The 72,089-nt window shown below is 39.3% G+C and overlaps 2 protein-coding genes across 10 annotated transcripts in view; one reads left to right on the top strand and one right to left on the bottom strand.

Moving 5' to 3' along the window:
• Positions 1-2,071, bottom strand: part of TECTB (tectorin beta) — a 7,895-nt gene extending 5,824 nt beyond the window's left edge. Inside the window, exons 1-2 of the mRNA XM_021526024.2 lie at positions 1,996-2,071; positions 84-274 (exon numbers count right to left, since the gene is read on the bottom strand). Of these exons, the coding sequence (XP_021381699.1) occupies positions 84-274; positions 1,996-2,071 (267 nt within the window). The remainder of the gene's footprint in view (positions 1-83; positions 275-1,995) is intronic.
• A 31,775-nt stretch (positions 2,072-33,846) lies between these two features.
• Positions 33,847-64,319, top strand: GPAM (glycerol-3-phosphate acyltransferase, mitochondrial). Of its 9 annotated transcripts, none has more exons than XM_021525998.3 (22): positions 33,847-33,973; positions 34,747-34,893; positions 36,311-36,441; positions 38,385-38,507; positions 41,406-41,479; positions 44,352-44,465; positions 45,691-45,840; positions 46,525-46,621; positions 47,629-47,765; positions 49,028-49,127; positions 49,834-50,046; positions 50,415-50,528; positions 52,451-52,536; positions 53,429-53,544; positions 54,303-54,373; positions 55,532-55,796; positions 56,306-56,448; positions 57,757-57,834; positions 58,602-58,742; positions 59,484-59,673; positions 59,783-59,841; positions 61,011-64,319. In XM_021525998.3, the coding sequence occupies exons 3-22, from the start codon at positions 36,340-36,342 to the stop codon at positions 61,125-61,127; spliced, it is 2,490 nt and encodes an 829-aa protein (XP_021381673.1). In that variant the 5' UTR covers positions 33,847-33,973; positions 34,747-34,893; positions 36,311-36,339; the 3' UTR covers positions 61,128-64,319. The 9 variants fall into 9 exon arrangements, with proteins under 9 accessions (XP_021381673.1, XP_021381672.1, XP_077640818.1 ...); XM_021525997.3 differs by having other exon boundaries at positions 33,851-33,973; positions 34,744-34,893; XM_077784692.1 differs by lacking the exon at positions 33,847-33,973 and adding an exon at positions 34,467-34,524 and having other exon boundaries at positions 34,744-34,893; positions 36,311-36,418.
• The last annotated feature ends 7,770 nt before the right edge of the window (positions 64,320-72,089 follow it).

The following is a 72,089-nucleotide window of genomic DNA, read 5'->3' as shown; positions in this document are numbered from 1 at the left end:
TACTTCAAGCTGAAGAGGATAGGACTCTCTCAAGTGAGTGCAGCCATTTCTTGAATCAGTAATTCTGACCTTCATAGTCTTACCTCTGACTGTGTGCCACAGTATGATTTGTTTTTAGGTGAGAGGTCTGGGATTGTGAATTGGTAATATCCTGAATCGTGGATCCCATTGTAGCAAATGCCTCCAAGTGCCAGCTGATTAACCTCCCATCCATAAGGACACTCTGGAATTCTGGTAATGATGGTTTTAGGATAGCAGTATACCAGAATTACATCTGGAAGGAAAATGATACACCCGGAGTTATTCAGTAGTAATTTCCTTTCAAAGAGGTGGGCCCGCCCACTTACTTTCCATTGGGCTTAACCTTCTGTGAACAGGGGTGTGTGCTGGAAGATCCCCTAATGAGAGCAGCTTTTGCTACACAAAATGGACCTTTAAGTTGTTAAATTCTGTCCTCTTTGGAAGAGTTTAGCCTTTGCCTTTTAATCAATGCAAAACTTTGTGAAAATTTTTTATCTTTCTAGAATAGCTGATTGAAAAGCAGAGACACTGCTGAGAAACCTGAAGTAAAAAAGACTGCACTGAAAATGTCTCATTAATTTATGCTGCAAAGCTGGCTTCTGTAACACCACTGACTCTGTAAAAATAATATTGGTGAGGTTGTTTGGTAGGCTTTGTAGATCTGCACTGTTTTGTAATGGTGTATAGATCTTGGCCACAATAAATAATCTGCTTTTTCTCTTCTTGGACTGGCACTGTAGTGCTAGCACAAACTGAATTTTTCCAATTGTCAAGTCAAAAGCTAAGATTTAAAACTGAACTGAAGAACCTGGACCTTCTAACAACAATAGGAAATGACCCAAACTCCCAGCCCTGTTAACAGCAGTGCTGTGTGTTTCCAAACATGGTGATTGCTAATACACACATGAATGCTGAGCACCATTACAGACAGACAGATTGCTTCATGCTAGCAGAATTGGATATTTTTGACAGGCAGATCTAATTTGAACGTCTGATGGAAATAAGGCCAAATATTGACTAACCATTAGTGACCTGAAAAATGAGGAAGACTTATTCAGTTACTTCTTTTAAAGCCCTTGCCACTCTCATTTTTTATGCTAAAAGCCTCATTTTGCAGCCTTTCTATGTCTGCTAGGGAATAATCTGGGAGAGTCAACTAGACTTCTTAACAACTTGCTTTTTTCTGATTAACAAACCTTTAGCACATGCAAGCTGAAACTGCTTGTGTTAATGCTCAGATTTAAAACTGGCAACTTGAGAGCTGTGAAAATTCCTTTAGTTAAGAAAAACTGCTCGTGCAAATAAAGGTGCTGAAATAAATGGCTAGAGGGCCAAATACTTTAGATATACCATGAAATGACCGACAGCATTCTGACAGCAGTCATGCACTAAAAAGCAAACACTAAATTGAGGCATATTGCAGCAAATTTCTAGAGCACATTTTGTAATTATAGTGAAATCTACATTACAGGTCTGTCTGGCACCAGATCACTTCAGTTTGTAGGCACTAATCAGTGTGCAACTACCTTCAATGATTTTTGTATTTTTCTTGCTTTAATGTAACAGTGTGGTTCAGGGGTTCAGCCCAGCACATTCAGTCACCACTGGCAATCTGACTGTAGTCCGTGGGACGAAAGCCCAGTTTGGGCAGCAAAGATCTGCTGCATCTGTACTATTACAGAGAATTTCTAATTGCTTTTGTTCCCTTTGCTATTTTATGCTTTTGTGATTAACTTTCCTGCACTATGGTTATTCAGAGTTAACTATATGCCTAATTCTTTGTGGGGTTAGGACTTCTATGGAACATTCTTTACTGTGCTAGCTAGCTCAAAGCAGGTCAATAAAAGAAATGTAAGGATTAGCTCTACAGAACCCACAGTTTAACTTTCTGGAGGAAAACATTTTGATTTTGAATGAAAAAAAAAAAAAAATTTTGGCAGCTTAATTACAGGAGAAGATCACAAGTTATTTTACCTGCTTTATTTGGGCTGCAAGGCCCTGCAAGAGCTCGAGCCAAGATGACCAGCAGATAAATAGCAAGAGTCACCATTTCTTGCAATGATCTGAGGATACAGGAAATAAAAGCTGAAAATGTCTTTAAAAGTGGAAATAAAAACAATGCATTGTCTGCAGTCCTGAGCTTCTAATAGCTACTGTTAAAATGTCCTTTTCGCAGAGAGAAAAAATAACATTACTGATATCCTGTCACCCAATGTAATTGCAACTACAGGGTAAATCTTTCAAAGACCATTGCTATTACTATGTAACTACTGTGACAATTTTACTATTTCAGTTTAGTGGTGGCTTTTAATTATTCTACTTTGATTTCTTGCAAAGAGTCTAAACTTAAAGTGTTAATATAACACTAAATGAAATGAAAACAGTGGGATTTGAAAAAAGGAGGGAATAGAAATTACTAGAATAAATATGTCACAAGAACATATATAATGTGCTTAAAATTAGGGCTGAAACTATTCTCTGTAGTGATGGCTATTCTGATGCCTATAATCTCAATTTCATGTAGCTCAGTTTTGGCAAATTATGCATTTTCTCCTTTGCTGCTAAATGTTGAGTTTCTAGGAAAACATCCATAGAAGTTATTTACATTTACATTTCAGGCCTCAAACCTGAAAAATGTTTCCCACAGGGGAAAACATATACAGCTGTGGGATTGGGACTGCAGTTCTCATATTTTCCCTTTGAAGACACTCTTCAGTATCAGGCCTCATACACTAAGCAGACTAAATCAGAAGTAAAAAATATCATTTATGGAAAAAAAAAAATCATTCTAATTCAGTAGTCTAACAAAACAAATAAATTTCAACATTTTCACTCAGCCTCTACTTAAAAATATATATCTATAAAAGGGTCTTAAAGTACATATCAGTGACAATTCCTTCAAATTATTATCCTATGCATTCTACAAGAAATTAAGGGTTATACCTACGAGACAGGAAGGAGCTATTATTTCAGATTTTCATTCCAGTCTTATTCCAAAAGCAGCGCTGTCAGCTCTTTCCAAGATGTCCTCTTTCAAATGAACCCAGCTGGTGTTATCTTCGCTTTATATAAGCAATCTTGTAAAAGGAGCCCATCTCTGGTTAAATCTCAACCTGCCAGTATTGTCCAGTGTGAGAGGAAAAAAAAAAAAGAGTTATAGAAAAGCAGTTCTCTTCCCCTAGATGAGTCTGCATTGCTGCTATTTGATTTTTACAAATCTTTCTACAGTGGTTTTTACAGATCTTGCAAACAAATGAACAGAAACCTGCTGAAGGTACAGAATTTTTTTTGTTTGTGAGTTTATTAGGAAAATGTAGAATTTCTGGAGAATTAACTGCAGCTACAACTGCCTGCTAGAATTCAGTGAAAATATATTTATAAGAATTAGCTGCTTGTCTTAAATGGTTTATTGAGAATGTCAAGCTTTTGTGCCATACAAGTGGACAAAAGTAATGTCAATAGGTCGTATACTACTTTTGGAGTTGTTTTTTTAGTTATTTTTTTTACTAAAAGCTCACAGACAGGTAATCTGAATTTAGGTAGGCTCTTCCAAAAGTTTTAGCATTATACTACATAATAATAGTATATAATACTAAATGCATGTAAGACTGTGTAATATACATAGAATATTAAACTATAGATTGTGTAAAATTTACCATTGCACAGAAAACTGAAATAAATTTACTCTTTGTATGGCCACCAGTCATGAGGATGCCTATGAAAGTCTTGACTAGCTGGTAGGATTTTCTGGTGCCCTGTTTGTGTCAGCTTATAGTGAAAGGCCCAGAAAAAGTAGTGGGTGCACTACTTCTATTTTATACAGAACATGGGCTTTAAACAGTCTTGCCATGGAAATCAGCTGTGGGACTGTGTCCCAAACCCTACCCAGTCCCAGCTGCTGTTGAACCACTCATGCTCTGACACCTGTCTGGAGTCTCTAAACACAGAGGCTCTCACAGACCAGCCCTGTGGGCTCCTCACAGATGCTCTGGTAGCTCCTCCTGTGCAGAGCCTTGATCTGCCCCATCACAGCAGGACTTTGGTGTCCTTCTCTCAAGCAGTTTTTGGCATATAGGCTGGCACAGTGATAAAGCTGTACCACTTGTCAATAGTCTGGAGTTTGTGAAGGAGAGAGTGTAATGGAACAGGACAGTGGCCCTGACCTAAACCTGAAATGCTCAACAAGGAGTTTTTAGCTGGCCTGTGTGTGAGATTTATAGGAACAACTTGAGGACAGCAGTCACTATGAGAAGTGTCTCAAGCCAGAAGACCTGAGCAAAGCAGGGCCATGGGTACACCTGCACTGTGAGGGCTGCTTGGTGATGGTCGCGTGCAGGTGAATCTGCAGTGACATGAAGAATTAAGTGATCAGGGTGACTTCTTCTGGCAAACTGATTCAAAGCCCCAAGCAAAAGTTGAAAAGTCTATACATGTCAGTGCTTAACTTCAAACATCAAGTCTGAACCGAGATTGAAGCTTTGTAAGGAGCTGCTCTGTCATTATTGGACACAAAATGAGTACACAGAAGCTTCGTGAGTTCAAGAAAGAAAAAGAGCTAATTTTATTTCTGACCTCGCAATATATAGAATTCCAAAAGTCACAGTGGATTGCAGGATGAAATTGCCACCTCTTCAACCACACTGGTCAAACCAACAGTCCATCAATTCTCTCCTCCCACAAAGAAGAATGCAAAACAATCATTAGGTACATGAACAGTGTGTGAGAACTCTTAGTAGAAATATGTAAACACTATCAGAAGGCTAAATAAGTTTTATGAAAACTTTAAAACTTTCAAAAGAACTATAACAGAAAACTTAACACTTTTAAAAATCAGGGCAACATTGCTCTTACTGTTCTTGTGAGCCTGCAAGCCACCACATTCTGATTTAAATGAGATTACTTACAGATGGACAAATGGATAAAATCTTCTGGGCAGGGTTTGTTGCTATTTTAATTGAATTAAAGAACAATCCACTGAACAAGAACCAAAGCTCATCAATCATTTGGTGTGATCTCTCTAACTAGAGCTTATCGTCATCAGAAATCCTAAAGCAAAGACGATTTAACTCCAGGGGTCTGTTTTATAGTCTCACTCCAAATCCTGCAGGGATTCAGGCCTAATTTTGATTTTCTAAGGCTAAATCTAAACATGCACTGTGTCAACATGCACTATTTTTTGTCTTTTCCTGTGTGTGTATTTGGTCTGGAAAAAGAAACCAGGGTTTCTGGTGAGACTTTATGATCAACCCTGTTGACAAGAATATATAGCCCAGAAACAAGGGGAGGCTTGCAGGAGAAAGCTTGTGACTTTGGGCATGAGAAAGGACTCATGGCTGTGTACAAGCTAATTCTTCAAATTCAAAGAATCAGATTCAGGCCTGGGCTTGGACTTGGCCTATCAGGCCTGCACACACAGAGCTGATTTGGTGCATATTTGGCCAACCTTGATTAGGCATAGTGTAAATTATGTAAGTGATCTACCTCACCATAACGTTAACAAAGCTCTGGAAACACAGATAGATTTTTACTGATGATTTTTAGCAAATACTCTAATTAAATTATTGCTGGTATAATACTACAGGTTTCAGTGGAATTACTCCAAAATGGATCTAATCCCATAATTTGTAAGAGAAAAAAAATCTCTTGCTATCTTCTCACAGAAAACTTATCTCCATGTACATAATACTCCTTTTAGGCAAAAGGTAAAAAACAGAATGAAAACCATGAACAAATTTGGCAGTGGTGCCAGCTGGTATATAGTAGTTTTCATTTGCATGAGAAACAAGCACAAAATGTACCTAAGCCAACCAGCATTTGATACCTGCACTGATCAAAGGTGAAGGCTGGGGAAAGGCTTAGGTTTCTCTCAGTAAGTGCACACACAGAGAAAGGAAAGCCATTAACTTGCAAAGCAGACCATTGAGGATTGTTGTGGTTCCCTGAGTCTTTCCAAGACCATTGAATAATCTCAGCAACCTAAGTATTTGTAGAGATTTCAACCAAGAGCAAATGAAGGCCTTATTGTGGATTTCACCTACAAGGGCAGCTTGTGTCTCCAGCCTTGTTCCTCACATTGTGATGGAAAGCTGAGTGAATATCAACTGTCTGGCTCCTACATGAAGCAAATGAGGTTCTGCTGTTTGAACCTGCAAGGGATATTGCAACATCCAATTTTCATTGGTTTTGGACAAAACAATAAATCTGAAGAGTCCCTTAACTATATGGAAGGATTTATGGGATAATGGGGATCAATGGAGACAGGCAGCTGATTCCAGGAGAAGGCAGATCAGTTGACACTCATCTAGAGGCTGCAATGTATAAATAAATGATGGTGTTTCCACACACCAAAACTTGGCGTACTCAGTTTTGTCTGAGATAAGGAGTGTATTTATCCCACAGGCATAGAGACATCCATGCTGGGTCTGGAAGCATAGCAGCTGTATTTATATTTGGCCTGATCTGAGCGAGTAGATCCTCTTGGAAGTGCAGCACTGTGTTGGTACAATCCAATTTTCCTGAAGTCTGATTGAGCTGTGCTGTGTAGACTTATTCCCTCAAGTCATAAATACCTTAGGGATTTAGGATTGTTTTGCCATTTACAGTGTAAATACCTTTTCTGCAGTTTATTACTCATGGCACATGGCTGGTCACTCACTTCAGCACATGACTGAGTCACCTTCCCTGGAGGTACCTGCACATGTGGCACTAAAGGACATGGTTAGTGGTGATCTTGGCAGTTAGGACAGTTGGACTTAAAGATATTTTTCCCAGCTAAATGATTCTACATTTCTATTCTATGAATGTTTTAGCCTTGTGAGCAGATTATAGAGCAATGCATGTATGTACAGAGAGCCTGGGACCCACAGATCTTCTGCACCCCAAGTCCCCAGGCGGCTGATATCCTTCAGTAACTGCACAAGACCTATCAGAAGAAGGGGAAATCAGAGGAAACTGTCATTGTAGAAGAGTACATAAAAACCAGAGATGGACATTCAGGCCACTGGAAGAGACAGTCTTCTGCTCTTGACTTCCTCATGCGTTAGATCTCTGTCTGTGTAACTACGCAACACTGAATCATAATTTTTCAGCAATCACCTGCAGCCATCAGCTTGGTGAGACAGTGCTGCTGCTGGCACATGCACTCCTAGGCTGTGGGAGAGGACAGTCTCTCAGCTGAAGAAGCATTCCCTTGATAATTCTGCTGTTCAAGACAGATATTTACAACAGCAAATCTTGCTGAACACAAAATTGTGGCTGAAGTAAATAATCATATTTCATGCTCATTTGAATCCCTGATCCTATTGCTGTTTAGCTTTGCCAGCATATTTAATGTTCTTTGGATGCTTCTCCAGCAAAGTCTTGCCTGTTTTGCAGTTTGCTACTGCTGGAACAGAACATCAGTTTCCAGCTGAGTTTCCTTGAAGCCTTCGTGTGGGTAAGTGCTTTATTTGTTGTAATTTTTTAGGGGATGTCTTGGAGCTAACTAGTTATGAAGGATAAGGATTTGGAGCTGGATTTAATAATGACACGGTGCTTGATTTAATGAATGTATGAGACATGTAAAACAGGTCATGCAAGACCAGAACTGATGACTTACACGATGATCATGTGAGACCTCACTCATCCTTGGACTGCCTCTAGTTGGAAATGCCTAAACTTGCCATGTACTTAATTAATTTGTCTAAAAGAGGCATGTATTGCATTAACAAGTGCTGTAAGGTGGCCAGGATACATGCACAGATATCTGTAAGGTGCCCAAGATATCCTGTGACACAGGACCTCTGGGACACTCAGGCACTATTGGAATGGGAATTGGAAGCCAAGGATAGTCAGGATATCTTAAATGACACTGGATATCTGTGTGTGGGCATCTGAGTGGAGACCAGCCAGACATGCTGCTCTGGTTGGCTTGACATTCATTTTTGCTTGCCTTGGAAGGCTGAGCAGCCCTGCAAACTCAGCAGCACACATGCCTGAGCCTGCTCCAGCACCCTCCAATTACTCACTGAGTGCCCAAGGACACCTTCCAGGCAGAATCTGGAGCACTTCTGGGGAAAGATATCTTTGATCTCAACAAGCAAGAATTGCATCTGGGTCTCCTGTAATCCTGGGTGAGGGCTCTGAACACCAGTCTGCTCCAGCTGTTCTTTGAAGAGGGTGTGGCTGTGGCTGCTGGGCTCCAGTGTGTCCAGAGTCCTATCTGGGATCTGTCGGAGCAGAACTGCAGGGATTTTCTGTTGAGAACACAGGGATTAAGTATTTTGGAATGGCTGGTTACTGCTGTGGAATAGCATTCTGTAATCACCTGAATTTGGCCTAAATAGCTTCTGAGGTATATAAGTGCTTTTTTGGATCTCAGTCATGCCATCCTGTATAACATCTTGTAAACCTTTTAGTTCTTGTTATCTCAACAACAGGTCTTGATCTCTTGGCAGTGCAGGTGAGGATCTCACCTCAGTGCAGGGGAGGATTTTAAGAGGAACGTGAGAAAAAAGGAAGAATTGACTCTTTGTGTCATTCATTAGTTTAATCTTTTCAGTTTGGCAGCTGGCTCTGACACAGTGACCATTCTCTTCTTCCACCAGTATTGCTCTCTTCCCACTGCTGCTGGGAAGGTTGCTGAAATATGTTTCTCAGTTTGGGTTGGGCTATGTCACCACAACTTTAAAAGAGTCTGCAGCAGATGCCTGATCTTCTGACTGATTCCTTGCCATGTGTGTTGGCCATAAATAATGCTGCTCACCTAGCCTGCATGCTTTGCTACTGAAAACCTGAGCAAAATAAAAAAAAAGCCAAGACTGCAGTGCAGTGAAACATACAAAGTATACAAAAGGCAAATTATCCTCTGGGGTCCCTTAGTGGAGATGCCATTGACTGCTGAGAAACTGATGTATGCTGCTCATTTTAAAAATATGGTCAAGGGAGAAAGAAAGCAAAGACAAATGAATGGGCAAACTGATAAAAAAATTTCAGAAGCAGGAGGAATGCTGAATTACTGTAAAGGACTTGACTGCCATGTAGCTTGGAAGTATTTTATATTCCCAAGCCCAGAAACCTTTTCTCAGACTTGCAATCTGTATTGCCCTGGGTGCTAGGAGTGCTTTTGCTCCCTCTTTAACACCTTTACCCTTACCTGAGCTACAGAACCCTTCTCCAGCTCCCTTATTTCCCCAGTCTGATCCAGCTGAATTATAAACCTGCTTTGAGGGATCCAGGTAAGAATGCACACATGACAGACTGGTAAAAATATTTTTTCTTTAAATGCTCACCATAAATTCATATCCTTTGAAGAGTTAAGATCCATTTGTTTTCCCTATGAAATAAACTTTCAGTATGTGTAGTGCTGCAGTCCCAAATCAATCACAAACCTTTCCACTTCTATCAGCGGCAGCTGCTGATTAAAATCACAGTTTTGGTTTCCCAAGCTACATAATCCTGCTAGTTCAATCTTAGCCCTACTTTTCTTAGCACACTGTAGCCATTATACCAGTGTTGTCCTAATTTTTGAAAGTTTGCGATTTTTGGCAGTCTGATAGCATCATCCTTGGAGACAGTCTCTTTTGCTGTGAAAGGGATCTGTTTGTTGTAGAGAGTTATGTGGCTCTGAGAGCTACATGTATCAAACTTAGCTGCATTAATTAGCTGGTGCTGTGCTTGTAAACTGATCATAATAATGCTTATCACAATCTCAGTACCATTATCTCTGTTTTGCAGATAGTGGAACTGAGCCACAGAATGGCAAAGCTCAGTGTAGGGCTCTTGAGCTGCCCATCCTGCTCTTACTTCTCCTTTGCCACTGAAAGGGTAAGCAGCTTGGAGCAGGAAGTGTCCAAGCAAACTCTGGATGGGTTTGTCTGTGAATGGGAAAAGCTTTCTGGGATGCTGAGTAATTATTGTTTGGAATGCCAGGCCATGTCTTCTGGAACAGAGGACTCAGATGTCAGAGGCTCTTCTGCCACCTAAGGTAGTAAACTCCCCCTTGCTTCTCAGTTTAGCATTTCCACTGGCCTTTATGGCTTTTTGACAATAATTTGGTGACTCACAATTGATTGCCAGTTGAGTGGCTCAGTGGATTTGCCTCTTCTGATGTCATAAACAAAGATTTTCACTTAGTCGAGACACGTTCTTTAGCATTCAGCCTCCAAAAAGACTCTTTCTGAGACTTCCCACCTATAAGAGACCAATTTTCAGATCAGTTAAAGGGTATTGTTTTCTTCAAATTGCACCAACACACTATTGATGGTAGTTCTTTCCATTCACCCGCTTCATAGTAGCAGAGAAATGTAACAGCCTCATGCAGTGGAATGGAGAAGAGCAATTATCTAAAGGTTTCAGGCATTCAGTTGGGTTTTAATTTCCTTGCTGCATTATGACTCAACCAATATCAAATAAAATGCAGATCTTACTTGTTTAATTGGCTGGATAAATAATTTTAATTATTGTTAAAATTATATTATCTTTAATTTTAATTATTTATTGTAGAATTCACTTAAACACCAAATGCAAGAGGTGGCTGTGGTACTGCCCACATACAACTCTTCAGAGATTTTCATGGGCTCCCTGTGATAGTCAGGCTTGAGAAAGCTGACACCTTTGTGTTTTCCTCTGCTGAGCTGTAGCTGGTGTTGTATTGATCACTCAAAATCAATTAAACCATCCTGGGCAAAAGTACTATTTGCTAGCTTTTAAAATGACAGTTTCTCTCTTCTGATGTAGATTGTAATTGGAGGAAATAGTCTGCAGCAAACCATCATTTTGATCTAAGCTGGCTGAACAGAGCATTGTGGCCATCTAAAAAATGTTTGCAATTATGTTACCAATGGCATTCATGTAGTATTTCCTACAAGCTATTCCAGAAAGTATGACACTGTAGTTCCCTTTATGAAAATCCCTCAGGAATACAATAATGTGATTACCTTCCAAGGGATTCATAGAGTTGTTCTCCTCAGTAACCCACTACAGCTCCAAGTACTCAATCCTCCAGGACAGACTGTGCTCAAGACTCCAGACTGATTGTGCTGTTAATGATGCAGGAAGCTCTGCTGTTGTTTGTTTATTTTGAGAGTAGCTAAAATTAGAAGTTGACCTTATGTTCCTGAATTAATTTAAATATAAAAATTCAAGTTACTGATTCGAATTATTTCTTTTCTGGAAATATGATCTTGAAAGCCAAAGCTCCTTGAGCTGTGAATCAGTTCTTAAGTGATTTTGAAATGAAAGGTGTCTGGCTCAATTGATATATAGGAGCAATAAACCCTGAGTAATCTCCAAGGTAATGCCTTTACATGTATACTGGGCATCTACACGTGTGTAAGATTTTCAAAGATCAAGAAGATGTCAATCCGTGTTTTAAATGCTTGAAAACAGCTGGATAAATTCAGTAAATAGACAGATCTTGAACTGCTGACTGCTTGGATATACTAAAAGCACATGAAGTTAGAGTTACTCTTTGCCTCTCTGTATGGTCTTGATATTAAAAAAAAACCAAAAAAACCAGGGAATACTGAATCTTTTACAGCAATAGGTTGGTAAAATACATTACTGATGTTTCAGAAAGTGTGTATTAGGCTTAAAGTGCTGAACTTGAAATACTGGGAAAGAGTCTGTTTTCACAGCCTTTTTCTTAATATCAGTTTTGTTTTTTCTCAGTGGGTTTCAAAAGAAGGTGTACCTAAATCAACAGTCAGTTATGAAAATGTAAACTGATTTTAGAGTATTCTGATACATCTTCCTGGAAACCCTTTTGGAAAAAAGAATGTAGTTGGAATGCTCACTCTCTAAATCTAATTCTGGGGGTGGGTATGGTATTATTTTGGCAAAGGTGAAATCAGTGTATATGAATGTAGAGAAGATATGGCAACAATGGTATTTTCTGTGTTTGAAATATCATTAATTTCAGGCCCTCTGAGACCTTCATAAAGATTTGAGTCCAGACACCAACTGGCCAGGAGATGGGGTTAGTGATGTACTATAAAGAGACACGTGGCACAGAAAGGCAAAGTGACTCATGAAATCTGGTAAAGACATCTCACCCTCCTCCAAATGGTGCTCCATCTTTTGGACCCTTCCTTGGCCTGCTCTGATTATTTTCATTGTCTATAATAATTATTATTTAGTGTTACTGTTTCAATATGGCAAGCAAGCAATGATATGAAGGCAAACATAATTTTCTTGTATCTTTGACAATACATTCATTAACTAATAATGTAGAATATTTGTTAACAGATAAGTAAAAATAGAATAGATCAAAGCCTACATCACTCAGGACTAGCAGATGTGAATGAAATAAGTTCAGTCATTGAGACATTTTTAACTTCTCATGCAAGCCTTAATCTTGTGGCTAGTAACAAGTAGTTTGGAAAGCTATTCCTCTCTAGAATAATAAATGCTGTATATTTCTTTCCTTCTGCACCTCCTGTCAGGGACCAACTCAGCTGAGATCCCCAGCTGCAGGGTGACCTCAAACCTTTCAGTCATCTTGGTGAATTCCTGTACCAGTTGATTTCTCCACTTTCCAGTCTTCATTTTCCTCATGTGGTTCCAGCCCTTTTGGTCTGTCCAATACGCCACTAAACCTACAATGTCTGAAGGTGTTACTATGAAATGTCACCTTCTGGTATTCTCAGCTTCCCACCTCCTTCCATGTTTCCTGTCCCACCACCTTCCCTGTGCACTTACCCCTTCCACTGAGCTCAGCAAACGCTGCTGCTCCATCACTCTCCTTCGTTTCATGACTTTGCCTATGCTACTTAAATATGCTTGTGTGTGAAATTTTCATTTTACATCTTTCCTTCCAACAGTCCTTTGCTTTGTGCAGGGTTTCCATGGTGGTTTCCTGCTGACTTTTCACCTCTGCTCCTCTCACCAGCAGTATGACACGGGCCAGAAATGGCTCTGCAGGGAGGAGCTGGTGTTGGGCAGAGAGTGGTGGTCAGCTAACAGGATTCCTTGGCAGCAGGCTGTTGCTGTGATCTCAGGTTATACATGCATGGGTTTGCACTTTTTAAAGCTATTTTAATCATGACTATCCAAAGTCTTGGATATTAAGGAAATAAAGGCACTTGTGCTCCCTGTGTTACTGCACAGTCACAGCCAGCCTGGACCCTTTAGTCTCAGTCTAACCAGGCTCTCTTGAAGTGAATGAGGAGGCCAGGTACAGCCTGGCCCCAGGAGCTCAAAGCATGAAGAAGAAAACTGTACTTTGATATATCATGAAATTTCATTTCATAAAATTTCATTTTATGAAGCTCACTGTGCAAAGGGAACCTGCCCCTGCTTTCCCTGAGGTGTTTGTTGACTGCCCTTTCCTCTCATTTTGCACACAGAAGGGGCAGTCCCTCTGGTTCTCTTATCTCTTATTTGCCTGTCCATGCCAAAGTAGGGGGCATCATGACTAGTGGGCAGAGTAGCTCAGGTGAAGGGACAAGCCCTGGTATTTGTATCTAAATGCTGTATATAGCCATCTTATCTACAATGGCTATTATCTTTTTGATGTAACAAACTGGACAGAGTGTCCTGGATGGCTTGGAAAAAGAGCCACTGGGATTAAAGGTCACTGAGATCAATCATGCTGATGATTTATTTAAGTGCTTGACTATTGAGAATTTTCTGCTTGGCCAGTATGCTTTTTGTTTTTTAATTGTGGGATATTCCCTGCAAAAGTTCCTGTTTATGAGCAAACATCTTAAGTCTAGGGGCCTTGTCAATTAAATACCTTTTAAAAATTGATCTGAGAGATTTAGATGCCTAACTCATATTTTTTAAAAGAAATTAGGAATCTAAATCTAGTTATTTTCAGGATTGCAAAACTGGTGGACTTTTCTCCACTATTATTAGCACTGGAAAAGCTTCTTCCTCTATATTTGCCAAATTCATCTATTGAATTTTGAGTTTCATGCACAAAAGCCTTTTAAAAATTAACTCCTATTTGTCACCAAGTACCTTTTCCAATGACACTACTTTGTCTGCAGTGACACTATTTTACCACGAGGCTGCTGAGCCCACCATGTGTTCTTCAGATTGGTCTTTATCCTGCAGGTACAGGAGCCTCCAGCACTACTGAGGGCAGCTTAGAGTTATTGTCCTAAGAATATTGGCAGATATTTGGAAAAGCAGTGTTCACTCTGAAAAGTGAGTTCACTCTGTTGCCCTTAAGTTACTTAAAAATGAGAACTGGTAAGAAGATAATGCTCCATCCCATCAGGAAAGTGTCATTTTTGTGTCAATTTTTCAACCAACTTCTATAGAGAATGAATGTGGAAATGCTGCAGTGCTCTTCAGGTTTGAAAGTCTGGTATTAGATCAGTTGTGCTTACAAATCTGAAAGCACTTCTTGTTTGGGAAAGTTTGCTCTGTCACATAATTCTCTGAAGCAGAAGCCTTTTCTCCCAAGAGTAATATAGACTGAAATTTTTACTTAGGAAAAACACACTTATTGTGCTTCTTTTAAAGGATTGCTCTTTAAAAAATTGAAAATGCCTGAGTGTGTGCATAAAATTGTGTTTGAATTCAAAGGACTGGTTAATACAAAGTGAATACAAAACTGGAAATTTATGAGAATTTATTTGTGTATGAGAATGTAAAGAAGCAGAAAATAGGCAAATGTGGTCAGGGTACACACATATATGGAATCCTAAGGAAAACAGCAATAGAATTCAGGAAATATTTAATCAGTGGTTTGACCATACCTTTGGCTCAAGCTTGGTAAATATGTGACTACTCAAGGTAAGGATGCCAGAACAAGAACATTTTTAACAGGTCACTGACTGTTATTTTAAATGGACTCCTAGCTTGATGGGTCTCTTAGAAATAATGTCAAAAAATTCCTTGTGTGGAATGGCATCCTGTTCTGTTGAAATATTTTATTATTTTTACCAGGCTGACAAATATTTTGATTGCAATTTAATTTAATATAATTTAATTGCTACTAGTAGGGTACCCTTCAGGAGCTTCCTAGCCTCACTCTTGCTGGAATTTCTGTTGCTGTAGTGATGATGTTTTCCAAACATTGTTTTGGAAAAAGAAATCTAGGGTTATCATTAATATGTAATTATGATAATGTATTATGATAGCTTAAGTTTGCCTTCCTGTAACATTGTGTGCATAGCTACAATAAGATAAGAGCCTTTAGGTAACATTTACATTAATTATATTAATTAGAGAGTTGTTAGGGTAGTATTACTACTTTATAGCCCTTGTACTGACTATTTTGATAGTCCATGTGCAAGGACACTTCCTCCTCTAATTTTGGTGAATAAGGACTGTCACAGTTACCCAGGAAGAGGACTGTGAGTGCACCTGTGGCTGTGCAGCAGAGGACCCCATGTCCAGTCATCCAAAACAACCAATTTCAAGGCATGGCAGCCTTTATTTCCTTCTGCAGACATGATCAATGTGAAATGCATTTCTGAGAAACTGGAAGAAATTCAATAAATAAAAAATAATTTGCATGTATTGGCCAGAGACATTAAACTGCATAATACCCAAAGTAAGACTGTGCTTGTGCTTTGCAATTGTAACTTTTCTCATTTTTCTTTTTCCAGTTTATCTTTTAGTGCTCATACTTACTGAACTTGAGAGTGTTAACTGCATCCATTTAGACAGAAATTAAAGTGAAGAGTTATCTTCTTTTTCTATTATATTGATAAGTTCTTTTTGTCACTGTGATAGAGGGTACATATCTACATGCAGGATACATTATAATTTTGGAAGATGGAATTAGTCAATTCTTTATTTATTCCCCTCTTAGTGATAGTGTTAAAAAGACTGCAGGATTAGGACCAACATTACAGTTGATTGAATGGCCTTGGTGGGACTTCAGTCACAGTTAAAACAGATTCTGTTGCATGAAAGGCCAAGGAAAGGAAATTACAGAGCCTGGTTTAGTGAAGGACTTAAGAGTGATACACATATGCATGAAGAACTAGGGTGCCAAAGCAAGCTGGAGAATTCTGGAGTGGTCTGGTAATCTCCAAGACAGAACTGAATTCAACAGTTGTGTGCAGATCCTGATAGCTCAAAAAATACCATTTTAAAAATTATACATAAGAAGTGTGGTTTCCTTTAATCATTATAGAAGGCTCTGAGAGGCAGAGGTAAAGAAGAAAGGGGCAGGCTGATCAGTTCAGGCATTAATTAGGGCCAAGGTCTCTTTTGGAAGTTAATGAGTTTCTAAATAGTTAACAAGCAGCTGATAGGGATCAGAAGAATACTCAGCCCCCGCATCCTGCTTTTATTTCTGCCCTAAAATGAGAGATACCTTTAGGAGATACAGACAGCATTTTGTGGTCAAAAGTCTTCTATAGAAATATCTGCTTCTCAGGTTAAAATCCTTTTCTTACACAATGCAAGGGAAAATTTAAATACATTTTTAGTCTCCTGAGATTCAGAATTATTTACATGAGTATTTCTTGAGCCTTACTGCAGTGCTCAGGATAGGATTTGAGTGATTTTCATTTTTCTGGTCTCTCTGACCCTGCCTTTGGCTATGCTTCTGAAAGTGTCTGACATAACTGCTCTTGTTTGCACTTCTCCCTCATCCTTGTATGCCACATAGCTTTTGCCATCTTCCTACTCTGCTGGGCAGACATTGCACTAACACAGCCTTTGCATAGCATTCATCTGATTTTGAAAAACATCAAAAGGCAAAAGAAATGCAACCAGAGAAGTGAATGAGCAAAAAGAAATAAGATGGGAAGCCAAGTGAGCACGAAGCAGGGGGGATCTGCTCTTAGGGCAGACCAAGAGGGGGTCCAGGCTCTTCTTCAGTGTGTGCCTGGCTGTGCAGACATGTCCTGAGCAGAGCCACAGGGGCAGCCTGGTGTGTGTGTGTTGAACTGAGAGTGATACACCCTTAGCTAAGCCCCACCTGGGATACAGGATACAGGGATACAGGACTCAGCCATGCAGACACTGGAGATTTACCCACTGCAGTTCCCAGCTTAGAAGGGTCTGGTCTTTCTGAACCACTTACATGGCAGATCTGAATTCAGCAATTTTTCCCCACCACATGATTCTCTCCTACTCATGTCTTAATAGGTATTTAATAACATACATGTGTTAAATAGAATATTCTTTTATCTGCTCTAAGATTCCCTTTTATTTTCACCACCTTACCACTTGGTGGATCTGCATCAGGAAAGACCAGTGCGTTTCTTTGCAGTTTGAAGTACTTGTCATTCTTGTGGAGGCTCTTTTCTGAGTCACAGCTTTTCTAACCAATATAGAAGTAACATTATTATAGCAACAAGTAATTAAAAAATCCTGGAATCTGTTTGGCTCACGCTACAATTGAGTATAATTCCACAGCTGTAATTAACTAGGCAGTGTCTGGAAGTGTGTTGCATCCACCAGCTGCCTCTCCTGTGCTAAATTTCTACTCCCTGTGTTGTTCTTACAAAGAGTAATGAAAAGCAAAGCTTGGAATGGAGACATTTCTTGATTGAATGCCATGGAGGCCAGGAATCCTCCTGTGATGTGTTGGAATGTCTTGTGCTGTTCTTGAAACAACCCACGGATGTAGCTTAAGTCTTAGGTTCTTAACTCTGAGGGTATTCAGCCTTTCCAAAACAAATTGCCTGCTACCTTCTTTTTGGAAAAAATTAATTTTCTCCCACCTGTAAAATAGGTAGCTGCTAATTCACCTAAAGGTTATAGTCTACTTTTATATGATGACTGTTTTCCTTAGATGTAACGGCCTAAAGAAATGGTTTTACTTAAGCCATGCTCATCCTTCTCTGCTAACTGCTTTGGGTCCATAATCTTTGGCTCAGGACTCTGGTTAGTAGACAATACACATCACAGTAAACACCTGTATAAACTGGTTATCTGAACAAGATGTAGATGTCTGTATGGGCAGAATGTGAACTTCTATATAATTCCCTTTAAATTGGCATATGAAAGGGAATTACCAATGAGTCACGTGCTATTTGCAGATTAGTACTATCCAGAACCTGGTGCCAAGGAAACTGACTTATTCTCTGTTATTACTTTGCTATTCATTACATTGTGCAATACATCAATTGCAAACATAAATACATTCTGTAGTCCATGGATAGGAATAAATCTTGTTATGTTCAAGTACGTAGATGCTAGGTGCTAGCCCTGCACAGGGAATCACATGCACTGTGCAGTTTCCTCGGATTTTTCATAATCTATTAGTAGTACTTTGATGTTTTAGGCTTTTTCGTTCTTTCTTTCTTTCCTTTTTTTTTTTTTTGTTTTTGTTTTTGTTTTTGTTTTTGTTTGTTTTTCATTTGTCTGCTTCAGTTTTGATCCAAACTTTGAAGAAGAAATGACTTGAACAAAATATTTTGGACTTTTTTCTGAAACTCACAGTGCTCACTGAGGGTCTTATGTATTTTTAGCCTCTGGGTATCTTTGACAATTCCAGAAACTTTTGGGAGGACGTAATTTCCCCACGACTTTCTCACCAAGGTTCTTCAGCTAAGGTATGTTTGTTTGTATTGTTTTTTTGTATTGGCTTTGTTAGGTGTGGAAGACAGAAAGACTTTGTCATATTATGTAGAACGTACTACTGTTTTTTACATCTCCTTGTGTTCAGACTGCAAGAACTTGGGGAACTTTGGGGTAGTACACAGCCCCTTTCCAGATCTGTGTGTCCAGTTCAGGAAGGACTGGTGCTTTCCCTTGGATATCCCCTAAGGCTCACTCCTGATTTGTGCAATGGTTTTTGTAAAACAGCTTTCTGATTCAACTTGAGACTGCTCCAAGTCCACTCCCACTGCTGGTTCCATCAGTCCTCGGTTGTTGCTGGTGGGATCAGTCATTTAGCAGCAGATTCTGCCAGCTGTGCCCTTGCACTGATGGTGAACTTTGGCTTCATGTTAACTTAGGACAGTGAAGGACATCATTCCATGCAACCCTTTTTTTCCCCTACAACCTCTAGAGGCCCTGGGCACAGGCCAATTGTGTGACCACAGACATGGAATATCACCTTGTGCCTTTGGCTGCCCTTCAGCCACTGCCTTATATTTTTAGCTTTCTCTCTTACCAGGAGAATTGTCTCTTCTTACAATATTTGTAGCACACTGGGTGGATTAGCAGTTTTGCTCACTCCTCCTCTGGTCTGTAGTAAAAAGCAAATATTGAAAAATTATTCTTTAATTTTGATTAAGAAAGAATTGTATTTCCTAACACTGCATGACAAAGCATCCTTGTTTAAAGGACTTTGTTTGAACTGGCATCTAAACTTGGATGTCTCTGTCACACAGCAGGTGCTTCAAATCACTAATCTCCTGCAGTACAAGCTGGTATTTATTCCTGTCCATCCCCAGATCCTTTTACTTGGCATAGCAAAGCATACCATGCAACCCACAAATTGTGCCGGTGTGCATATTTAGTTGTACATCAGCAGATTGCCTATAATTAGCTCCATCACAGTGAGATCCTTGGAGATCCTCATTGCAAGGATAAATGCCTTCTCCAAGGACAGAAGCAACCCTGCAGGGAAGATGGAGCTGCAAAGTTCTGCTGGCAGAGATTTGAGAGGGTTAAAGCCTTTGATGATCGATCTGAAGTTGTTTATATTTCAAAGTCCAGGCTTTGACTTCCTTGAGCTGTAGCACTGGGTAACTACAAATATCTCAGGGGTTTCTATCAGTCCTGTGCATCTAGATAAACTCTTCATTGATTTGCTTTAATACCAGACTGTCAAGGTTGTCAGCTGGGCTGGGGTTTGGCATGACTCGAAGTCAATGGTTTGTTTATGTTTGGAATAGTCAACATAAATTGTATATTCAGTGCAGAGAAACTGGGTCCTTCGAAGCCTATTATGAGTGATGCATCTGGATGCTTGAGGCATCTGGAATCAGAAGGCCTGTGCCCTAGAAATGAATGTTTCTTCCTAGTGTGAAAGACAGATATAAATATCTAGGCTTAGCTGGGTGAAGCTCACCCAGTGTGTTGGTCCTTCAGTCCAGTTCAGCTTTGCCTCTCAGTAATGCCTCAGTATTAGCAGGACTGAACAGGACTCAGGACAATTTTTCTAGGTTGTAGGAGGCACAGACAAAGCAGATGAAAGAGCAAGGTGTGGCAATTCTTTTATATAATTGAGACCTGTAAGTCCACTCCAGTTTTGTGCTAATAATGCTTTTTAAAAAAAAACCCTCCAAATTATCACTGTACTAGAGTACCACCTGCTACCTTGCAGAACTTGTAGGTCTCACAGATGCCCAGGGAGGCAGAATCACAGCTCCTCTCAGGCTAGAGCTGGGGCTACAATTGTGGTCACAACATATGCAATACTGCCCCAGATGGTTAACTCTTCTAGATGAAGAACCCACAGTGGTTTTCTGTGTTGCTATTTCAGACTTTCCCACCTGATTAGCACTGTCTCTGTTTTCACTCATCTGAGTAGCTACTAGATATATCAGCAACTGGTATAGTCCTAGGTAATAGTATATAATAATACCATTTTTTATAGGCATAGATTTAAGAAGACCAAATAATGAATCTTCTGAAGTGAGCTATGCCTATCCTTCTATCTTGTCTTTTATTGCCATTGCATTTTCAATTTAATTCTTTCCAAAATGAATATCCAAGGGCTGAAATGGAAATTTTGAAGATGTGTTATGAACACTAAGGCACGCTGATGTAAAAATGTGAGAACTCCTCATAGCTTTCATTCTGCCTTGTTTCCTCTCCATGGAAAGTGCTGGTTTGAAGTATGGCACAGCAGCAGCCACCAGCTCATCCCAGTTGATGTGGAGAGGTGTCTGCTGCAGTACATTGCTGTGACACTGGTGCTGAATGGCTGTAGGTTTTTGTACCCCCACTGCAGGATAGCTAAAATGTGTATATCTGTGTGAGCCTGCCATTAGGACAGCTGAAACCACACATGCATAATGAGCTGGAAGTGGATTTCCAGCCTCGCACTGTGGCTCCTGTGACTAATGCATATGTCACAGTCCTCTTCAGCATCACTGAAATTCCTCTCCTGACAGGGAACCGTTCAGCTCAACAAGTGTTTGACGGTCAGGACTTTATTTTGTATTAATATAATAATCTATTAGTGCTTTTCTGCCTCAAACAGCCCTGCATATCCAAACTTAGTGGAAATATTGCTCTGTGTGTGTGCAATGGTGTCCATGTAAACAGAACAGAGAAAAGTTCGTCTGTGATCACAGACTCGTCCACGAATTTCAAACAGAGAAAACTGAAAAGCTTTTCTATGCAGGGACCTGGGCAGATGCATTTAGGTGCATGGACTCCTATCTCAGACAAAATCTCTCAAGGTGCATTATACCAGGGCAGATGTTGCAGAACATATTACCTTGACAAGGGTCCTGGCATAGAGAGGAGAATGAAGGCAGGATGCTGCCTTTGAACTGCATCTCTCCTGAAACACAATGATATTGTTGATATCAAGCTATCACTATTAAACTGTGAGCTCATCCTCTTTCTTCATAAGTGTTGCAGTATTTCTAAGCTGACATCTTCATTTTTCAGCCAGTGATTGGGACAAAATTGCTCTTATTTTTAGATTAAATGAGAGATGATTAACAACAAAAATTCCCCATAAAGATTAGCTTTATGTAATAATTCCATCCATTCTTTCATGCAAAAAATATCCAACCAATTCTACTGCAAGACACTACTAAAACCTGCTAAAAACATTTTTGATTTGCCTGCTACACTTCTGATTGTCTCCTATATCTGACTGCACTATATTAAGGTTAATGCATTAAATTAGTCTTAAAGCTCATATTGGCTACAGCTGAAATAGCCAAGATATTTCAGCATGAAGATATGAAAGGCTTTCCAAAGTCACCTGAACAGGTGCATTATGTGAAACTCTCCAGCATTGTTGAAATCAGTTTCAGTCCAACCCCTCTGATGTTCATTAACCTTGAACTGTCACCAGTAAAATTTAAAATCTATTAAATACATGCTGAAAACATCCTTCACTACATTGCTGCAATGTTGCTGCTGCAGAATGTGTCTTTGGAACATTTGGTGCTCTGGAACTTCATAACATTTGGTTTTTTATGCTTTTTCCTTGACTGCACGTCTTCTGTCATGAGGATTTTGTCTAGGTAGCTACAACATATCCTTGTGGCTTAAGAATCAAGAATTAAAAAAAAAAATTGTAAGTTGTCTTAGTGAAATTATTTTATAAACGTTATCATGAAGTCTGAAGCAAATTAATGCTGCGTAAGCTTAGTGAGCATGAATTTGAATTAGCATCAGAGAATACTTCAGGTGGGAAGGGACCTTTAAAGGTCATCTAGTCCAGCTTCCAAAAGATGGGCAATATAGTAATCCATTGTGTTAGAAACATAGTACTGGATGAAAAATGTTTGGATGGGACTGTAAAATTAGGTGTTTTAATGGAAAATATGTTAACATATGGGATACATGACTTTTCATTGACAGGTGTCATCCAAACCTATTATAATTATTGCTCAATTATTATTAATTGAGCAATCCAGCCTTGCTTGTTTCTTGCTGTAAAGACTAGAGAGGTGATGACATAGGTGTGTGTTAATCAAGTGTCAGTGGATCACATAGTTCTCTCTCTTGCAGGATTTAACATTTATCAGTCTAAGAGCATCTCCAAATAACAATTATCCTACCCAACATCCTACCAGCTTGCTAAATATTCTGCCATTTTAAAGATAATTATAAAAATACTAAAAATTTCTGACTGGGAATCATAAACAATTGCATAAAGAGCATTATTCCGTCACTTGTGGTAAAGCCCCTGTACAGAATTTATGGACTACTGTGTTACTCAGCCCAGCAGCAATGGGTACCTCTACAGGAGAAACTACCAGGTGACATCCAGTCATCAAACCCAATTTACATCACTCAGAGTAGATGGCAACATGTCAGTGTCCCATGCAGAAATGTCACTGCTACCTTCAGTAAATTAACAAGGCCTTATTATATTTGTAGTTTGGGGATGACTTCATGCATGTAAACAGGGATGTTTTGCTTCCAAATCAGTTTCAGATATAATGTTGCCTTAAAGCATAATCTAATAATCAAACTGTGAAAACCTAGAGGCATGAGTAGCTCAACAACATCTTCATCTAATTAGAAATTAGAATTTTATGATCACATGGACAATGGGGGAAATACAGTCTTACTCAGCACTCTGTGATAAAAATGATTGACTGAAATAGACATTTAGAAGCCTTGTTATGGAATATATTTATCTTGACAACCATAGCAGATGAGCAGTTGTTGTGCATTGAAAGAAATTGCTACAAGTCAATTCAGCCATTGGTTCATATCCAGTAACACTTTCAAGATGGGACTTCCTGACTATTTTAGCATGAATGCTTGAGAAACAATTGGATGCTTTGGGAATGAGGTTAGATGATGATTTATATAGGAATGGTCAATAAACACCTTCTACCCATCAAGAGCATGTGAAGCTTGTGCAATGATCTTCAAACTCCTGCCCCGGGATAACCCATGCTATCTGTCCATGTCATTTGAGTGTTGTAAGAGCAGCTGTATGTCCTTATATATTCTGGTGTCACAGTAATGGGAGCTGTAACTGCCTCAGCAAGATGATAAAATAGCAGGGGACAGAGATCATCCCTGGCACCTCTCCTGAGTACCTCCTCTCCATGGATGAATCATTCTTTATCCAGGTAGATTTTATTTATGTCCTTTCTCATGACCACATATGTGGCTGGATTGGCAGGCCATGGTTATGCACTGGTTATTTTGCTATATTTTTTCCATAAAAGAAAATACAATTAAAGGTTCCATACAGTGTTCAGGAAACTTGCAGGCTGGAAAATAAATGTTTCTCAGGTATCATAGAATGGAGCAATATGTGAACAACAGCAACCTAATTTCTTTCTGAATCACTACCTGTTTCACAGTTATCTTTTCATGTGTTCCTTCTTTGCTATTTTTTAATTAAGCACAAGAAATCCCTGATTAAAAATAAGTCTGTGGAATGATGTTTGTATGTACCTGTTAGTTAAAACAAAACAATTAGGATGCTGTAGATGACAGTTCTGGAATAACCAGTACAAAGAAACACTTTAAAATTAAGATATGAAGGTCAGAAGATGATACATAAGTCCTTCATCACATTTCCCAGATTCTTTCTGTACTCATAGATCCTTTAGTTTGTAAGTATATGTTTAACTGAGCATATAGACATAAAATGACAGTTTGCCAATAGTAAGCAAGGAAAGAAGCTATCCTATATGGCAGCACGCTGGTTTCCAAACTGTATGTGGTAGAAACCACTTTGGAAATCTATTTCATTACAGAAAGAAAGATGTTCCTGTCAAACACAATTACAATGTTCTCAAGCAAGCTGAATTGGATGTACCTCGTAGCAATACTTCAGGAAAACACCTCGATCAAGAAAAGAATGCTTTGGTGATTAATCTCATTGACATTACTGTGGCCTAAAGGGCTCTGACAAAGGCAATGTAGTTTTAATTGGTGAATTAATACAAATACATTCTGGTAAATGGGATTGTTTAAAAAAACCTGATTTTATTTATTTTTTTTTAAACTGGGAATTTAAATGAGAGAAATGAGGGTGGATCTTTATCAGGCTGTGAAAAAGGTAAACCCCAAACTTATATCAGCACTCCAATCCCCCTTAATGTAGTCCAACCCTCTGCCTTAGTTATTCAGTAGTATTATTTTATTGCTGTTTAAATATATTTGATTCAGAAACATCTCTTCTTTATCCACTATGAACACATCTGTCAAGGAAGCAAGCAATGCCATAGATAAAAAACATCACCTGTGTCTTATCTGATGCCTGATGGTGTTTTAAATACTTGAGTGTTTTCTAAAGATGTCACCTAGTTAAACTGTGATAAACTACTCATCTTTCCAGTAGAATTTCTGACCACATAGTTATGTCTTGCCATCTCTGTTCCTCTTTGCTGAGGAAAAAAATCTGCTTTGTTATACTAGTAGAAATCTGGAGCCATCCCAATCAATCTCTATTGATGAAAAAGGGACAAGAGTCTGTCCCATATAATACTGTGTTACAGCACTTCAACTTCTGCACTATGAAGTATCTAAAGTGGGGCTTGGAATGATCCTTTCATTAAAAATGAAACATATTTATCAATCAATTGCATCAACTTTAGAAAATATTCTGAAGGAAGTGCAAAGATAACAGATACCACTTCTTCAGTTTAGAACAGAGGTGTGGGTAGCCATAACTGCCTGAATTTAGGCCTGTAACCTAAATTAACCTCTGAGATTAAACTATTATCTGAATTAACAATTTTAATTGACGGACACTAATAAACTTTGTACACTAAAAAATGGCATATGTTCTACCCCTGTACTGAATTTGAGAAAGTTGCAGTGCCCTGGCATCATGAAGACATACTCAGACATCAAACTCTAAGTGTCGGAACAGTGAGTGAAAAATGGGATGATAGGAGGAGAGGGGCCCAAGTAACCTCAGTGCACAAAAGTATCTGTTTGCTAATGAACTGTTTGTTTTAGACCAAAAGTTTATTATTGCAGTCAGTAAAGATATGGGTTGAATTGCACACACACATTCTCTGGCAGCATTGGTCAAAGTTTGTATTAACAGGTTTTGAAGGATAAAAACTTGACAATGAAAATCCACTTTGTGGCAGACTATTAAGGCTACCAAGAGAACTATAGGCAAGAGAACTATAGAGCATAGATCATCCCAGGAAATGGATTTAACATAAAAAACTGTGTTCTGCATGTTGGATTTAATTTCTGGCACTGCTTTGATGATTACTCAAGATCCTGTGTGTGCCATGGATTTTCATCTACCGGTGGTGTTTGCATTAAGTTGTGTAATCACTTCTTAATGCCTGTTACGTAAGGATGCATAGATTGCAGCTCTGCGAGGTGTCCTGCACAAAGCACAGCTGATAGTAGGAGTGTGCTTTCAAAGGTTACTCTCAGATGAATTAACTTTACATTAATTAAGTGCTCCCTGCCTAAGTTATGTCCTTGGTTAAATACAGAAGTGTGGAGTCTAAGTTCAAGTAGAGCTCAGAAAGTGCCTGTGGTTGTTCTGTAATAGAGTATATAAGTTTGGTGATATTTGTACCATACACCACTGTGATGCAGCTTTCCTGGTCTGGGGGAGATTTACTATTGGCTTTTGCCATGCTATGATTTTACCCCACAGTGCCCAGGCTATGCGAGCTGAAATACAAATAACATGTAGATAGATATCACAACACATACAACATTCATAAAACACTCAAAAGAGGGAGTTTTAAATTTGTATTACACTAAGTTCACTGTTTTAGCCCTTTTTCTTGTATTTAATTTTAATTAGGCTAAGTCAGGATCTGTACTGAGGAAAAAGACTAAAGATATCTTGGACACTGCACTAAATACAGAACATAGTGTAAAATAGAAGAAATTTAAGAGAATGAAGACGAGAAAAGGAATCTCAGTTTAGCAAAAATGAAAGTTTAAATCAGAAGGATTGTAGACACAGTTGAAATTTAAAATGTTTTAGTTATAACATTATCTCCTTTCCTTCTCTATCCTTCATTTAACACCTTTCTATATTATTAATTTGAATTCCCACAGCAAACACAAGTTACATTTAAGGCACTTCTTCACTGGAGGGCTCCACCACAGTGTATTTTCTAGTGTGTTCCTCTGAAAATGCACTCCTTACTTTGTATGCAGCCTCTTAAAATCCTGAATATTAACTGACCACAGGGATATCACATATATCTATGGTCAAGAAACATCTACATAGAGTCCCCAGAGGAATAGAAAAAGTAGAGAAGCAAAGACACAGTGGATCATGCTACTGACCACAAAGTTGCAAAATGGCACACAGACTCTTTTAATTGTGCATTGTTCTGCTTCCAAATATTCTAAGTACAGACATGGATGAATTTTCTCCACATCTGCCTTTTTACAAGATTGAAAAATGCCTAGATTAGAAAATGAATAATATTTCAAAATATATTGGTTGATATTTTGAGGGCTGATCAGAAGCAGATATGATATCTATGCCAGTCCTTGAAATATTAGTTAAAATATAGTAACCAAGTTATTTTTAGTAGCAGGTATTGCTTGGGTAAACAAGCTATGAAATTTTGCTTCATGTTTCATCATACTGGGTGGGATTACTGATGGTACCTCCTGGTCCATACTAATGATCTACCAGAAGAGCTAAAACTGAATGAAGAATGGTCAAAAATATCAGATGATGCCATAATGTAGGTTGGACCTGGGGCTGATATTTGCAAAATACTTCTTTTGAAAGACTCTTCCAGAAATAACTTGTTAAGTGCACAGGAGCCTTCTCCAGTTTCCGATCTGGCTGGTGCTTCCCAAGTATTTTTTATGCATTAGCTTATTTAGCACGTTCTAAGCACATGTCATGTAAGAAATACTAAACACTAACCATTCACAAAAATGTATCTGAGCCATGTCACAGGTGAAAATGCACAGAAAGTTCTTTTATGAAAAAAGCTGGTGGGGAAGCACAACTGAGCTTTATTGGGGAAGCTCAGTTTAATATCAGAGACACTGCAGTAGCTCAGGATGAGAAGAAAAGTTTTTGCAAGGAAGAGCCATAGGCAAATGCATGCCCAGTATATTTTGACCACTAATGCAGATTTCTGAATGCACATTCAAAGTGCACTGGTCTGCTCATTACTTTTTGTATTTCATAATATAAATATAACATTTTTCACTTATTATTATTGTTATTATCATCATTGTCATATTTACAAACTGAAACTTAGAGGAAACTTTGGCTAGATATTAGGAAAAAGTTCTTCACTGGGAGGGTGGTGGGATACTGGAACAGGATGCTAAGGGATGTTTTGGATGCCCCAATCCTGGAAGTGTTCAAGGCCAGGTTCGATAAGGCCTTGATTAATTTAGTCTACTGGGACATGTCCCTGCCCATGGTAGGGGGGCTTGGGACTAGATAACCTTTAAGGTTCCTTCCTAACCCTTAAGATTCTATGATTCTATTATACCAGTATAGTCAATCCATAACATTAATTAAAAAGTTCAGTCACAAAATGCAGAGGTGGTTATCTGCAGTTTGCTAATGTTTGTCCTCAGAAGAAATAAGACACTGTGGCTTCAGGAGGCTTCTCTTCTTGTCTTTCAGCCTGAGTTTTATTGCCTGTTAACACCAATTCTAGTTTACCTGAACTACTGTGAGGCTTTCAGTAAATTATGCTGATAAACAGGTGCTCAAATTTGCTCAATTTTTTTATGCTGGATTAAATGTTTTTTTTCTTTGTAACTTCGTGTCTCTGAAAAACAGGGCTTTTAAAGCCAAAATCTGATACAATCTTTGCTTGTACCTCAGGTTGAGTTGGTGACATTAAGTTGATGACAAAGGTACCAGTCACTTCTTCCCTCAAAAGACCTGGCTCAAAACATCCCTGTCCTACAGCCTGGGGTACTTTGGTTCTGGAAATATTTAGTCTGTCTTTGTTGGCAAAGGTAAAATAAACCAGAACCCTCCAGAAACCACTCTTGCTTTATTCATCCTGTGGAAATAATGAAAGTAGTAAGAAAGTCAGCATGTATGACACTTCATTATCCCAAATCTGAAAGAGCTGTGGGGTGACTGAGCCCACAAGCAGCTTTATGCATCCAGCCTGTCATGCTGTGACCCATGTAATTTTCCTGAAGCATTGGCTGGTCATGTGTGCAATACCAAATTAGCAATATGTTATGTTGTTTTATAAAGGGGAAATATAGGACCGATAAAAACATCATCTTCTAGAAAGAGATTATACCCTTTTCAAGTCCTCTGCCACTTCAGGTGAATATCCTGCAATAACTAGGTAATTTAAGAGTTTAGGGTATACAAATAAAAAGATTTCTGTTCTCATGAGGGCATAAGGCAATTAGGAAAGTATTAGGTTATGCTTCAAACAGTGAAAAAAAAAAAACCTGTGTAAGATTTTATCATTATATGAGTTGAATATCTGTAATTTAGTAACTGAAAAAGTATACTTTTACTGGGTCAGTTGGTATAATTTTGGTCAAATGATCACACACAGTTTTTGAAATTTATCATTGTAATACAAGTTCAATGGTTGGCTGGATTTTAGGACTTAAGGACATTTTTCTGCTGTTCCCAGATGCAAGAGACACATAAGTGGGAGTGGGAAAAATGCATTTGTTTGGGAAACATACTGTGGGAAAATTGCTCAACATGATTTGAGTGTCAGAATTGGAATGTAACAACTGGTGTAGGCAGATTAGTGCAGAGAGAGGGCCAAAAGCAAAAAACTGATTTTTGTCAGGGTTCTCAGTTAATTTTGTTGCACTGAGACAACATTTATAGTTTACTTTTTGTTGATTGTGTTCATAGAATATCAGTTACATAAAATTAGTTATGTATATCTATGGTAAACTAAAGCCTGGAGACCTATGTTTTAGTGAGACTGACTTACACAAAGGAAATATATCTAGACATATATGGGGATTTTTTAGTTCCTTTGTGCTTTTTGCAAAGCCAAAACCAGCAAATCTACTTTGCTTGGATAAACTCGGGAGCAGGGAGTGACATCCTTTGTAGGTGTCTCTCTGTTCATCTATATGAGATAATCACATAAGGGATTGGGAGTGTAAAGCTTTCATTGGAATATATGGCAGACTGCATCAGGACCATTGCATCAGAGCAGAATTGATGTCCAGACACTTTCATAACTCTCCCAACTTGTTTCAGATGTCTCCAAAATTCTGTGGAAACTTCCCATCAGGTCTTATGTCTTTCACTGCAAAGGTATTAAGACTCTTCCAGTGTCCCCCCAGCAGTACCTTGATTATGGTCCCAAATACCTGAAAATGAGGGGAGGGGTGGGATATCATGTGATTCAACACCTGGGTCACACAATCTGTTGCAAAGCCTCCTGTGCACTGTTGCTGAAAGAGCTGTGATCCCAACTTCCAATATCTACAGTACTTTACAAGATGTGACAAGTCCTTCTAAAGCCAACAGCTGCACAATAGAGCAAACCTGAGCAGTGAAAAGTGCTTCCTTTTGAGATACTGATGAAACACTTGCCTAGAACCTCATGTTAATTAGGGGTTGTGCTATTCTAGAAAAATGTACAGTTCTTGATAAGATCGTGATTTTGTGATTTTTCTATGAGATGCCATTTTTTTTCAAAATGGCCCATACTGCCCTTAGCTATTAGATTTCTCTATTTTTTATTATATTCCTTGTTTTCTTTTTTGGAAGGGTAGAAAACAGTTTTGGATTCCTGGAGAGGGAACTAGATGTCTTTGCTTTTTGCAGAGAAATTGACAACAAGTACAAGTTTATTTGGCTTAACAATAAAATTATTAGTGAAACTTGAAGTACCTGCAAATGCAATATATCCTTTAAACACCAGAGTCCCCCACACATAGCAATTTTTAATGATTTACAAGTGGATAATAATTTGGAATATCCAACAGTATTTAGGGCCTATATGCAGTAAATTAGTTGCTTCATCTGTTGTTTTTTACATAAAATCAGGCCTTTAAAATGTCAGCTTTGCAAATACCCTCAAGAAACAAAAGTGGAATAGTGTAACCACCGTTATAACACATCCCTCTTGCTCACAGCAGGCAGGGGGAAGCATGCATTGTTATGGCAGATAATTGCTCAAGGCACAAGTATGGGAGAATCTTGTTCCAAATGCTGCCACTCCACATTGCTACATTTAAAATGCTGGCAAATCCCTTTGGATAGTTAGGATTTTCTGATTTGTACAAAATGCAAGTATGTGTGTAATTTCTTGATAGAAAAATGGTGCTATGTTTGGAAGTGTAAAATTTAGTTATACTGGTTTTAACCCAGTTAGTTATATTGGATCTTTCTGTTAGAACAAAAGCCTTTTTTGTAATGCGAGTAACAAGTTCAAGGGAAAAGCTAGGAGCAGCTTGGGCTAAAATGCCCTTATCTTTTCAAAATTACAGAAACACAATATATTTCATAGGAGAGAGTCACTGTACTTCTAATGAATTTTGTATTTGTTCTCAAGATAAGGGAGATGAAATAAAAAAGAAAAAAATTGTCTTGAAAGGAGATATAAAGTATACTCAAACGATTTTTACATACAATCTTATCAGCTTATTTTATGGCCACTTGCCACTCTCAGATGCTCTTAACATATTGTATACCAAAGGCAATACTGCTGACACTGAGTTCTGCCACTGCCAAACTGCATATTCATTATTGTTCATAGTCATGTGAGGTCAAGTTCGGTCACTGCAAACAAAGAACCTTTGTCTGGATCTTTACTCCCTCCTCACACAGTTTTTAGTTTCCTAACTTTTGTAATGCTCCCCAAGTTGAAAGTTTCTTTTTAAAGAGGATGCTGTGTACTCCTTTGTAAACATGTCTCCATTACTAAAAGTGACATCATGGGAATCGCTGGAAATGAGCTCAGAGAACAGACCCAGGGTAGAGCCGATGTAAAATAAGTCCCCTTGTCCCTGCTCCCTCCTCCTCTGCACAGAATTGTCCAGTAAACAGGTACTTTGTTGAACTCTGCTGGAAGCTTCATGAGGAATTTAAACATAGGAAGGACTAATCATTATTTTAGAAAAAAAAAGAGTCCTGCCAGCTCTTTCTCCTCTGCAGGCTGCTATGCACGAATGTGGTCAGCAGCTTATTCACACAAAGCCAGGGTTCTGCTCATTTGCCATCATATGCAAATCACCTCCCTGGACTTATTGGCACGGCAAACACTTCAGTTTAAGGACTTTAAAAAGATGGATTGCAAAACTCAGGCATGCTCCCGCTCCTACTGAGATCAGTGGCAAGCCTCCCAGTGGCTTCAATGGAAGCAGGATAGAATCTCCCTTTTCTGGAAGAGAAAACCCAGCAGTATTTGGGCTTTTTGGAGCACATGCAGCTCTCAAAGTCTGTTCCTTCGGGGCATTCCAAAATTTTTCCCATTTGCTTGATTCCATGGCAACACAACATCACCATCAAGCTTTCAATACTGAAATGAGATTTTACTACTAAGCCTGAGGATTTATACAAGTGTAAAAAGATCTTGCTAAGCTACAATTCCCATTAGACTAATTCAGGATCCTTTTCAAATGAGTGATGAAATTATCTCTGGATTTATTTTACAATAAGCCAATAATTTTTTTAAGGTTAGAAAAATGGGAAAATTGCTCTACAATCAAAGAAACATTCTTTCATTTTTACACAGAATCACTATATTTAAGTAAAACAGTGTATCTATTTACTACCCTTTTCAAATGTCTAAAGAATAGCCTAAACAGTTTTTTCAAAAATGATACTAAAATCATACTCTAGAAACTGCACAAAATTACGACAAAGCCATTGAGGCTTTTATTTTGATTTTTGTGTTACTTATATCACAGAAATAACTCTTTTGCAACTAGAAAAAAATATATCAGTGTAAAAGTGTACAATGAAAAAACATGCCAAAAGCTCCATGTTACGTTTTAAATGTACTATAGTTCTTCTTTTATAGAGGGAAGCAAAGCAGACATTCTGGCTTTACACTCAGTGGTTGAGAGTTTGCTCTGAGTTACACCATAGCACAATGAAAACAAGTCCCGTCTTTGATCCCCTATTTTTGAGTGGAAGAGGAAAAGAATCAGTGTGCTTCCACAGCTAGAGAAGGTTGTGTGTAAGCAGTATTGAGGGTCTTTTATGAAGCACCTACTAAGAAGCTGTGAAATAACAACACAAATGCAGTGAAACAAACTATTCAACATCAGTAAGAATTTTAAGAGCTTTATGTTTCCTGCATTTTCTTAGACTCAATATATGTGTTCATTGCCATCTCTGTTATATTCAGTTTTCACGTAATCCTGAATAATTTCCTCCAATGCAATTTCTAAGATGATTCAAACTTTGACTCCCCTCATTGCACATAGACTGATGCTGGAAACAATGATTAGAATGTGGGCTGCAGCATTTTATTGGGACTTTGCTTCTGTGATCTGGTCCTTATACAAAGAAAAACACAGGATGTAACACTGGATTTCACTTTTCTGAGTGCAGTTCAGAGCTTCCCATTTCGATGCTTCCAACACCCCTGGGTCAAACACCATGCAACCCTGAATGTGGGATGAGGCACTGCTGCTGGTCACCAGATCAAAGACACAAATACTGGATGGCTTATTGCCCAGAAATACAAACTTTATATGAGTTGTACATTTCATAATTGTACATTTCATAGTTGTACATTTCTAGCTCATATCTTACTGTATTGTTTAATTTGAAAAGTAGGTGTCTTTTACTCCAACATCCACATTGCAACAAAAAAAAAAAAGTATTTTTCCCTGCTAAAGCAGGAAAATTCCAGCTCAAAATCCTTTCTGACCCACAAACTGCAGAAAGATATTCGTAAACTATCAGCTCTAATACTCCAGTGGTATTCCCTGGAGGCACTCAGCTGTGGGAACTAGGGCAGTTCTCCTGTGCATGCAGCAGTTAGGTTTCTGTCTCACATCTTAAGCATTTTCTTTTACATGTGAAAGGCAGTTTGAATTCTTACAATTCTCATTTGTAATAATTTCAAAACAACAACTTAAGGAGAAAACTAACACCCTGTACTACTTAAATCTCTAAGCGGAGTATCTGCATTAGTATAAACTGTATCTTTTGACACTTCATTCCCGTATTGTACTGCTGCTATTTGGACATTCAGAGAAGAAATGCAGGCACGAGCCTTCCTGCTGGGCTGTAACTCAAGCCACAGAGAAACTCTCTTTAAATAGCCCAGGAATGCCAAAGCCAAAAAATACTCTCGCCCTTGTCTGGTTACATGCAGCAATCTCAATCAACATTTACTTTTGCGCTCAGTAAAAGGCAAACTGGCACTGCTGCAAGGCCGGGCAGGCAGATCGATACCAGTCCCGAAATTTCCACGGCAACTCTGAATCGCTGCAAACCCATTTAAACACCACTTGACTTTTCCAGCGTTTTGCTGCTCAGCAGCTCAGATTTGAGAGCCAAACAGCCGTGAGTCGCCGCTGTCTCTGGGCTCGGGGAGAGGGGCGGAGGAAGCGGCTGCTGAGCCGCGCAGCAGGGCCGTGCCGCGGGGCTGTGAGGGCGGCAGGGCAGCGGCAGCGCCCGGGGCCGGGCAGGGCCGCGCTGCGGGCCGGGCGCTCAGGAAGTCGCGTCAGGCGCGGCGCCGGCGGCAGGGCTGCGGCAGCCGCGGAGCCGGCGGGGAGCGCGGGCCCGGGGCCGGCGGAGCGGTGCGGTGCGGGGCGGGGCGGTGCGGGGCGGTGCGGTGCGGAGCGGTGCGGGGCGGAGCGGTGCGGGGCGGTGCGGGGCGGTGCGGAGCGGTGCGGTGCGGAGCGGGGCGGAGCGGGGCGGAGCGGTGCGGAGCGGGGCGGGGCGGTGCGGGGCGGGGCGGGGCGGGGCGGGGCGGTGCGGAGCGGGCAGCGCGCAGGGGCCAAGCGCAGCCGGAGGCGGTGCCGCGTGGGCGGTGCTGCCCCCGGCGGCGGGGCGGGGCAGCGCAGCGGCTGCCGCGTGGCGGGAGGGGCGGCGCGGAGCGGAGCGGAGCGGCGGTGCGGGCCGGGGGTGCGGGCCGGCTGAGGGGCGGCGGGCGCGGGGCCAGGTGGGCGAGGGGAGCCTGGCCGACCCCGCGGGGCTCCGCGGCCGGCGGCTGCCCGCGGCCGGCGCCCGCCCCTCGCGGCGGCCGGGAGGCGCGGGGCGGCCCCTTGGCAGCGGCGCTGGCCGGGGCGCTGCGCACCCTTGCGCGCTCAGCGCCGCGGTTTTATTTATAGCAGTGTGGTGAGCGGCGGGGCTGGAGCAGGAGCGCTGCTGAGGGAGCCCTGGTGAGCCCGGAGCGCTGCGGGACCCGCGGGGATGGCGGTGGCCGGCAGGTGAACAGCGCCAGCGCCGCAGCGGGCGCTCGGGGCTGGCTTGGCTCACAGGTAGGTATGCGGCGGCTGCTGCTCCAACGTGCTTTTCACTGCGCATTTTTAAAAGTTCATCTTTTGTACATGCCGCTGCAGCCAAGGTCACCTTGAGCGGGACGCATTTCGGTTCCAGCATTGGAGGTTTCCAGGCTTTTTTTTTTTTTTTTTTTTTTATTTATTTATTGGGAGGGTTAGATAGTAATTTTCCTGAGGATTGATTTAAATAAAAGGCGGATTGACTATAACAGCCGGCAAAGTTAAAGGGATGACTTCGGTACTTAGGCTGTGCAAGGATATGCATGGTCTGCATGGTTGTGCTGGCTGGGACTCCCAGGTTGTAGTGGGAGCTCTGTGCGCACGTATTGTGAGGTGGGTTTGTGGCAACTTGGGGAGGCCACTAGGGAAGGCAAAAAGGTCGGGCTGAAGTTTTAGATCTTGCTGTTGCAGGTGTTAGTTTAGCAATCTGGGTGGGAACAATCTAATTCTTGGTGGCCCACAGCTTGGCCATGGTATGTTTCTTTGCTGTGACACATGGAAGAGGAGCTATTGCCTCTTGACAGTTTCTGTTGGTGAAAATGCTAGGATTCCTATTTCAGTGGCTCTCAATAACAAAGCAGTTTAATTTGTAGTTTTTTTCAAAATACACTGTACAACGCTAAGTTATTTCAGTATGTTTGCCTTTCCTTTTTTTTTTTTTGGCCAAGGCAGAATTATTTACTGTGCTCATTATTTGAGCTAGAAAACTTCGTTTTCAAAATAATTATTCAGGTTGAGATTTCTTTACTGCTTTTTAATCCCACAAGACTGAAATGTCTCTGGTCAGCAGTGTATTCACATTTAGAAGTGTGCTTTTTTGTAGAGCACTCCTTCTTCCCAAGGAATTTGCAAACTGGTTTGACTACAGCTAGACCAGACACATAAAATATATTGTGAGATAGGATTAGGTGAGAACATTAATGACAGTTTTGGTAGATCACAAGTGTCCTTGAGAAGCAAATTATGAAAGAGCAAGGTCAGAGTGCAAGAGAATAGTAAACTTATGAAAGTGTCTGACATGCGTATCCGTATGGCTGCAGGGTTTCAGCCATGCAGTAAAGAACTGGAAAATTACAAGGGGACTATAGTGACCTGTTATGGGAAAAGAGCAGGGAGAGAAAAGCATGCAGGAAGCTGGTTGGTGTGCCGTGTTTTTGCAAGTCCGATGTGCTGGGGTTTTTAGCATATTAAAATAATGCCAATTTCTAGCTGGTCTTTGGAACTGAACTTTTCCTGAAGGGTGAAAAAATACCAGTTTGCTAATGTATTGCTAGATGCCCATCACTGAAATTTAGGTGTGTGTTTCTGTGCATGCATATAAATATATGAATATACAGATAAAAAGAATATATATATGCACATATTATATATATATGCACATGTTATTATTTTGTAGTTTGTGATCTTCAGTTCAATTCCTGTGTCATGGATGAAACTGCTTTGTCCCTTGGAACAATAGATGTTTCCTATTTGTCCACCTCAGCAGACTGCAGCATCAGTAGATGTAAGCATTCCACTGAAGAGTGGGTAAGTAAAAATTGGAAATGTTAAAAATTGCAAATACCCTATTTATCTTACTATTTCTTCAAGTTGAAGGTGGGCTTTTTATTGTTATGAGGAGTGAAGTTAAAGAATTATATCTGTCATGCGTGATACAGTTTGGTTTTAATTTAACTTGAAACGTGAGGAGTAACCAACAGTTAAATTCTGTGCCAAATAATAATGTTGCTAAAAAAGAAAATTCCTGGCAAAGTCTATTGATAGTCTTACAGTCGTCTGGTGTGATGTTGCTAATCAATTTATATAGCAGTAAATGTACAGAATCCCATTCTGGAGTGGCCAAAATCAAATAGGAAGCTTGTTGCTCTTCTGGGTTATGTAGCTTGAAGTGTACAGGTGAAAAGGAACTTGATGCTGAAGTTGCAGTCATACAGGCATTGAAGCTGGAGCAGGAGTGCAGTCCAGGAGGCAGAAAAAAAAGGTGGATATAAATAAGGAGCCTATTAAAAGCCTGTGTCCTCCATTGAGTGAGTCTTGGGATTTGGAGGGGACAAAGGAGGCGGTGAGCAGAGTGGTCTGGGTGGAGCTGAAAGAGCCACATGGGGACTTGGGTGGTGGTAAATAGTTTAGCAGTATAGGTCAGGAGGAGCTGTGGAGAGGAGGAGCTTGAACTTGATACTGAAGAAGAATTGGAAACATGGTCAGAGTTGAGGGAAAGGGCAGATGTCTTGGCAGCTGGGATTTCTATCTAGCTAGATCTAAGTTCCATGGAACAACAAGCTGCAGTAACCAAGAGATTTGTGAGAAAGTGGAATAAGGGCAGGCAAGTCAGAAGATATAGAAAGGAGGTTTTGTAAGAAAATGCTGGAGAGGTGTGTCAGGGGTTGGAGGCAAGCAGAAGGAAGATGGCTTACAAAGTTTGTTTGTTTGCTTTGGAGGTAGCATTAAAGGAGGTGGTAGAGGAGGGATTATGGCAGGCTTAGCATCTTGATACTTGTTTATTTCAGATGGAAGAGTTAGCCTTGGAATATTTGCCAGTTTGTGCTACTTGCTAAATGTGATACATGCACTATTTAGTTTTAAGCATCTTCAGCATGGCTTTTGACTTTCTGGGAGTTTCTCACTGGGCTGAGTATGTGATGATCTGTATTTGTGTCTTCCAGTCTTGGTTCTACCTGCTGCTCTGCCACTTAAAAGTTCTATTTTAAACAACATTTTGGGTTTGATTTGTTTCTGTAACTTCTCTTTTAATACTGGAAGTAAGTCTCTTCTCAATAAAATATGTGATTTAAAAATGGCAACCCAGTTCTCATTCTCAGGCAAGCAATAATTCAGTAGACTTTAATGGAAATAATAAACTTAAGTACTTAATTGTAGTTAAGTTATACTTAACTACAATTTTTGCATTATATCCTAAGATGGAGAATGAGTTCTGTGAATGCAGTCACTCTGGATTTTTTTGTTCTGTAATCTTCAGATAGACAGTGTAACTTTGGAGAAGGCACAGGGGTTCTTTTTTCATATCACTCTGTATGAAACTGCTGAAAGTGCCTACAGAGTTCCTGGAGTTAATATTTTGGATACATTGAGTCTTCTTGCAGTTTTACAGGGTGATATTCAGTTGAACTTTAAAATACATTGTTCATATTGCAAGCACCTTTACATTGTTGAGAATGTAGTGTACTGTTAATCTCTTTCAGTTTTCTCAGCAGGCAGTTTCTTTGGTGTTTTTCTAATTACAGTTATCATTCCTTTTAAAATTTTGTGTGTCCCATGCAGCAGTGCGTACATAAGTACAACACTGAGATTTTGCTTTATTTCTTTGAAATTTAGAAAAATATTGTGGAAAAATTGTGCTTTAATTGAGAAGTAATTTTTTGTGTGTATCTGGCAGCTTCTCTTCCTCCAAGCTTTCCCATACACAGAACACATATTTCTGCATATTTACACAGTGGTGTTTTGTTCTGCAGGGAGAGTGTAACTCTCGTCCCACTCTATTCCGATCTGCCACTTTAAGATGGAAGGAGGCTCTGCTGAGCAGGAAAAGGCCGTTTGTGGGACGATGTTGCTATGTATGCACTCCCCAGAGCCGGGTAAGAAGATTATGGAATGGATTATGTTTGACAATAATGCATAGTTGCAGCATAATGGAGTTGCAGTAGTTTCCTTACTTTCAGAATTAAGGCCACAATGTTTTTTATTTCATGAAGTGCTATAGTTTTTCACTGTTGTTTGTGCTTGCATTTAATTTGTCATGGAATTTGATGTTTTGATGCTTAGTGTCCCACCTCTCAGGGCAGACTTCTTGCACAAAACTCTCCAGCTCCTCAGAATTACTACTATAAAATGGGATAGCAAAATTATCTGGTGTGTTAGGTTAATAATGGGAATTTGGAGCATATAAAAGTGTGAAAGTTTGCTTTTAGGACACTTTAATTCTCTATCCACAGAATAACACAGTTTGGAGGCTAAGCAATATGCTTCCTTTCCAACTTGCTTAGTCCTGTACTTGGAAGAGCAAGTTAATTTTCTACACCTGCCGATTCCTTGCCTCTCTGCCCAGCCTGGATACAAGGACTGCCAGTTGTGATAGTGGGGATATTTGTCTGCTGGGAACAGTGTCAGGCTCTGGTTGTGCAAGCTGATTTAAAATGTGAACTTTATTGAACGGCATTGGGCACGCTTTCTGTAAGCTCAGCATGCAAAATGCTGATAAATGGCACAATACAGTGTGCAACCAATTCATCGTTTAATTTGGCTGTGTGTACACCCTGGGCTTTAGCTTGCACTCACTCATACCTTCATTAGCTGGGCTAGAGGGATTTTCTTCCCTCTTTGACCAGAGAGAAGTTATTTCACTCTGTTTCTCTGCCAGAACAGAAAACTGCAACAATGACATACAAATGTGGTATAGAAATCCAAACGTACTGTGAAGGCTGTGTATGATATGGGCAACAAGACAAACAATAGATAAACTGAGACTACTTCAAACAGACAAGTCAAGTGTTTTGACTTTGAAAAAGATGTGTGTGAATCCTCAGCTTAGGGCTTTATACATTTAGTAATTAATCTGTTAGTAATCAGACTGTTAGTAATTAGACTGTTCCTCTCAAACTGGGAATTATGCTTTAAAAATGAAAATCTTGTATTTTGTCCATTTAATAAGAGACTCATTAACTAACCTGAGATCCCACTTAAGAAAGGAGCGTGACCTTTTAAGCCCTTTGTTACCTTCTATAAGGAAATATATCTAGACATATTTCAGACAGTAACAAAGATAATAATCTCATTAGATTCCAAATACTTTTTTGGAGCTTTTTTCTTATTAGTTTTCTTAAGAAAAATAAATGAATGAGGTAAATTTCCTTAAGTGTGCTGACCATACTAGCAACTTGCCAATGCTGAGTGGAAAGTCTTGCTTCTCCCTCTTGTTTTCCTTCCTGCTCTCCTGAGGGTTGCTCAAGTTCACTAACCAAGCAGAAAACTACCTGCTTTATTCATTTAGTCTATCTTAGTTTTTTGTCTTGTCTGCATGAAGTTGGGACATTAAAGGGTGTAATGAATGCTAGAGGTGCTCTAAGTTAAGAGGTGAAGCGTAGAGATGAGTAGGAAAAGCCAGGATGTGGTGGTGGAAGCTGGGCTTCTTCTGTGTGCCAGCAGGGAGATCCTTTATTGGCTCAGGTGGTTTCACTGAACCACATGCTCTGCCTGACACAGGATTGGAGAGGAGTTAAATAAAGAAAAGGTAAAGTATGACAGTACTGCTGGAGGATGAGTTTCGTAGTGAGGTTTAACCTGACACTTAGAGCACTGGTATAGGCAGGTACAGACTGGCATTCAGTGGTACTTAACTTTGTTGCTGATTGTTCGGGAGACCAAGTAAAAGTCATTTTGCTTCTCTTTATCAGAACATGTCATCAGCTTATAAGATCCACAAAAAATCACCAGTGTATACTCAAAGATATTAGCATAACATTGAAATTTTCTCTTAAGGCCTTAGAGCAACAATTGGTTGATTGTACAGCACAGTTGGGCTTTAGCAGGGAGCAGAGGACTCTGCTCTCAATGTAGTATGTAATTTCTACCTGATTTGCATATAATACAGGACAGTCAAATATTGTAATTTTGTGGCAAATGGCGTGTCCTAAACAAAACACAAACAAATTGCTGGTGAGGTTATTTTGGAGTTTTGCTGTTGCTGGTGACCATCTTTCTCCTTTGCTGTCCTTTATTTGTCTTCTTTGACATGTGCAGTTCCAGTAGTTGTAGCTGTAATTCACTGCTGGCAAGGTACCAGTTTTATAATTATATATAATTTGGAATAAAGAAATCAGCCTCTTGGTCAAGGTATTCAGTTGGATTATGGAAGAGTAAAATTTAGGTCTTCCTGCTAAGAAATATTTGTTGTAGAACTGCTCCTAAACTCATCCCAGTTAATACCTTGGCATGTGGTAACAGGGCTCTACAAGGCTGGACTGAGTTTGTTGTTCAGGCAGAGCAGGAATGTGGAGATTTGCCACCTAACCATGGATGGATATCCTGACCCTTGGGCTGTTGTTACATGATGCTTATTCTGCTGGCAAATTGGATGCTACAGACTGAGCATCAAATGCTCGTGGTTACACTAATGCCCAGTGTGGCTTAATAAAGTTCTTTCTCAAAGATGAGTTCTGAATTATGACGAGTTCTGGTTTATATTACATGAGAATCTGCTGAAATGCTGTGCTTGAAGAGCATAACCAGTGCAACCACACAGTAAAGCCTAGAGAATGCTTTGAAAGTATTTGACTTGGGAATAGTGATTAGAATTTGTGTTTTCATTTTAAAAGTTTCTGTACTGTATAGGCAGGCTCAGCACTTCTCTGGTTTTGGCTTTGATTATAGTACAAATGAAAAGCATTGCATTATCTTTAATAGTATGATGAATGTTACAGACAAAACTATTTTTATGTAATTAAATAGTCCATCAATTTTTTTTGGTTGTTTTACAGGATAACTTCTTCAATTCTAGTATTCCTTCTCTGGGTCTACGTAATGTCATATATATCAATGAAACACATACCAGGTATTGTAGCAAGTGTTTCTTTTGCTTTAAAAATGAAATGTGCTCTGACTTTATGACAGAGAAATCTTTATTATGATCTACTGAGTTGGTATATATTGTGGTCCTAAAATGCAGAGATTTGGTGCCGACTTCAGTAACATGCTTGTTAAATCTGGCTGTGTGTATTTGGGAACTGGGCAAAGTCCTTTGGGGTTATAGGCAAGGAGTTTAGGGGTCAAATCTGTTTCACAAAAAACCTGGCATTTTTTCCCAAAATAATTTCTTTCTCTTTTCATGCAAATGGCAGTGACTGCAGCATAATATTGAGGGCACCCGATTTATTCCCTTATGCAGAATGACTTCAGGCTGCCCTTTAATTTACTGAGCAGATCTGGCTCACAATTTAGGTGTTGACTATTACCACTTGGGGCAATTAACCTGAATATGTCTTATGAATCTGTCTCTTCTCTGCCTCAGTGGCAGAGTGCAGCTTCTGAAAAGTGTGGTATAAATGAAAAAAAAAAGTAAAAAATGAAGATGTGTCTTTGCATTATCAGAATCATATCTTGTGTTCGGGATGAAGATACTGGGATTGCATAAATATATTCTGTTCTTTGGAAAGTTAATAATGCTTGCTAAGTTTTTATTACAGTAATCATTAGCATAAGTAGGTCCCGCAGTGTTTGTTGTAGAGTCAGAGCAAACAAAGAGAGGCCAGCAGCCTGAAAGAAATGAGCCAAAGTGTCTGAGTGAAAGAAAGGCAGCATTGTGTGTGCTTGAGAGGGAGAAAGCCAATGTTAGAAGCTGTTCTTTATTAAATTTGTATTAATTATGGGTTTTTTAAGAGTTGAGCTTGTAGTTTGGAATACAGAAAAATAACAGAAATACTGTTTTAACTTTTTAAAAATCAGTTTCGAAAGTCTAATGCTTGAATTATTTTGAATGGTCAAAGTTACTTGCATTGGAAATAGGAGGAGAAAAAAAATATGGGTTAATGAGTTATTCTGAAATAAACACAGCTCAGAACAGTGAGAAATACAGTGTCATTATAGTGTGAAAATGGACAATTTTAATGAAGTTCTGATGTTTCATGGGGCTACATAGTCATAGTTTCCTGACTTTAGAAAGCAAGAGGGGTTCTCTTTAACTGCCAGTATGGTGTAACTGTATTGACAGCCTTTATCTGAGGCACAACTGCCAGTTTTAAATGTTTCTTGACTAGTCCATTCTGTATAATTTTTGTCTTCTCTTATTTCTTCATGATCAGAAAAAAGATTTTTCCAATTAAACTACATTGTCTTAGATGTAAAATGAATGTAGATGCCTTCATACCTTGACAGATCCCTGCAATAGCTGTGTGCTGTTCTGATATGTTCATAGTTACCAAAAAATATTGATGTCACAAAGCATATCCTTGTTTTTGCTTTCTAGAAAAATCAGTAAGGCTCTCAAATTCCAAAGAGAAGGGAGATAAAGGAAAAAAGCAATTAAAACAGCATCACCAGTCTTCTCTGACAGCATGAATAGCTGATGTGAAAATTGGTGTGATCATTCCATGCTACTCTGTGCCCATGGCTCATGCATGTGCACCCATCTTAATTACAGTGCACTCTAGGGCTTTGGCCTTTTGCAGTGTAAAAGTTCTGTCTCATCTTTCCTCGCTGTTTTTAACACATGCATAAATCTACTGAAGTGTGGTAGGGGAGGTATGACAGCCAAGATCAGTAACTCGAGTGATGACAACGGGTGAGACGTTGGCGAGACTCCAGCATGGAAACCACCATGAGCTTTGTCACCCACAGTTCAGTTTGGGACACTCACTGGAGCAGCAGCCAGCCATTGCACCAGCAGAACTCGAGACAGGGGTTTTGCATAATACTTACTGCTCTGGGCTTAGAAATTGCCAGAATTTAATTTTTCATCCAGTTGTTAATTCTGCCCCATCACATCAGCTCTGCTGTTTGGAGGTCCCAGGTTTTTGGTTTGTATAAGTGGTGGCTTGTTCACTCTGACCCGGTAAATGAGGGAGGTGAGGAGAGGAATAATGATGAATATCCACTGTGGGGGATGGAGTGCAAGCCATTTCTGTGTCACAGGCATCTTCTGTGATGTTTGATATTCCAAATAACATTTTCTCAAGTGATTTCTGTTTGTATGACTGAGAGAGTAGAAGACAGGGTTAATTAAAAAAGAAGATAGTGTCTTCATAAGTTGCACTAAACACTTGAATCTGTAGTGAGATTTACTGATTATTTTGTGGTTATACTCTTGCTAAAACTTTGCTAGGAGAAGGTATGGAGAAGACACATAGGACTGGGTGTTTGAAAACACTGTAAAGAAAGAGAAGCTAACTAAAAAAGTGAGTTTAGTTTTGATGGCTAATGCAAACATATTTTCAGAAGTGTTTGTGAGAGTTTACCCTGCGCTTACGTGAGCAGCTTTTCCAAGAGGGCTTGGTGTTCCTTGAAGAAGTTGGCAAACCTCTTAGCTGGGCATTTACTTTCCTTGGTGGAAAGGGGCACCAAATTGGAAATCAACACTATCACTTCTTTTGGCCTCACCGAGCTGGCGAGTTGGTCCCAGGGGACAGACAAAATGTATATGCTGGTTTGTTTGCTATGTTCCTGTGATTCTGTGTGTGTTTTAAGGCCAGTGTCACACTGAGTTGAAGGGGTGCAGATGTTGGCTCAGATGTTTTGTGCTATGCATCAGTTGTTTCATCTAGAATGTGAAGATATCGGCAATTTACTAGAAGATATAGAAGCTTTTAGACAGCCATTTATAAAATCTTAATTTTGCTTCTTAATTGTGTTTTTACTTGTATTTAAAGGTACTGTTTTTGGAAGCAAAACATTTTGAGGATCACACTGAAATGCCCTTCATATTTTTGTAGGTACAGAGGGTGGCTTGCGAGACGCTTTTGCTACATCCTTTTTGTGCAAGAGAGGGATGTTCATAAGGGTATGTTTGCCAAGAATCTGACAGAAAATGTGCTGAATAGCAGCAGGTAAGATGACACAAAATAAACTATTTTAAAAATTTCTAGTACATTAAAATATGCCTTAATTTAGAAACTGCAAATTTTGAAAATCAGACTGTTTAAGATACTAGAAGATGCATTATCTTTAGCACAGCCTTTCAGGAATGTAGTTTGCAATTTCTGTTGGAATAGTAAAAGAGGGGATTTAAGGATTACAAGTCTCTGAATGAATGGTGTGTAGTGGGAGAACGGCAGACAGTACACAGAAAAATAAATAGCTACATGAGAGCTCTTCAAACTTCTGTTTATCTAATTCATGTAAGTCATTACCACTGAAGTCATAATGCAGTCATCAGAAATTGTCAGTATTTCAGAAATAATAGGAAAGCAGCATTTTGGAGTACCCTGAGTGTACACTTGGAGATGGCAGCAAAAAATGGAAAAAGGCTGTAGTATGGAGTACCCAGCCTTAACTTTGTGGAGCTTGTTTTCTGTTTCATATGCTTCATTTTAAATGGCATCTTGAGCTCCTGATCAGCTGCTCAGGTATCAGTTTTCCTTGGACACAAAGAAATTCAACCGCATGCTCACTCCTTGAGGCTACTTTTGTCAGAGGGCACACATTGCCTACATTAACATTCCTAATTCTCCTGAATTTTTAAAGCTTGAGTCACATCTGAAGATGATAGTGCTGCTTTTGAAAAGTAAAGCAGACTGCGTTGTGCTACAGTCAGGGTGTGTTAAAGCCACTTGCTGTGTCTTGGATATGTTTTGAAAATAGCCCTTATAAAATTTTGTTAGACTTGGTAAAACTGAGAATTCAAGGACAAAAATAATCTAGAATTTCAAAATAGCGACTGCATAAATCTGTCTAATGAGGTATGTGAAATTGCTGTGGCAGGAAAAAGAAGACATTAACAAAAATGAGACTGCATCTGTTCCCCCTGAATTTTTAACTTTACTGACCATTTCAGAAAATTGGCAGTCACTTAATATTAGTATCTGTGAATTGTGTATGTACTGTTTCATGTAGTCACCTTTGAGCCTATTCAATCATCACCTGCCTCTTAAATTGGAGCTTATAAAACTGAATCAGGTTTAGTGCATTTGGAGCACACAATAGTTCAGTGTGGATGCTTTTTATGTTTGCAAGTTACTCCTGTAGTAATACATAGCTCATTCTGAGTTGTTGTTTGTGTTTTGGACTCTTCTGTTGTGGGGCTGTCTCATAGACTTTACTTTTTAATGTTAGAGTCCAGAAGGCCATCGTAGATGAAGCTTCTGAACCAAGTACTCCAGGCAGTTTTGTTCAGACAGATCCTAAAGCTATCAACAAAGTGAAGAAAAAAGCTAGGAAAATTCTCCAGGAAATGGTAGCAAATGTGTCACCTACTTTAATCAGGTAAGAAAAATGTCTCATTAATATTGTCAGTGAGTGGAAGAGTGGACAAGCTCTTTCAGCGTATTACCAACAAAAATAGTAGTTATTCTACATTTTCAGATGCAGCAGAAATCCTCTGCCTTTCCAAGGAATGTATCTTATGATAAATACAAACTTCTCTTTTTCTCCCAAAATTAGTTTTGGTGCTAATGCTTAGATCAGTATTGGCATCATTTGTTGTTTCAGGCTCATATGGGCAAGAACAGCTGTCTGCAGCATCATAGACTGAAAGATAATTTTTCCATTAGCTTATTCAGTATTATAATTTGTAGATATAAGTATCTCAGAGAGAGTCTTATTTTAGATAAAAATCTTCTGTGGTGTGTACATTTACTACTAAGGATGGTCTTGTATCTGTCATGTTCCTAGTTGACAGCCTTCACTGAGGTTGATACAAGATTTGTGTCATAACTGCAGGAGGCTGAAATGGGCCTACTAACCATAGGCAAAACCTTGTTTAGCAATTGGATTTTATAGTAATTTGTAGTTTATAAGTTTTTAATAAATGAATTGTTTATTTTATAGTATTTTTTGTGTGAATATAACTTATCAGATCAACTGGCTTTGCCTTTAGTCATACAGAAGCAATACAAAACAGAGGCAGAAATAAATGAAGCTTTTTGAGTTGTGTTTGTTTTCCCTTAGGTTGACTGGCTGGGTGTTACTGAAGTTGTTTAACAGCTTCTTCTGGAATATCCAGATCCACAGAGGTCAAATAGAAATGGTCAAAGCAGCAACAGAGGTAAGGGAGGGTGGGAGAATCCAGTGAGGTAGATTTCTGAAGTAATTTCTAATAATATTTACAAGACTTCTCTTTTTGTGAGAGTTCTGCTAAGTCTGTATGAAATGCAATTGTAGATAGAACTGTATTGTATCTGAACTACAATAAGAACAGTCTGAAATAGTGTTCATAATTAAATATATGCTCCTAGAGTTGTGTGACCTAAAATACTGTGTGAACTCTGGGTTTACCTTTGATTCAGGATCAAATTTTAACTATTAGGCTGAATGATTATCTCAGATAACCTTGCTGCTAGCATCATTTCTGCTTCTTGAGCTGAGGCAGCCAGCAATAAATTAGAAGATCAAGTCAGGATTATTCACTTCTACTTTGATTTGTCATAAAAACTTTAAGAAAAAAACTTTCTCCATTTCTTACTAGCAATCTGTTTCCAGTTTTTCAGTATTTATTGAAATTGGTCCAACAAAATCCTGAATGCTACCATTTTCTTTGCACTCAGTAAATTAACTACTCTTGTAGGATTTACCTAAGCAATATTAATTAGATAAATAAAAAAAATAAAAAAGTTCCTGTTCTTTTCTCAGTTTTTTTGAATATTGTGTTTGGGAAACCCACTATTCATAACTCCTTGCTAATATCTATCTAGATATAGAAATACCAGTACTTTGGTGACAGTGAGGGTTTTCCACATCCCTTTAATTGTTCGATTGGTGTCTCAACACTGAGTCTGAAGAAAATGGGAGTATTAATCATTGTTAATGTAGTGGACACAATTGAAAACTACAGTTCTTGAAAATTAAGACTAAAGACAAGTTGACTAAAATGTTTTCATTGTCCCAGCTGAAGGAAAACCAGGAGTAAGGAAACTCAATTATGGCAACTGGAAAATACCATCAGTTGAGATAAGATGATGCTAGCAATCTCAACAGTGGATTTAAGAGAAGGAGTAGTATTCCATGTTTCTTACCAACTGACTTGTTTCTTTTTTCCTTCTCTCCCCACCATAGATGAATTTGCCTCTTATCTTTTTGCCTGTTCACAAATCCCACATTGACTATCTGCTTCTTACATTCATTCTCTTCTGCCATAACATCAAAGCACCCTACATAGCTGCAGGGAACAATCTCAACATCCCCATCTTCAGGTAATAACCTCTCCTTATTTGAATAAAGACTGAGGTGGTGGGATCTGACCAACTGCACAAAGTGTGCAAGTGTAAAATTATCAGACTGTTATTGGGCCATCATGTAGAACTTTGATTCCTATGACATGTTCAGAGAGGGAGCATCACAACATCCTTTTGAGAAGCTTTGTTACAACCTCAGTAGGGTAAGGGGAAAGGATATTCCTTTTTTGGAGTCTCAAAAGTGGTTAGATGACTAAGGAGAGATGATATGGGAGAAAGAGTTGTGAATGTACAGCTCTTGATGGAATTTAGTGAGCTGGCTAACGAGCAGCAACAGTACTTTGAATAATACTTTGTGGGAAAGTATTCCACTTGAGTCTGTGTTTCAATTATATTTCTGGTGGCTGAAGAGCCTGAGGTATTTTAGGTAATATTTTGCCACTGAGACAGAATTTGGGCATATTTGGTATCTAAAGAATGACTGGATATTATAGGAAATTATGAGGAAAGAAGGGGAATGCCTTGACTTCAAGGGTGTTTTACACCAGTAGGTGCTGGTCTGTAATAATCCCAGTGAAAAAGGCATTAATATAAATTACCAATTAAAATGTTAGTTCTTAGTGCCAGCAAAATAAAAAAAGTTTAGCATAGATAATCTAACATTACTTTAGGCACTGGGCACCCTGAGTTCTGTGGCATTCAGCAGGCCCATGATCCCTACATAGCATCTTGTCTGCAGAACGGGGTACTCCTGGTTGGTCTTTCGTGGCAGTAAAGGATTTTTTTTCAAGAAAACAGCCCTATTCATCATTCTCACTATGAGATAAAGGCAGGATCATGCAGGTGGTGTGATTGCTGGTGCCAAGGGGGAGCTGCCTGCAGATTGCTGTGTTAAAATCAGCTGGCTGAGCTGATTCTGCAGCTGGGAGGAGTGTGCAGCACACCATGGGCATGCAGGCCCTGCAGTCTGTGCAGCACAGCACAAACTGGAGCTAGCTCAGGTGAACTCATACATGGGTCACCAGCATCTCAGTGTGCAAGGATCTCCTGGTCAGTGGCCTGTCAAGGCAGTGAAATGGAGCAAGGCAGTGCAAAGAAGCCATTTCCTAAGTGAAATAAATATGTGTGTAGTCCCATCATGTGCAAATAGTGTAATACAGTTTAGTCTTTAAGAATTTTAGTTATTTGAATCCCTGTTGTGTGCAAGGAATTATTTGTTGGAGATGTAGCAGTTTCTTGCAAATTGAAATCAATGAGTATAATCCTTCTTTGGTGTGTAGCACTTTGATCCGCAAGCTGGGAGGATTTTTCATCCGTCGGAAGTTGGATCAGAACCCTGATGGTCGTAAGGATTTCCTGTACAGAGCTTTGCTCTATGTGGTGTGTATTTCTTGTCTTTCTTTCTGTAGGCAGCATTTCACTTGGGTGGCAAGTGGTAAAAGTGGGTTCCATTGCTCTTTGAATTCGTCTTAAGTTTTATACTGCAAAAAGGGATTAATTTTTGTATGTTTTGAATTTGTAAAAAAAAAGAAAACTGCATGTTCAGCTGTTTTGAGGATGAGCATATCTCCACCTTGCATAATCCTTATTAATGAATGTGGAATTAATACTCTCTGAGTTAACTTATGCTTGTTTCACTGATGTCTTGTTGTGGGGCATCTCTACACTGATTCACTTAACACAATGGAAGTCTCTGTTCATGATGAGTTGATGTAATCCTTTGTGCCATTCAGTGTAGTAGCTGTATTTGCATCTTGGAAGATGGGATATGCTGGGGAACCAGAAGGAAATGAATGTGAATCAACTGCATCAACCATTGCTAGAGATGCTTTTTGAACAAATGTCATTATACTGCTTGTATATTCATGCAAATTCAGTTGCACATAGGTCTGGGCTTGTGTCAGGCATTAATTAATTAATTACTGGGTTTTTTTCCCACAAGTACTCATGCCAAGTCATGATCTTCCAATGCTTTTAAAAGGAAATGGTTGCCGACAATGTATCTGAAATATAATTGTATGTTATTATGCATGCCAATATCATTAGATACTTATTTTTTTCTCTTTTCCAATCTTTTTGTATTCAGCACATAGAAGAATTGTTGAGACAGCAGCAGTTTCTAGAAATATTCTTGGAAGGCACACGGTCTCGAAGTGGAAAGACATCTGGAGCTAGAGCAGGTCTTCTGTCTGTGGTGGTAGATGCTCTCTTCTCAAATGCTACTCCCGATGTCCTAATTATACCTGTGGGAATCTCCTATGATCGCATAATTGAAGGTCACTATAACAGTGAACAGCTGGTAAGAGCAATCAAACAACTTGTTTTGCCTGGGGAATTTTCTGCTTATGTGCAGGAAAATGTGTTACATAGTTAAAGGTCGTGCTAGTCCTCTGTTCCATGGACTCAGAGTTCCTGCTGAGCCATGAATCACAAAATGTCTCTGATGAGGAGTGCGGAGGTACAGTTGACACACTTCTAATGACAATGACAAGTAATATGTTCAAGGGGATATCTACAGAGAAAAATAGTTCTCTAGAGGTACTTGAAGTTATAAGGTGTGTCAAAAGCTTTGGGCTTGCTTTGTCTGCTGTTGCATGCATTTTAATTTTAAACAACATTTTAATTGCAAAGTGGAAGAAAAGCAAAATAACTACCTATGTTTTCTAGGGCAAACCCAAGAAGAATGAAAGTCTTTGGAGTATAGCTAGAGGAGTCTTCAGAATGCTGCGGAAGAATTATGGGTGTGTCAGAGTAGATTTTGCACAACCATTTTCCTTAAAAGTAAGTTTGATATCTTGAATGTCTTTTTGAAGGTTTGACATTTTTGGTGTTTCAATAGTGGGACACATTTATTTTGATTTTCTCATTGTTGGTTATCATCACTACCATTATCTGCTGCAGTCCATTCTAACATGACAAAAGTATCCCTGTTTTTGATGAGTGTTTGAGTCTTTGGGCACCTGTGTATTAAGCTGAAATAGTCTCAGAGTTGATATATTAGTTTTGAAATGGTGTAAGTATTCTTACTGGTGGGATTCTTTGTTTAACAAGCAATCTTTAAAATGATCCTTATACTATCTTGTAATTCTTTACATTGTAGAGACATTTGGAGTTGAAGGAAGCCGAATACTGTTTTCCAGTTTAATTTAATGACATCTGCAATAGTTGAGGAAGGGCATTTATCTCGCTGGATTTTTAAAATTGCTAAGCAAATTAGTAGCTATAAAAGTGTCATGGGTAATATATAATGAAAGTCTGTATATTCTTTGAAAGTCATCATTATTCCAGAACTGTTACCTACAGTACTTCACTCTGCTGTTCTGTAGTTTCTCAGAGAATGGGGTGGTGTGGCAGTATCTATCTTTAAATTTTCTCAGATCTCTTTGCAGAATCTGCTGATACTAATCTACATTTCACTAATCTGTATTCTGCCACAGTATACCTTATTTTTAGTGTGACTTTAATAAGATTAAGCACTGTAACAGCAGCTTACTAGAACATTATTCAAATTAATTAGGTGTTCTTCTTTCTGCCCTACTTCTCTCAGAAAAAGCAGTAGGGTTGGAGAGCTTTGGAGAGTTCAGTTACCACAGCATGAAATTATTGTGACCCGCTGCACTGAATTATAATTAGTGTAGTAGGGAAAGATACTAATTTACTTCCAAAGGAGAAGGCTTGGGCTATTCTTGGTAGGGAGTTAACAACTCTTCTTGGATCAGTGTAAGGAAAAGAGGGTTATCTGCCCTCTTAATCTAGTGAAATGCTAATCACTCTGTTCCTTCCCAGCAGCCTCTGTCATGTGTCATTTGTACCTGTGTTCCTTATTGTGCTCTAGAATAGTAACAAATGACATAAATCGTTAAAGTGTGCCTTAGCTCACATTTGCAGAAGTGTAACTGTAGATGTGTCACTGCAGGTTTTTCTAAAGCAGATGAGCTTTGGGGGTTAATTTTGGGCATTTGCAGTTCTATGAGCAGAAGAGAGTGTGAAAGAGGCTGTGGAAGTCTTTTAAGCAGCTTTCCTGGGAGGGAGCTGTTTTCCTGACCAGCAGGTTAAGTGGCTCTTTAGTTTCCCATTCTTTACAGAAACGGAGGGAACACAGCGTCCTGAAAACAGTAGTGTAAATTTTAACCTATAACGAGAAGAGTTTGGCTTTTGAGAAATTTAGGATTCAGGAATTCCAAGCATGCAGTACCCTGCCTGCTTCCTGGGAGCTTTAGTTTGTGTCTTGCAACTGAAGTTTTGTACAGCAGTGTTTCCCCTTAGAAGTTCTCTCTCCTGGCATCTGAGGAAGGCAGGAGTAAGCAATAATTACAGTCTCCATGCTGGTTCTGAATGGGTGCTAGGTTTTGCTCTCATTCATGTTAATGAGGCAGTTCTCATTCATTTAATCGTAGAACTCATCTCAAAGGAGTTGTTCACAGCAGGATGCTGACAGAGGTTATGTGTTGTTTTCATTGCAAGTTTTTTTATGAAGTATAGATTGCTTGCTGTGGGAAGTCTACTTTTTCATAAAGTAAGTCAAAAGTGAATAAGCTGTTGAAAACTTTTAATATCTCTGACCTTATTACTGCTTCTTTAGTGAGAGCTATTTTTAATCAGTTGCATTTTTGAATAATTGCCAATTTCCTATAATAGCATTTTCAGTTGAATGCAAGAATAAGGTAGAAAAAGTACAAAATTAATGAGCCTTTTTTTAACAGGAATATGTAAACAGCCAAAGCCAAAAACCTGTGCCTGCTCCTTTTTCTTTGGAACAAGCTTTGTTACCAGCTATACTTCCATCAAGGTAGAGAATTTTTTTTGGGGTGCTGTTGAAAAGGGAGGACAGGTTGGGATTTGTTTATCTTTTTAGTGTTCTGCATTACATTCCAAGCAGTGCTTGAACTCCCCAACTGTTTATAGAAAAGTGCAAAACTCAGGCAATTCTAACTGCAATTTATTACAAGAGTTACATTCTTCCTGATGAGCTCTGTTGAAATAAATTCAAGTAGACTTTTTCCTTTTTAGTAACCTCTGTTGGTTTGTTTATAAATGCTATGGAATAATTTAGGGGGGAAAATGACATGGTTAGGGAAAAGTAAAGGATTTGTTTTTAAACCTCGCAAATATTTCACAAGGTTTTTGGAATAGTTTCAAAGCAAATAGGACCTGTGAGTGACTACTCCTTTTTTTCAAAGAGGTGACTGTCAGAGCCGCCAAACTGCTCAAGGGTTAGTTTTGCATTTGTTACATAGATACACATTTTAGCAGTTTTTTTCAGGAGTTAAACAAACCTGTGTGGTCCTGGTGGGGGCAAAGTCAGTCCTGTACCTTTAGAAAGTTGTGTGTCCGTACAAAAGACTGTTTCTAGTTTGTAGAGAAGCTGGGCTCTGTCTTTTAGGCAAATTTGTTTTTTCTACTGTTGTCCATATTCATTGAAGAAAAAAGAGCAATTGGTGTTACAGCAAAGTTGTGAGTAGCCATAGAAAAAGCTTTTCTTCTGGTACTCTTACTGTTGTGCAGTGCAAAGAAATAATCAGGAAAAGTTGGTAGAGCTTTTTGCTGATAACATTTTCTGCCCTTACCAGACTGTAATGGTATTTTGTTCAGTTAAGTGTACATAAAAAAATCAGTTTATATTATTTTACATTTTGATCAGAATCTAAATGTAATCATGTTAATTTTTATTCTGTATTCAGACCTAATGATACTGTGGATGAAGGTGCAGAAGCCTCGCTGCCCAACTCCAGGGATATCAGCAGTGAACCCTTCAGAAGAGAGCTGATATCCAACTTGGCTGAGCACGTTATGTTCAGTAAGTCTTGAAGACTATCAATACCACAGAATCATAGAGTGGTGTGGATAGGAAGGGACCTTGGAGATCATCTCATTTCAACCTCCCTGCCATGGGCAGTGACACCTTCCACTGGAGCCTGTTGCTGTCAGCTGCCTGTTTGGTTTTGCTGACAGCATGAATTTTCTGTGTGGTAATGTCACACTTCCTAATTATTTCCATTCAGATGATCATTTTGTGACTTACATAATCTTGACAATTCTCCATCTTTTGTCTCATTCTGTTCTCTTCAAAATTTAATAAACTCTTTTTCTGATCAAGTAGAAAATTTTTATTCTGTTTGTAGGGCTAGTACACTAAACTTTCTGTACTTTGAAGTGCTTGATTGTCATATTGATACGCATTGATTGTCTCCTCATGTAAAAAGCTATTGGAGTGTCTTAATGGCATTATTTAAGATGATACATGAACTCATCTAGCTGCATGGACCAGTGTTGCCAGGTTTTACAGGTTATGTGCTGTATGCTTCAGTCAGTAGATCTGTGGTTTGTGGTACCTGATATACACAGGAAACAGTACTTAGCTTAGTAAATATTTAAGCTTTATTCAGCCTTCTTAGTCCCAGTTACTTTGATTGCTTTAATATTATTTCTGGACAGACATAATACACTTCTTATTTCATTCAGTGGGTACAGTTCTGTGCCCACATCAATGTTACTATTTTTAATGGTGTTTGGAATGTCTCAGATGCTCAGCAAATTTATCTTGTTCACCTCTAGCTGCTGACAAGTCCTGTGCTGTGATGTCCACCCACATTGTTGCCTGTTTGTTGCTGTACAGACACAGGCAGGTAAGGCTTCTGTGTTGCTTAAATAGCCAAACATTGCTTTGGCCTTGTTAAGTTATTTAAGAAAAAAAGTATGGATTTTACTATTGCATGATACTGATAAAAAAAAAAGATGCATTTAAATTAAAGTGGATTTCAGGTAGTCTGAGTGCTGATATTTTAGTTAGGAGTGGGTGCTTGAGCACAAGCCATTACTGTTGGGATGATAATAAATGCTCATGTGGAAATAGATCTTTGTAATTCAAAATGTTATGCTTTTTTTAAAGATTGCATGGGTTTCATGTATTGTATTAGGGTTGTTTTTTAGATCTCAAAACACATTCACTACTGAATACTCTAGAAACTGTTCCATTAATTTCCAAATTGATTTTACTGTTCCTCAGTACTAAAATCTATATCACAATGGCAGAATGATACTAATGTTTACCTGAAGTCTTGTGCATGAAAGTTGGAAGAACTTTTTTTTCTCCTACAAGTTAGCTTTGCATTTTTTCTAAATATCCTTCAAATCTGAAGCTTTTATTGCACATAAATCGAGAACAAATGGAAAAATATTAGTCACTTTTATAGTCCTGCTTGTGAAGGAAGTGTTACCATTCTCATCAGTCCAGTCTTTCCAATTTCCTAAAATAGCGGAATCAAAGAAGCATTTTACAATGTGCTCTGACTCCATTTTGGCAGAAAATGGGAAAAGGAGGTGCCTGAGGAAGGACTTTTCCTTATGTTCCACACCAATTTTTCCCTTCTATTAAGTGTGATATTTCCAGCTAATTGATCATTCACTTTATATCATAGGTAATGGAAATATGATACTTCTGACATAGTCTTGAGGTATTCAGGTGTCTTCGGAAATATGATACTTCTGACATAGTCTTGAGGTATTCAGGTGTCTTCAGGCTGTGAAATAAACCAAGAAGCAAAGAAAAACCTTGCATTCCCAAGTAGTTCCATGGCTGTACAATATAATTCCATGTAGTTCAAAACATGTGGAGCTACTTCATTGAAACCTCAGTGAAAATCAGTTTTTCTGTTAAGACTGTTGTGCTTTGGATTATTGGCAGTTAGTGTATTGTGTTTGATATATACCCAATTACGTGGTTTACTGATAGATTCCTGTGCATAAAAATTGTTTTAACTGTGTGGTTCTGTGTTTATTTGTAGGGAACTGATCTTTCCAGACTGGTAGAAGATTTCTTCTCTATGAAGGAGGAGGTCCTAGCCCGTGACTTTGACTTGGGATTTTCAGGGAACTCGGATGATGTTGTCATGCATGCCATCCACTTGTTGGGGAACTGTGTAAATATCACAAACACGAGCAGAAACAACGAGTTCTTTGTCACTCCCAGCATCACAATTCCTGCTGTCTTTGAGCTCAACTTCTACAGCAATGGAATACTTCATGTATTCATTAAAGAGGCTGTTATTGGTATGTTTTGGGGGTTATCAGGGAAAGGGAAAGATTTTCTTGTAATCCTTGAAGTCAAAGTATCTGCACAAAAATCCCCATCAGTTTCTCATGTTACTTACTTTAATACAATTTTCCACTTCCTGTTTCAACTCATGTTTACCTTAACAAACAGTTTTAAAGCAAACTTATATTTTGTTTGAGGAATGTTCACATTCTTTTTTCCCCTTATCCTTTATCTTTCTTGGACGTATTTGTGTACTGGTCACTGCCATAGGCAACGCACTATCAGAGTTCTGAGCCAACATGGCAGAACCTGTGTTTTGGTGAGCAGAATTTTTATGAGATTTTGTTTTGATCTGACATTACTGGACACAAAGGAGTGGTTAAGTCTGTCTTTATTCTTGAATAGCATGTGTAATATTTGACTGCTTTTAGCCCCAGAAGTGGACAAAACAGAAGTTTGATGTTTCCTTTGCCATAAAGCTCTTAGGAAAATTCAACTTTGCCTGTGTTTGTTTCTGCTCCAGCCTGCAGTCTTCACGCGATTCAGAGCAGGAGGTACAGAAACGGCACCAGTGGTGCTTCTCCCAGTTTAATCAGTCAAGAACACCTGGTCCGAAAAGCTGCCAGCTTGTGCTACTTGCTTTCTAATGAATTCACTGTGTCTTTGGTAAGTAATTGCATTAATTTTCCAGTTTTTGTTCTGCTAGTTTCTTTAAAATTACAGGATGCTTTCTGGAAGTGTCACAGCTCTGGTCTGTTCCCTGTCAGTGCAGTGTGATGGTGATGGGTATCAATGGCTGTCACACACTGCTGCTCCTGCAAGTGCTGAGTGGCTGATGCTGGGCTGGGCCTGGGACATTTCTGCTGTGCTTTAGGCCTTTCCTGAGAAAGGCAGCATTAAGAAGCCCATCTCGAGTTGTGGGAAGCTTAGAGAGCAGCTTTGTAACATATTTTGTATCATTCCTGTCATTAAATTGTCACAGCTGTATTTGCATTCTGCCCAAACTATTTTTATATTTTTTCTACCTAAAGAAACAAAAGTCATTGTGAGTACCCAGCTCCTATGACTTTGCACAGATAATTGAAATTGTGTTGGGAAATAAGAGTCCATATTCTAAAAATATCCCTTATTTGCATAGGAGTGCAGTACTCAGTATGTTGTGCCACACCCAGTACTTAGTGGAAATTTTAAACATGGCCTGACTTCAGTTTTTGTTGTTACAAAACAGTGACAAGAGCTGATGTTATCTCACTTTTCAGACACTGAGTGCTAAATGTTATTTTTTCTTATATGTAGAAGTTACTTAAAATTCTAGAGATTCTTCAATTAGTTCTTACATTTGTACTCATATTTGACTTGTGTGATTTTACAGAAGCATAAGCCAAATTTAATATTTTTGCCTGGGTAGTAATGCTAGCTTATATATTGTAGTTCTTTAGTAATGTTATCCTTCTGCTTTCAGAGTTAATAGTTGATTATAATTTTTAAATAAGAAAATATTTCCTGAATTAATATGAATAATGTAAAAGAAGTTGGATTTTTTAATTCAGTTTCAAAACATGTAAGAGAATTTCTTGGAAGTGTAGTTTCCTTTAAATTCCAAATAGATCACTGTTATGAGTTTCAATAATTTTAATTTTATGATGATTTTATTCTAGAACTGTTAACAAACTAAAATTTGGTTAGAGGTTATTAAAAAGGGAGAATATTTAAAGTGGCTTTCTACCAGTGGTAATGCATTTTGGAAAAATCTTGGACATGTTTTAAATATTCTATTTCACTATAACTTTTTTAATATCTGCCAGCATAAACACAAGAGTGGTGCAGTGGGATTATGCTGATAAAAGTTTAACAGCTTGCATAAGAGAAATAATATTGCTATATCTAAAACATTCATACTGAACAGGGAAGGATGTTGCTGTGATGGTTGTAATGGATGTGACTTTTTCACTGCATTCATTTTATGTTGTGCAGCCTTGCCAGGTGATCTATCAAGTTTGCCACGAGTCTGTGGAGAGGCTGATCCAGTATGGCATTCTCCTGGTGGCTGAGGTAAAGTGGCAGAGATGCTGTAGGAGTGGTGTACTGTACTGTGGGTGGTTTATGCTCCTTAGTTGTGAGGTTCCAAGTCTATGTTGTTACTGAAAGCTTGTAACAATGTGCCCAGGACTGGGACTGCTTCATTCTTCTGTTCCTAAGCATCAGAGAGTTGGGTATGGTCAACTTGTGATGCTTCATGACTCTGTGTGTAATTTCATTTTTCCAGTAAGTCTACTAAGGAAAACATGTATTTTTGTACTGTCTTAAAACTTGGGATTTAGTTTATTGTTGAAGCCATTTCAAATGTAGCATAGTTACATGGATTTTTTTAATTTCTACTCTACAGGAGTCAGGAGTCTAGACCTTTAGCCATTCTTTAATTCCTTTGTATTTATCTCAGAATTACTGTAAGACTCCTCAGCTTGCAGTTTCAGGGCTGTAGGGGAGTTGCTGTATGGTGCAGTTTGCCAGAGGTGCACAGTGCAAAGAAAACCTTAGGAGTGGAGGCAGCTGATTCAGCATATCTTTGCTTCAGAAACTTCTTTTTGTGCACAGTAAACAAAACTGGGCACCCAAGAGGAAGCAAGAAAAAAACCCAGTCTTTTTCACCAAATGTCTCTTCTCTCTCCTTTTCTCAGTGGTGCCTACAATTGGGTCTCACTTGCATCCATTAATATTGGTTGATAAATGCATTAAGTCAGATGAAATTATAAAATAAACCTATTGCTTGCCTGGATTTGGAATTTTACCTATTTACCACCTTGTTTTTGAAATTTAAGCAGGATGATCAGGAGGATGTTAGCCCCAGTCTTACAGAACAGCAGTGGAATAAAAAGCTCCCTGAGCCATTATCTTGGAGAAGTGATGAGGAAGACGAAGACAGTGATTTTGGAGAGGAGCAGAGAGATTGCTACCTGAAGGTAATATTTTCCTTAGGCTACTAATGTTGAACCCTCTTGTGAGAGATATAAATTACTTGGTTTATTCAGGACAGGTACTGATAATTTTTTTTGGGGGGAGAGGGGGTGGGGCAGGGTTTTCCTGGTATGCAATGTTAGTATTTTTGTACAGTCCATTTGTCTCCTTCACATTAGGAAAATAGCTGAAGAAACATAAACAGTCTTTCCAGGGAGGTGGAAGAGCAATGGTTAGAGTCCTGAAAACTGATAAAGACTCAAGTACCTTGGTTTTATTCTTTACATGCAGTCTAAAAGGGGCACATCCAGCTGGTGTTTATATTCAGCCTGTGTTTCACATCATTGATTGGTTATGTTGACTTTAGATATATTACTAGTTTTCTCAGAGCCAACACAAACACGCTTTAGGATATCTTGTTAATGCTTGAAAATTTCTGTCTGTATTTGTGAATGTAGGGCATCCCTTCTGTTTGCTGCAGAACAGCATGATGTCTTTAATTTTATCTTGAGAAAATAGTAATACTCTGGAGGAGGAAAAAATAGCATTGGTCTGTGATGTTCAGTGCTTGTTTGTCCCTCATGATAAACCTCCTTTTTTGCTACGCTCCCATATTGTGCTGTGCCCCAACACTTTTTTGTATAGGTTTTTGTGCTTTTTATTTTGGTTGCTGTTTGGACATGTTATGCTTTGCAGGTCGTTCTGGTTTCCACTCTGTCACTGAACTTTTTATTACCTTTTCTTAGGTGAGCCAGTCTCAAGAGCACCAGCAGTACATCACCTTCTTGCAGAGATTGCTGGGACCATTACTGGAGGCATACAGCTCTGCTGTCATCTTTGTGCACAATTTTAGTGGTCCTGTTTTAGAGTCTGAATATATTCAGAAGCTGCACAAGCACTTAATAAGTAGGACAGAGAGGAATGTTGCTGTGTATGGTATGTTAAACCGGTTTTGGAACTGGGCTTGATTCATTCTGTTCTTTCTACCACAAGGTAGCCCAAATTGATTTTCAGTTTATTTATCTCTGGGTTTTCTCTCTTGCAGCTGAGAGTGCTACGTACAGTCACGTGAAAAATGCAGTGAAAGTCTTCAAGGAAATTGGAGTAAGTGTTTGGTGCTCAGAGCTGGCAACTGTTAAGTTTCATTTCAATAATGAGCACAATTTGGACATTTCAAAGAATCTGTTCAGTGTCATTTTAAAATCAGTGATTGTATCTGTGGAAGTGTATTGTGGGTTTGGAGCATTTTGGTTTCCTTTAGGCTGAGGGCTGTAACAGAGACCACAAGCTGCAGAACAGGCCATTCCTTGCCCTTGGGAAGAAGGCCTGTCTGGATGGAGGTGTGACTAGACATTTTTATTCACAGTAAATGAAGTTCCTCTGTTCTACTCCATGTCCCTGTTGAACCATATTGAAAGGCTGAGAGCATGATCTGTGCTCAGTAACAGCTAAATTTAATTTTGAAGTCTACTTAAATCTTTAAAAAAGCATTAGTTATTGAATTTTGGCTTAGGGGTGATTGATGTTCCAGAAGAACCATCCTTATACACCTTCAGTGTTCACCATGAGGATACAGGTCTTCTTTAAGATAAATATTCAATTTTGTACTTTACCACTAGTATTTTAAATCATAAATCCCATCTAGATTTTGCAAGTGAAGTGTTTGTCCTTTCATCAGACTGGCATGGCTTCCTGAATCCCAGATAAGATGCAGCATTATAATTTGAAAGTATTAGGAAAAATGTTGCTGGGTGTGGGTTTTGAAGTCTTTGCCTTTAAATTCTGATACATTGAATAATCAAACAACAGTTGGTCCAGGAAAGATATCTCTCTGTAGACTCTGAATAGCTGTGAGGAAAGCACAAACTGAATCCATCATTTTCCAACAGCAGGATAAACTAGAATGAAAAGTGGAACTAGATAATGTTTGCTGATCATCTTTTATAGCATAGCATTTGAGTTCTTGTTTCTAAAGTGCTTACACTTTCAATTGGATGCTTTGATTGGTTATTTTGTCCCTCACTGTTAAGATTTGGCCGTTTGTCATGAACTGTACTTACTTCTCAATTTCTGTTCTTCCATAACCCCTGAAGGGCTTCAACATTCAGTGAATTCTAATAATACCTAATGGCATTGCCATCTAAGCCTTCAAGAAATGAAAACAAGTCTTGTAAATGAGGGAAAACTTAGTATAGACCATAACATTTTAATCTCAGAAGGAAGGAGATTCCTTTAACGAGGTGATGCTTACACGTGTTCATGCTGTGCTTCAGGTTTTCAAGCAGACTAAGCAAAGGAAGGACACGATTTTGGAACTCGGCACTACGTTCCTACCTCAAAGCAACAGGCAGAAACTACTGGAATTTGTCATGAGCTTCATGGTGTTATAGACCACACACAGCACCTTTGTCCAGGGACACGAGGACAGGTTTTGAGACTGTGGCAAAGCCTGGGGACATTTGCTAATCCTTCAAAGTGTAAGGTGCCACTGTCTGGGTAAGGCCTTCTCTGACTTGAACTACTGGAAGACAAGTGCCTTCTTACGTGTGCATTTATGGGTTTCTTACAGTCCCAGTTCTGTTGTAATACAGTGATACTCAGATGACACTTTCGATACAAGTAATTTAACATGTTGCAAAAAATAAGATAAATTATCAGACTTAGATGTAAAAAAAAGTTTTATCAGTGTTACATTTTAAATGAACTTCTCAAGACTGTAACAGATGCACAAGTACACATATTGGTATTCTGTAGCTAACCCTGAGATCTTGAGTTTAGTGGCAACACAGCTTATGGCTTGACCGAGTAACTTTCATTCCAATTCTGTTTTATTGTTTTAATAATGGTTCAAAAATTTTGCTTAGGTAGGCTATATACTTCATGGATAAAGCCATAGTTTTTCATAAGTGTTAACATAAATGCCAAAATTCTAATGAAAATTACAGGTACAGACATCTGAGAATAACTATCATGTAGCAGGTGATTGTGAGAAGTGTCAGCAGGCACACCGTGCACTATTAAAACTGTGTAGTGCAGTGGTAAACTGCACTAATCACTACTGTCAGGAAGAATGTGAGAGTAGTGTTCTTGCTTTTATTATGGCATCTGTCATCCAGCCAGATGAGTCAGGAGACAGTTGCCTGAATGTGAATATCTTGTAAAATCTTAGATTATTATTTAATTGAAAAAAACTCTAATAAGTTCAGGGTTTGTTGGTTTTTTTTTTTTTGTTTCTGTTTGTTTTTTTTTTTTTTTTAATTAGTAGGATGTCAAAATTTTTTAAACGGAGTAAAGACTTGATTTGGTGAAGTAAGTTTTAATTTTGACCCTAAAAATATCAGCAATAATTCTGTCAATTCTTTGGAAACAAGTGTTCATATTATATTCTGTTGTTGAGCAGACCTGATTTGGCATGAAGTAGTACCTCTAGAAACACAGAAATATAAACAATGTACTTTAGACTGTGATCTAACTGATTTACAAATAAAATTAATTCACAGGCAAAGCTGAATGATGAATAAATTCTGTCCTATGAAGCAGGACTCTGGTGTTGCAATTTGATCCTTTTTCATGGAGGTCTTGCACTGTAGATTTCATCTTCTCTTCATGTGAGGGCAGATTACATTGCAGCTTCTAGTCCTGTATTTTAGTACAGCTGATTTAGCTGAAGCAATAACTTGGTGGTATGTGAAGCTGGTTTGCTTGTGAAATGTGTTTTCCCTCCTTTATGCCTTCTAGATGAGGGAAATTAAATATTTTTCTTTGCTGCATTGCTTTGCTTGATTCTCACATCCTGACCTTGTGAGCAGAAAAACCCCCAAACTTCATCATGTAATCTCTGTTGCTTAACATAGACACGGAAGATCATACTTGAATCCTAGCACTTGCACTGTTACGCCAGCACAAAACTGATGCACACAATTGGATTTTGTGGCCAAGGAGCTTACATTTGTACTGCACATTTGTCAACAAGAATATTTCTGTAAATTTTTTTATTAAATGCTATTAATATTTGAAAGCTGCAGTTTATAGTTTATTAGCATTATACTGTTAGCACTGTGAGATGCATATGTGTCTTGTCACTAAACCAGGTGCTCTACAACACTTAAAGAATTTCTGAACCAAAGCTACATTAATATGGATAAACACTGACCCTTGAGTCACTTATGTTCTTATGTCCTTCTGCTATCTCAGCAGGACTGACTACATCACACATAATTTGTTTTGTGAAGGCTACCAGCTGTTTAGAAAACAGTTTCATCTCATACTCACTGATGTGCACTGTTCATCCACCTGATGAATTCTCCATACAATGTTTGTTGCTGATGGCTTCCATTTAATATCAAAAAAAGTCTAGGTGCTTCTGAATAACAAGCTCTCATAGTTTACTGCACTTCAGCAAATCTGAAGTGTACTAACAGCAGAGTTTGTACATCATTTTTTTAAAAGAAATGAAGCAATATGAAGCAAACAAAACTTGAGTAATTTTATTAAGAATGTTTTGCCAACTGAGGTATTAGTTACCATAAAACCCAGGAGTACTGTGGTCACTGGAGTGTTCTGGCTAGGTGTTGCAACTAAAATAATTTATAGCTTACATTGAAAAAAAAATCAGAAATAAATCTGGTTAACATAAATCAATGAGTGGGTAATAATGCATGTGAATACACATTAATGGATACTTATATATGCAGGGAGAGGGGCACCTCTAAAACTGTTTTGGTTTTGTATGAAAAAAAACCCCTGCATGTGATAGATTGGTACTATGAATCATATGCTACTGGAAGCCCTGCATTCTGCAGCAAGTGTGTATGATGTATACATGTATATATGCTAGTATGTATGTTCTGACACACAACATCTATGCTTTTCCCTGAAATTAAAGCACAGAATGTAAAATTATCAGGCTGTAACAGTCAAAAAGACTAAAACCAACACTTGCACTGTATTTACACCTTCAGTGTCTTCTGATTTTATTAACTTTTCATGTTTGCTTTGCTGTTAGAATTCCAGGTCGAGTTGATTTCAGTAAAGTTAACCAGGAAAAGAGAAAGGACTGGCCCTGAACTACCACAACTGTATTTTAAGACTTTATAAGGACTTACATGAGTCTCGTAATTCTTATGAGCATAATACTCAGGTGTGCAAATCTTTTTGGGCCAGTGTCTTTTCATGCTGTGAGAAATTTAACCTCTCCACACCCATCCTGTAGATGTCCCATTTTTAGAGAGATGGAAATGTGGGATTGCACTCCCCGTGTTCCATGAGTTCACCGCCTGTGCTCTGGGCAGTGCAGGGCTGCACTCACCACCTCTGATCAGGAAGCACAGACACTTGCATTCAGCTGCCTGCCTGCTCCTCTGAGAAGTGCCCCAAGCACCATGTGGAAGAAGGTTGAGCTGGGAGGTGATGTAAGATACTGTTGTTTTTGTGTTTCTGTGCTGATGGGCCGGGAACTGCTGACTGGAGAATGTCACTGTGTTTTACCTGTTATGTGTAATGCGTGTTTGTTGTAGAAGCACAGAGGTGTACTGGAGTCATTTTAATAAATTAAACTGTTTGCTAATATCACATTTAACAAACTCTTCTAGTGTTCTTTTCATTTTTTGTTGTTGTGGGTTTTTTTTAAATAACTTGATGAAATAATTCATTCAAATAACTTTGTCCCGCTGCAGGTAGCTTCTGAAATTAAACCATTAAAGTATCTCATTATATATGAGATAATGAAATTATCTCTACCAGTGTATGAGCTGGTGCAGAGACACTTAAGCAGGTTGAAGTGATATCCCAACTCCAAAACCACTGTTTGTTGCAAAGTGGAGGTGCTATTTTGTCTCTGTTCCCCCATCCCCACAAGGTTGTTTCACTTGGAGTTCTTTCACATTTCCTTTCTCCTCATGGAGGTGTTTGTGTGTCATTCAGGAGGATGGGATGGCTCTGATGCTGCAGACTTCCATTCTTATGGTGATTTTGAGCTGACCTGGAGTGTAATAAGCATTTGTCAGCAATTGTGACAGCATCTGGCAAATGTGAATTAATTGGAATGGGGTTTTAATGTAATAAAACCTGCGTAGATGATCATTACCTAAATTGAGAAGGAGGGATGCTGCTTCACTTTTCAGGAAAAAAAAGTTATAATCAGCTGATTCTGTAAGAGGCCTCTAGCAGTGTTCACATGCAAGCAAGCAAGGCTCAATTAATTGACAACTCTAGGCTGAAGCAGGAAACTTAGAATTCAATTATTGTCAGTATCTTGAATTAAACCCAACTCTTGTTGGGGATGACCTATATGTTATTTCTGTAAATGTCTTTCTATTTCTCAGTCTTTTGAAATCCCAAGTGTCAGATAAAGCACTAGTTTTTGCTTAATTCAGTTTTTCTGTAATAAAAGCTTGTTAGGCTTATTTAGAAGGGTCATTGCTTTGAGCTCTCTGTTCTCTTATGGTACACCATGTTTTCAGTAGCCCTCTGTTTTCAAGGTAAGATCCACATTGATCAAGTTGCTGCTTGAAACATTTTCTTTTCAGTCTTTATTTATAGATGTTTCCTGTGTTTTGCACTGCTGGGTGAGAATTATTATCCTTATTTATTCTCCTGTAAGTTGGCCAACCTGTTAATGTAATTATCCAAAAGGTATTATCATAGTTGATGCTATCTTTAGAATAAGTGACTTTGTCTTTTCTAAAGAAACATATAGGAAATGTTCATTACTGTGTGTTGTGCCAGACTTTAGGCCTGAGAGACCATAAACCCCAAAAATATTTTCAGCTTTCATCTGTCATAAAGCATTGGCAGTTAGAGAACAAAAGCTATTTAATTAATTGCTGTGTTACTATTAGTTATATAAATCTATGTGCATGTAATTACACAGTGCAAAATTTCAGTAAGAGACACATAGCATAATTGCAGTGAGTAATTTGCATGAAAAGGTTCTCCAGCGCAGTAATTACGTTGGTTGTTAAATTATAGTATTTGCAATGTCTTGGGTCTCAAATGTTTTCCAGACAGTCCCTGAGCTGTGAGGAAACCCAGATATGAAGGTCAGATGATGTAAATTAGGCTCAAAGATTCACTGAACCCATGCATGGCCTTAGACACGTCACTTCTGATGCTGTTTTCTATTTTCATTAGGAAGTAATTTGAGGAACTGCATGTGTACAGGTATGAAGTGGATTTTTTCCTTTCCTTGAAACAGAAGCCACAGCCAGAATGGAAGAATTTTGGAGTTGAAGGATTTTTATTAGGAGTGGACATGATTTTACATCTGTTCTGAGTTTTGTCTGTTTAGTATCTTCATTAATGACCTTGGGAATGGAAGAGAATTTGCTCTTTACGTTTGTAGGCAATAAGATCTGGGAGAGCCAGGTAGTCCAGTGGAGGATATCATGATCCCAGGGGTAAAGTTTTGGAAAGATCTGAACGCAAAAAGAAGAAAGCCATTCCAGCCAGCGAAGTACAGTACCTTACATCTGAGAGAGGACTGGCTGATGTACAGCCACAGGAGAGAAAAGAAACCAGCTGTGTAGCAATTCTTTAGAGAAAATTCCAACTTACTGGTAGACCACAAGCAGTAAGTTACTTAGAAGGGTCCTGCTGCCATGGAAAGGGCAGGTGTCATGTAATGATACCCTTACTCCTGCATATGCATGACAGATACAGGAAAAAACTTTGCTGTCCATAAGTTCTCAGCTGGGATATCATGTTCTGTTTGAAGGATGCTGCAAGATGGAAGGGAAAAAAAAGGTTTTCCCTTCAGCCCCCTGCACAGAGAAAAAAGAATCTGGATTATACCCTGGCTATGGGAGTACCCAGATTGCATAAAAGTAGTGAATTTAGTCTTCAGTTGCACCGAAAAGAACTGGGGTAGATAATGTAAAAACTTTTTACTGTGAGCAAAGAGAAGTGCTGAGATGGCCTGGAAGGGCTGACGTTTCCTTTTCCTGGGAAACACTGGGTCCCTGTGCCTGTAGGTTGGACCTTGCTGTGTGGTGGTGAGCAGTACAGACAGGTGAAGCTCTGCCTTCCTGGTCTGGCCATCTTTCCTGGGCAAAGTAGAAATGGGTTTGTACAGAAACAGTTTGGTCTTGCTGCTTTGGCTGGTGGTCTGGCTGATTTTTGTGTTTGAGATCAGGAGTAGCTGTAGTATGAATTATACTTCTTGTCCCTGTAATCATTGAGGAGTAAAATATATGAGGGTTTTATTAAGGTTGTTCTGTAAAAATGTTTTCTTAGTGTTTCTGCTGGTCAAAAAACAGATGGAGTGCCAGCAGGGAGCAGGAAAGGACTGGAGAAGAAATCAGACATCACATTATCTTACTGTGCTGTGTGAGCCTTTTCATAGAGAGAGGTGTAGGAGTCTCCTACCTCAGCCAGTAGTAAAATCACTGGTGACTGGAAAAGTGGCAAGGAATCCTGCCCCTGGCATTTTCATCTTCCAGAGTGTTCCTGGCAGATAACAATAATAAATTAAAAATTAACTCTGTAATCTGCTCCTGGCAGATAACAATAATAAATTAAAAATTAACCCTGTAATCTGTTAACAGTTTACAGTTTAACTCTGGCACTGCTTTGGAAATACTGAAAGCCAAGTGATATTTCCTAAGCTTTGGGTTTACTGCTGGCTTGACTATTGCATTATCTCAGGAGTTCAGGCCCTAGTGATTTTATCTACACAAAGAAAACAACATGTATAAATGCCACAGAATTGACAGTGGCACTCTTTTAATTCGTTTTCATTGGAAGAGTTTCCAGGATCCCCCCAAAAGTACTTAAGCAGCCTCTTTGAGAGAGCTCTGTGCTGTGCAATTGTTAACTGCTCGCTGTGGCATGTCTGTACACCCAGTGTCACACCTCTGACTTGGTGTCCCTCTTCTGATGAGGCTGAGGAAGGTCTGAGGTTTTGTTCCCAGTTAAACATTTTGCACATCTGTGGACAGTTTCAGGGGTTCACCTTACGGCTGTGTTATTGTACTTTTTTTTTAAATTTAGCTGAAGTCTAATTTTAAGCATGGTGTTCAGCTCTTTTGAAATCAGACTTCCTCTTGTCTCTGCAGGATGGAGAAGGCAAATTAAGCTACTACCTGTCAGAAGGCAGCAAAAGCCTTTTTCTGTGTTTATATTTCCCCTTCATTTAACTAAATTACCATAGTTCAACACCTTTGCCTGCAAATCTCTCACTTTGTCTTGCTGGCTGGATGGCCATTTATAGCCTCCGGTTTCCTTAGTGTATCCTTGGAAAAATGTTTTTTAATCCCCTAAATTGAATCATTGTGTGTAATAAAAAGAATGTTCCCTTTTCTAGGAGATTAGGAAGTTTAAACAAGTTTTGTGTTTACATTTTTGTAGTCGTTAGATATAATGTGAGTTAATTCTGGTACTGGGTTTTAAAACTCCTGCATTCTTCCCTCAGACCTGCAGATTCTGTCCTTTTTACCCCAAAATGTTTCTTTTTGTCCAAGAGTCTAGGAAAACTGGTTTAGATATTAGGAGAATTCCATCCCTTTACCAGCAGTAATCATTAACCCGAGTTCTAGTTTACAGAAGTCTGAAGCAAAGAAGCGTGGAAATATTAGAAGCTGGTATTTGTGGATACACTCCCGAGAACTGGGAGAGCAAACCAGGGCAGGAGATTGTGTGTGCGTGTCTTTGTCTTTTAGTTGCTTTTTGTGAAGTTATCCCTTTGTTGATGCAGATGACAGTAAAAATGAAAAATGTTGGAATTAGTGACACATGTAGTTAAACTGAACTAAGTAAATTAAGTACAAATTGGTTATTAATAATTCAAAGGAAAATGCCAGATAAGAAATTGAAGCAGATTTTCTATCACTTTCAACTAAAAATATTAGTTTGAGCACAGCAGTCCAAAGCTCCCTTATCTACTATTAAAGCCCCAATTCTTCATCTATTAAAGAATTATATATAAATGATGCAGCAGGCCCAAGATGTTGCTGCTGCAGTTGCCTGGTGTTGAGCCGGGCTGCAGATTCAACTAAGCTGGAAGGTGGGTTTGTGCAGGAAATTTTGGGTATGCAGGACCTCCTGGAGGTAACTGTGACACAGTGGGGCTCCTGATCCAACGAGCTCAGGGTTATTTTCTTCTTCAATACAGCCTCTCTCTTCAGTTCTCCGTGTTGCTCCTGTGACTACAGCAATGTCCTCTGTCCTCCCTGGTACACTGATTTTTTTCTCCCAGCTCATTCTCACACTAGGGGTTAACCCAGAGTCTGGCTGCTCACTGCTGTGTAAACAACATAAGGGGGTTCTCTTTAAAGTGCCTAAGAAAACACTCTTTCCCCACTTTCCCCACTGTTTTCCTGCTTTAACATTCAGGCTGTACTTTTACAAATTGTGTCTCAGAACTATCGCAGCTACCATAAAATTAAATAAAACCAAACTTTCCAAATGAGATACGTAGCTGCCACTTATTTCCATGGGTAGTAAAAATTCCCGATGGCTGTAAAACGGGGTTAAGGATTTTGCATTACCAGGTTGGCCAACTTTATCTTTAGAGAATTATTGATATTTTGCTCGTAGCAAAACACGGATGAGCCCAGCTCCATTCCCAGCGTGTCCAGCAGATGGTGGTGGAGTTTCATCCACAGCGGCTGTTCCCTCAGAGAGACCAGGCACCACCATTCCCAAACCTCAGTCCCAGACTGTCCTTTAGAAACAAAACATCATTTCCTTGGCAGCCAGCTGCAGTATTTGCTAGACATAGGGAGCATTTCATTTGGAGCTGGTTTTATATGTTTCTTGATTGATTTTTATAGTTTCAGGAGTCAGGCTGTGTTTGACACCTGACACAAACACCACCTTGAAAGACCATGTGGAGTTTACTCGTCTTCAAGTGAAAATGTGCATTGGGAGGGAAGCTCTTCACCCATCTTCCTGCACTCTTTGGTGAAGACAGGCATTTTAAAGAAATGAAACAATCACTCCAAGACCAGACCTGAGCACAGCTCAAGTTTGGAAGTATCCCAAATGCAAGGTCAGAGTTCTGGGTTGAAGATCTGTATCAGACCCCCTCCCCTTGCACCATGTAAACCAGTGCTCCTTATGGCTGTGGAGCAGTGAACTGGATCTTCTGCAAGGTAGGTGGAAAGGAGAGAGACTGGCAGGGCTGCCAGCTCAGCTTATCCCCCTATAGATATAAACCTTCCTCTGAGCAGCTTCAAGACTTTGAGTATGGTACAAGGTGTTAATCGCAGTATCACATCATCTTCATAATTATTCTGCAAAGCATTACAAGCACTAATTTAATTTTAAAGTATTCAGTAGGATTTCCTTGTGAAGATAACCTTCTTGATCTCAAGTATCCCAGAAAGAAGTCATTAAAACACCAGTGAGCATGCTAATTCATCAGCACATAGAGGTTTTTTATTAAAAGAAACCTCCTGATGGCCCCTCTGATTCAAAGCAGATTTGAATCTGCCCTCAGTAAAAGTGCCCACTGAGTTTAAGAAATCCTTTAGGTAGTGGGGACAGTGCTGCAGAGCTCAAGGATGTAGGGCTGGGCAGGGAGATGGCTGAGGGTATGCTGAGCACTTTTGTCCTGGTGTCCAGGTGGCTTTGTGCATCTAAGGGATTGTCACTGGTGTAGACAGGACTGTTGATCCCAACAAATCTTGCTCTTTCCTCTTCCCTCTCCCTGCTTAGTTCCTCCCCAGTGCTGTGTTGTGTTCCCTGTTCCTAGGCAGCTGGCTTGAGGCTTCACTGGGAGCACAGCTGAACGAAATTCTGCACCTTCACCCCCTCCATCACTTTTTCTTATGGATTATTTTTCAGGCACATCAGAGTCCCAGATCAGCTCCCTGCAAAGCACCACTGGTCCCTGTCAGTGTGTTTCTGGACCAGAAACATGCTGGAGCTGCCAAGAGGGGAGGAAAGTGAAGGCAAGGTAGGTCCGTATGTATCCCACACTTCAATCAGAGCGTGCTGCCAAGGCACTGTGGTTTGGGAGCTTAGTCCAGTAATCCCTTGACTTGATACAGAGCAGGGACAAGATCAGTCAAATGTCTGCAGGAAGCAGCTGTGGGCACGGTAAGTCAAGAAATAAACCAACTTCCACCATTCCATCTTAGAAGAATCTCATGCCACCCCTTGTCTCCTTGTCTACGAGGGGTGGGAGCAGCACTTGGATCAAACAACAGCAGGTGGCTGTGGGGACAGGCAGCCACATCCCAAGGAGCCCTGAGGAGCCTCAGGAAGCCTTTCTTGGGCTGGAGGATGTCGGCACAGGCTGCCTATGGGGGCACATAGCCCCAGGTTACTTGCTGAATTATGCTAAATGCCATTAAATCATCCCACCTTATACAAATCCATGGGCTGGATGATTTCCCTTTTTCAGCACAGTTGAGTGGAGATGCAAACACACACACAATGCACTCTATAATTTTTCTCTGTGTGGTAGATGTGACCTGAAAAATGAACACATGTTTCCCTGTGGGCTGTGATGTTTCTCTGACTGGTGCTTGTGTTTGCCAGCTGTAGCACATCCCTTCCAGTCTGGTGTCTTTGCTGCTGTCACTGTGATCCCCACTGCAACTCTTTGGTAGTGCCCTGCAGCAGGGTGGGACCATTTCCACTCTGCTCCAGCCCCAGTTAAACAATGCTTTATTTCTCTGCTGGCACCAAGAGCTGTTTGCAAGTGAGGCAGAGGTAGAAGCCTGACATCACTGAGAAGCCTCAAGAGCCCCAGTCTGGTCTGATCTGCTTGTGGCTGTGCTTGGCAATTTTAAGAAATGAGGTTCTTCAGACAGCTGGGATGTCTGTCTTCTTTTCCAGACAATTTCCAACCAACTTAGAAGCCCAGGTGCTTGCAGCTGTTCCAAGGAGCTCTCCTGCCATCACGGTGCAGTTCAGCTCGCTGCCCTCTCTGGATGCAGCAGCAGAGGCTGAGCAGCCCCTCAGTGCCCTTGGATCAGCTCCTGCCTGAAGCTCCCTGTGCCTGTGGCAGACATCAAAGGGCTGGGGAAGATGTCTGGTGAGGTGGTGGTTAGAGGAGACAACATGGATTCACAGGAAACAACATTTCATTGGTTTTGCTGTTTGTGCCCTGCCATCCTTTCCAAGTATAAATAGGTTATCCACTTTTTAAAAATTCCCTGTGTTACTGGCTTCTGGGCATTGACTGTTTCCACACAACCCATAGGGGACACAATTGCTGCTGGAAAATGAAGGGGAAAAATGAGTCTTTAATTTGACCTGCAACATCAGAGAACTTGAAAAATTGTGAGTGTTTTTATAGAGCTTTTATATCATCACCCTTCTCAACTGAGCATCCTGACTGCTTTATAAATATTAATTAAGTCTCATGTGGTTCCTCTGAATTACGTAAAGATAGAATTGCCTCA

The sequence above is a fragment of the Lonchura striata genome, chromosome 7 (assembly GCF_046129695.1).
Source record: "Lonchura striata isolate bLonStr1 chromosome 7, bLonStr1.mat, whole genome shotgun sequence".
Classification (NCBI taxonomy): Eukaryota; Metazoa; Chordata; class Aves; order Passeriformes; family Estrildidae; genus Lonchura; species Lonchura striata.
This window is presented reverse-complemented; position numbering and strand designations above follow the sequence as displayed.

Bases quoted from the DNA above. Each gene is read 5' to 3' on its own strand.
- GPAM (XM_021525998.3), top strand. From the start codon at position 36,340: ATGGATGAAACTGCTTTGTCCCTTGGAACAATAGATGTTTCCTATTTG. The intron at 46,622-47,628 runs GTAAGGGAGGGT...TCCCCACCATAG, and splicing joins TGGTCAAAGCAGCAACAGAG to ATGAATTTGCCTCTTATCTT. The intron at 50,529-52,450 runs GTAAGTTTGATA...TTTTTTTAACAG, and splicing joins CACAACCATTTTCCTTAAAA to GAATATGTAAACAGCCAAAG.